Here is a 72,089-nt window from a genome sequence, read left to right as displayed (position 1 = left end):
TTTGATCTAAGAGGTCATCAGAAATCTTGTTTCCTGTCAGTTTATGAGTTTTCTGCTCCTGATGTAAGACCCTCTTATGGCTTAAGATGAGGGCATCCGTGTTTTAGGGAAGAGAACATAGTAGAACACTCTGGAATGTTTTGTGGCAGGTAAAAATTCTATTAGTATAAACTATGTAGAATTCTTGCCAAAGATGTTTATAGCTTGAGTATAATTATAGGAAATAATCAGACAAACCCAATTAATGGCACATTCTGCAGACAACGGACCCAAAGCCTTCACAAATATTAATGGCTTTTGTTTTATCTTCAAAACAAAAGTTGGGAATGATATTATTCTTAACTGAAGAAGGCCAAAAAAAAAATATGACAATAAAATGTCATGGCCCATGGCTGGATCCCAGATCATAAGAAAAAACAAAACAAATAGAAAAAACTTTTGAAACAGGAAATGAATGTTGACTTTATTTTATTGCAAAACTATTAAATTTCTTGGGTGTAATAATATTTTTGACTTTAGAAAGTTGGAGAAGAACATATTTAAGGGCAAAGGGTTATGCTTACTGCAAGTTTGTTTTAAGTGGTTCATCCAAAAAAGTATATATATGTGCATGGATGAATCCTTGACTCTACTCTAGTGGATGTTTGTCTTTGTAAATAATCATCCTGTTCATGTCTGTGGAGGCTGTGTAGATTTCACACTCTTTCTCCTATTACTTGGGCTGTGGACTATATTAGCAGGCAATAGTTATACGATAGTGTAGCATGTTGCTGAAAGAGCAAGCAACTCAAAATTGTAGTGGCTTAATACAAAACAATTATTTATTAACCATACAGAATCTCTTGTGGGCTCAGATGACCCATTAACATAGCTGTGCTCCATGCAAAGCTCCATGTAACTTTGATCTTATGACTTCGCCATACTAACACTTGCTTTTGTATTTGCTATGAAGGAGTGAGCTGGAGAATAAATCATCATCAATTAAATTACATTATTTACATTTTTATGATCAGAGCATGTCACATAGCTATGCCTAACTTCAAAGGGATTGTGGACGATTGTACTTTCTAAAGGTACCCGTAAGAAATCTTTCTTACCCGCATACTGTTCTACAATATCATCTTGCTTCTTCTCCATCAAAAAGTGAACCCTACTTCCCCTAATTTGTTTAAATCCATTTGGGCTTTGATCATTTCAACCCATAGAACAAGATGAATAGGATGATATGTGATTTCTGAAGCTGGATAATAAAAGTGATGCCACTTCTGCCTTGTGTCTTGGAATATTTACATTTGGACCCACTTACCTACTATGTAAGAAGTCCAGCTACTCTGATGCTATTATGCCGTAAGAACCAAGACTCATGTGGAGTCCACAGGAGGCACTCCAGTGAACAAACAAATTAAAAATCATCCTAGACCAATACCTGTGTTTCTTTTATGATATTATCCATCTGTGGTATAAACTGAGACATGTATCTTTACTCATATTTGAAAGACTCATACAGTTAACACAGTTAACTCTGATTCTGTTCTTTTTTTCTTTTCAGGGTTGGATGTTATATTCACATTAGCTGTAGCATATTTATTAGGCTAAATTAAAATGAGTCCTATTTTTACTATGATTTTTTTTAAACCTCTTGCAAAAGGTGCTACAAGCTAAAAATAACAGGTAACACTTGCATGTTCCATCAGGAGGCTGTAACAGTGTGAGTGCTGCCACACAATGGTAATGGTGAGCAGCAGTCCACAGCCCAAGCAGCACCCTCTCAGACCTTTGTTTGGTGCCTCCAGCATTTTGCTTTCTGTGTTTCTGTAGATATGTCTTTGTATTAAATAATTTTACCATGGGTCTCTTTTGAAGCTTGTTCTGCCTTATTTCATCCACTAATTTAAAACTGAGAGGGATACTTGTAGTGAGTATTGGAGTGGTTCTGTGTGCCAGGAATGTGCTGTGTTTTATAAACTTTATATAGTATATAAAATATATAAACATATAAACTTTATATATACATGTAAAATAGGAAAATTTGAAATTTGAAGTTAGTCTTGTTATATTACTATGAACGAGCTACATTAGTGAGAAACTGCTTCTGTTTCTCTTAAAACTTATTCTAGGCCTGGGGTATAGTTTTGTTTTCCATTTTTTAATTGGTGCATTATAATTGCACATAATGGTGGGCTTCAATGTTACACATTTGTACATGCACATAATATAACAATATAATTAACCAATATTACTCCACATAACAATATAATTTTCCAATATTACTCCCCAGTATTTCCCTTTTTACTTCCTTTCTCCCTGTGAGGATGTAGTTTAGTGGTAGAGTGCTTGATCAATGAACGAGGCCCTGGTTTCAATCCCTAGCATGGTGAAAACAACAACAATTAAACTGGGTGTAAGGATTCATGAACTTGAACAGGGAAAATTACATCTTTATTTCTAATTAAAATTTATTTAAACTTAATGATTCTTTATGAATTTGGCAAAAAAAACACATTAGTATTAGTACCTGTAACTTTGTTATCAGCATAAAAGTACAATCTTTTTATCCCATTAGACTTACTTAGATATCTCAAAATATTGTTTATAGTTATTATTTTTTACATTTTAAAATTTGTTTTAATTAGTTACATATGACAGTAGAATGAATTAATGCACCTTTATATGTCATAAATAATGGGATATAATTTCTCATTTTTCTGAGTGTACATGTTGCAGAATCATATTGGTCATGTATTCACATATATACATATAGTAATAATGTTTGTTTCATTCTACTATTTTTCCTAATCCCACATCCTTCCCCTTCCCTCCCATCACTTCCCTCTACCTAATCTAAGGTAACACTATTCTTCTCTAGTGCCCGCCCCCTTATTGTGAATTAGCATTCGCATATTAGAGAAAACATTTGGCCTTTGGTTTTGTGGGATTGACTTATTTTGCTTAGCATAATATTCTCCAACTCCATCCATTTACTAGCAGAAGCCATAATTTTACTCTTCTTTAAAGCTGAGTAATATTTCACTGAGTATATATACCACATTTTCTTTACCCATTCATCTGTTGAAGGATACCTAGGTTTGTTTCATACTCTGGCTATTGTGAATTGAGCTTCTATAAACATTAATGTGTCTGTGTCACTATAGTATGCTGATTTTAAGTCCTTTGGGTACAAACTGAGGAGTCAGATAGCTGGGTTAAATGGTGGTTCTATTCCAAGTTTTCTGAGAAATCTCCATACTGCTTTCCATAGTGGTTACACCAAATTTGTAGTCCCACCAGCAATGTATGAATGAATGTACCTTTTTTACCATATCTTCGACAACATTTGTTGTTGCCCGTATTCTTGATGATTTACATTCTGACAGGAATGAGGTGAAATCTTAGAGTAGTATTGATTTGCATTTCTCTAATAGCTAGAGATGTTGAGCATTTTTCATATATTTGTTGATCAATTGTATTTCCTCTGTATTAATTCAAAATTTTAGCAGTTATTTGACTTGCTGCTGATAGGTGCAAAGCTGGCTAGCTGTCAGGCAACTTTGCTAGTGGTTTTAGAGTAATAAGATACCACATTGGTAGTTACTGAAATATTTACATTATTTTATAATGTTCTGCATTGAGTATTATTTATTGATCAATATGTGAACAGAAGTACACTTTTTTGTTTGTTAAAGTTTTTTGGACTAATATAAAGATAGCAAAATAGACAGCCATAAAAAGGAATGAAGTTCTGATATGTGCTGTAATATGAATGAACCTTCAAGACATCAACTAAAGTAAAATGAGTAAGACAGAAAACAATAACAACAAATATTATATAATTCTGTTTATGTGAAATATCAAGGATAAGCATATTCATAGACACAGAAAGTAGATTACATGTTATTGTGGGCAAGAGGGAGGAGGGAATGAAAATCTATGATTTAATGGGTACAGAGTTTTTGTTTGGGGTGATGAAAAATTCTGGAAGCAGATAGTGATGACCGTGGCACAATATTGTAAATGTAATTAATGCTTTTGGATTATACACTTAAAAATATTTAAAATGTTGACTTAATGTTGACATATTTTACCTTAAAAATTATACAAAGTTAAAAAAACAGCACAGAGTTTAAGAAGAAGTTTGCCCAATGATATAGTTTAAATGGGAATTCCTAACTTTTTGTTAAGGTGGTATAGGCTTGTGTAATTGATTCCTGGGTCACAGTGTGCCAGTCCAATTCCAACACTTTGAAGGTGAAGAAAACTGTTGAAAGGGACATTGTACTTTTGTTAACTGATGAAACACAGATCTTATATAGGTAACAGAGGTTTATTTATTTATTTATTTTTAGATTCCTTTTTGGATATTGTTTTTAATATAAAGTTGACATTATTTATGAAAATTGATGATGTACCCAGTTTATTAATTAATCAGAATGGATTGTTGTTATACTTCCCCTTTGTACAATCAAATTTTCAGTAAAAATCATGAAATTAAATTCATCATAATGCTCAGAAAGGAAGTACAGGTAGAGAAATATGCTTTTACTGAACTTTGAATATATTCATGTCAAACAATAAAAAAGGAAAAGGTAAGGAATGATATAGAAAGTGTATTAATTTTTTGGCAACAAGGGAAAAACGTGTACATACATGTTTATCTATTATAGTAATGAGAAATAAAATCTCAGTTTAATAAATACTAAAAAATAACAATTAAAAACAATATATTTCAATTTAAAAGATATTATTTAGTAAAACTTATTCAATGAAAATACTTATTTCACATATGAATTTGTACTTTTGAAACAAAAAAATTACACCTTAAAGTTCATGCTGTTTCACTAATTTAAGTTTTAACTGCAAATAAAAATTCCAAATGACAGAAGAGAATAAAATTGAAGTCATTCTGTTTTTGCCCTTGTCTTTAGTCACTATACCATATTTGTTTATTTAGAATCTAATTTTTCAAAGTAAGAAGGTGGTACTATGGAGTTTAGAGAAATGAACTCAGTTCTGAAATGAACTAGAGATTCCAGATCATTTCAGACTTACTCTAAATTAATGCCAGTACCTGGTAGCTGAGTTCAAAATGTCCAGTGTCACTATTTAGCAGGGAATTATTTGAATTAACTTCTAAGTAGTATATAATGTTTACTAAAGTTTAAGTAGTAACAATGTACTAATTTGAAGCTTATAGATATTATTAAAACTCAATAGTAGCATTGAAAACAGAGAGATTCCAAATAAATAAGATTATATGCTGCCTCAAGGCTGTAGAAAAAGGACAAACTAATTCCAAAACCAGTAGCTGAAAGAAAATAATTAAGAACAGAGACACAATTAATTAAATTGCGAATAATAAAACAATACACAACAATGCAATGAAGAATTGCTTTTTTTCAAAAAGATAAATAGGACTGATAAACCCTTAGCCAAACTGCTAAAAGAAAGACTCAAATTAACAAGATTAGAGAAGAAAAAGACCCTTCGGAAACCCAGAGAATTATCAGAACCTATTTTGCAAATTTATACTCCAATAAACTAGAAAACCTAGAAGACATTGACAAATTTCTAGACACATATAACCTGCCCAAATTGAATCAGGAAGATATATAAAAATCCCAAACATATCAATATTAAGTAATGAAATTGAAACAGCAATTAAAAGCCTTCCTGAAACTAAAAGCCTAGGACCTGATGGATTTTCAGCTGATTTCTACCAGACCTTTACAGAAGAACTAACACCGTCTTTCTTAAATTATTCCATGAAATTGCAAGGGAGGGAACACTCCCAAATACATTCTATGAAGCCAGTACAACCTTGATACTAAAACCAGACAAAGATGCATCAATTTAAGAAAATTACAGATCAATATTCCTGATGAACATAGATACAAAAGTTCTTAACAAAATATTAGCAAACTGTATTACAAAACACATCAAAAAGATAATACACCACGATCAAGTAGTTTTCATTCCAAGGAAGCAAGGTTGGTTCAACATATGAAAAATCAATAAATGTAATTGGTCACTTTTAAGGACTACCAGTATTAAGGACAAGAATCACATGATCACCTCAACAGATGCAGAAAAGGCCTTGGATAATATCTAACATCTATTCATATTAAAAATGCTGGAGAATCTAGGGATTGAAGGAACTTACTTCAATAATGTAAAGGCCATTTATGACACACTCAAAGTTAATGTCATAATGCATAAAGAAAAACTGAAATTGTTTCCTCTAGATTCAGGAACAAGACAAGCTATTTACTCTCACCACTCTTACTCAATATATTCTTTGAAACACTAGCCAGTGTGACAGGCAAGAAAAGGAAATCAAAGGGATGCAAATAGGAAAATAAGAGGTCAAGATATCCTTGTGTACCTATGACATTATCCAGTTTCTAGAAGACACTCAAAACTCCACAGAAGACTTCTAGAGCTTATAAATGAGTTAAAATGTAGCAGGATATAAGATTAACACCCATAAATCAATAGCTTTTCTATACTCCAAAAGTGATTCAGGTGAGGAAGAAATCCAGAAAACCACCTCATTCACAATAACTCAAAACCAAAACAGAAACAAAGCAAAACAAAAAGCTTGGGAATTAATCTAACCAAGGAGGGAAAAAAGTCATATAATAAAATTTATATAATACTGAAGAAAGAAATTAAGGAAGACCTATAAAGATGGAAAGACATCCCATGTTCTTGAATAGGCAGGATTAATATTGTCAAAATGGCTATACTATCAAAAGCAATATACAGATTCAATGCAATCCTTATCAAAATACCAATAACATTCTTCACAGAATTAGAAAAAATATTTTTAGAATTTGTTTGGCAGAATAAGAAAACAAGAGTAGCCAAAGCATTTTTTAAAAATATTTATTTAGTTGTAGATGAACACACAGCATCTTTATTTAGTGTGGTACTGAGGATTGAACCCAGTGCTTCACACATGCGAGGCAAGCACTTTACTACTGAGCTACAGCCCCAACCCCTAGCCAAAGCAATATTAAGGAAGAAAAGTGAAGCAGGAGGTATCATAATACCTGATCTGAAATTGTAGTAATGAAAACAGCATGGTATTAGCATTAATATAGATATGAAGACCAACGGAACAGAATAGAAGACACCCAGACAAATCCACATACTTAAAAATCATCTGATACTTAATAAAAGTGCCAAAAATATATTTGGGAGAAAAGACATCCTCTTAAACAAACAATGCTGGGAATACTGGATAACTATATGTAGAAAAATAAAAAAGATCCCTATATCTCATCCTGTACTCAAATCAAAATGGATCAAATATTTAGGAATTAGACCAGAAACCTTGTAACTGCTATAAGAAAACATAGGGTCAAAATTCCATCATATTAGTGTTTGCACCTACTTCCTCAACAAGACTCCAAGAATCAATAAGTGGGGCACCATCACACTAAAAAGTTTCTGCCCAGGAAAATAAATGATTAAGAGGGTGAAGAAAGAGCCTATAGAATGGGAGAAAATCATGGCCATTTACTCCTCTGACAGGGGATTAACATTCAGAAGATATAAAGAACTCAAAAAACCAAATAACCCAATCAACAAGTGGGCAAAAGAACTAAATAGAAACTTCTCAAAACAAAAACAAAAAACAAGCAAACAAACAAAACAAAACCCAAAACAAAACGCAAATGGTATATATATATATATATATATATATATATATATATATATATATATATATATTTCAACATCTCTAACAGGAAAATGCAAATCAAAAACTACTCTAGAGATTTCTTCTTATTCTAGTATTCTAGTCAGAATGGCAAGGATGAAGAATACAAACAACAATAAATGCTGGTGAGGTTGTGAGGAGAAATGTACACTTGTCCACTGTTGATGGAACTGCAAGTTGCGTGGGCTTTCTCTCATCCAGGGAGGAGGTGCACGGAACAAGGAGAGTGTGGCTGTGGAGACACTAATCAAGATCTCCAGAGACCAAGCAGGAAGCAGGTCTAATTTTATAGCACAGTTACCATGTATATATACTCAGGCAGTAGCTAGAAAGTTTATAGGCAGCCACCAATACAATTTCTTGCTAACTGTCCTTGTCCTTGACCAAATGAGGAGCGGGCTGTGGAGCAAGTGCAGGAACTGCAACACATGGCCTCACACCCAAGGCTGTGCCTATGGGTTGAGCGGCCTGATCCTCATGCGCCTAGCAGAAGGGAGTGGCCTGCCACTCAGAAGTCCTTAACATATGCCAAGTATGCAGTACTCCATGCACTTGTTCCCACAGCAGACTAGTATAGTTACTCTGGAAACAGTATGAAGATTCCTCAAAAAACTAGAGATGGAACCACCCATGTCCTACCTATCCCAGTCCTTGTTATTTTTTCAAAAGATCTAAAATCAGCATACTATAGCTATGTAGCCATCTCCGTGTTTATAGTAGCACAATTCATAATAACTAAATTATGAAATAAACCCAGGTGCCCATCAATAGATAAATGGAATAAGAAGTTGTCACACACACACACACACAAAAAAAAGCAACACAAACACACACACAATGGAGTTGTACTAAGCAATAAAGAAGAATGAAGTTATGGCATTTGCGGGTAAATGCATGGAAAAGGAGAATATTGTGCTAAGTGAAATAAACCACACTCATAAACTCAAAGGTCAAATGTTTTCTCTCATGTGTAGAAACAAGAGTAAAATAAAGGAAAGAGGGAGGGTAGGATAGAATATCATAAAGATAAAGGGCAGATAAGTACTATAGAAGAAGGAGAGAGAGAGACAGAGTGGAAGAATGGGAAAGGGGAGGCAATGCAGTATGAATTCTTAAAAAATCATGTTTAGTGTATATGAAGTAAAATACTATGTATAATTATATGCTCTAATAAAAATTTTTAATAAATGAAAAAACTCAATAGAAGTTGTAGCAAGTTGGCCCAACAAGAAACGTGTGTGCTCGTGTGCATGCATGTATGTGTGCTGGCGCTCCTAGGTGGGGAGGAGTATTTTTTTACTGACATCTTTGTCATTGTGTGGATATAAGACATAGCAGACTGATCCAGCTGGTTTTGTTATCATTTTAAAATGCACTCACTCATTGCCCACATCTGAACAAACTTGCTCCCGTGGCCTTATCCTTGGTACTCCACTGGTACAAGTTGTGTTCTTACATTATTACTTTTAAAAATTTCCTGTATTTTAAAAATAAACTCATGAGCAGATGGAGGACCACCAGAAATAGATATCATTATTTTTAGAGAGTCTTAGATGCATGTGCAGCAGTAGCTGAAATTCATTCAGAGGGCACTGCTTCTAAACTACTGTAAATAATATAACCCAATTTTAACTCCCACTTAAACCACAAAAAAATTTAAACTTTAAACAAATTATAAAACTACTTTTATTTGGTGTACCTATTTTAATTTTTAAAATATCTTACTTAAAAAATGTTTAAATTTAATTATTCTAAGAAGATACTTAAAATATTCTGCAGTTTTATTTGGCATTGAAATTTTTTATTCAATGTAGATAAAACCATGTGAAAATTTAGTCCAAAAGTGAATTCAATAAATATTTTATTTTTATCTCTATTTTATATTTTATAGACCTAATTAAGTTGAAATGTCAAAGAAAGTATGATGAAAATTTTGCATTTTAGAATTTCACTTGTATTAACAAATAGGTAAAGATATACAAATGCCACAGTGTAGTGTGGAAAATTATTTTGAATAGAAACATGAAGCCAGACAAATTGAAAGATTACCTCAGGTCTGTTTATTTTTAAAACACACAAAAATGTATATATATATATATATATATATATATATATATATATATATAAAACATTTTTATTTTTTAAAAATTTTTTGGTGTGTGAAGATCACTCAAACTGAAAAAAACTGGAACACTTAAAATCATAGATTTGCTGATTCATTGAAATCATTTATTTACTTCCCTTTTGCAGTACTAGAGATGGAAGCCAGGGCTTCAAGCATGCTAGGCTAGCGCTCAACCACTGAGCCACACCCAGCTCTCATTGCAACCTTCTCTTAGCACACACAGATTGTTCCAGATCTCTCAATAAAAAAGCCTGACTTGGAGGTACTTTAGTGAAGCTGCCTACCCTGGGCATGGGGAGATGGATTATCAGTCAGAACTGAATATCAACTGGTAGCTGTTCAGTTGTTAAAGATGAGATTTATCCTGGTGTAGGCCATTTTCTTTAAACATTTGGAAATGGATCATTCAGGAACAGCAACCTTAACATTGCTTTTCTGTGTACAATTAGGGAAACTGTAGCAATCTCTCAATGTGCTCTTTTCTTTTTGTCTTGCTCATGTTGATGCTATCAGAGAATTATAATTTTAAAAAATGATGGCTATTGATGTTTTGGAAATGGTAAGTTTTTTTTTCCTAGATAAAGGTTGAAAAGGAAAGCTTCACACTTCTGGGAGGAAGTTCCATGATGTTTGAGAAGACAATTGATTTTAATTAGTGAGGAAGGAAACTCCCACATTGTTGTCACTCACTGCATTTTATACTAGGCTGCTCTGGCAATGCAGATGTTTCCCACAGCACTGCATAAGCAGGGCTCTGTATCACTGAATTAAGAAAAAGATTTTTTCAAGAAATAAGGATATAACATTAAGTGCCTATTTGTGATGTAGTCTGGCTTTCACAAGTTTAGTATTTTAATGAAAGTTAAGTATTTTAATAAACATACTCCAAAGTTTGGAAAACTTTGGAACAAAGATCTTTCAATAGTTCAGGCTTATCCGACTGATATTTGTAACTATACATAGGAATACAAAATTTTTTATTTGTGAGTTTTAACAAATTTCAAACTGTTTAGTTAAATTTTCTTTTTGACTGAAATGGCTATAAGCAATTCCTAATCAAGACTTTCAAATTACTACCTCTTAAATTTCTTTTCCAGCTTTATTAAAGTAGAATTATCAAATAAAAGTTGTTTGTATTTGTGGTATATAACATTATATTTTGAGACATAAATGTATACTTTGTGAGTTGATTAAATGAAACTACTTACTTTTTGTGATTATACTATTTAATATCTACTCTCTTGGTAACTTTTACTTATGCAATACATTTTTATTAACTATAGTCAAGGCCTATATAGTAGATCTCCAGAATGTATTCATCTTGCCTAACTGAAACTTTGTATCCTTGGATCAGCAACTTCTCATTTGTGCCTATCCACCCTCAGGCCCTGACTACTGCTATTCTACTATCTGCTTTTGTGAATTTTACTTTTTTATGTTCATATAAATGAGATCATATAGTATTTATCTGGTATATTTCACTTAGCCTAATGTCATCTAAGTTCATCCTTGATGTTGTCCCAAATGATAGGACTTTCTGATTTTAAAGGACTGAATAATATTTGTATATGTATAAATATATTATATACTATTTATATGCACACACACACACACACACACACACACACATAAATACACACCAACCACATTTTCTTTATCCATTGATGGATCCTTTGATTGACTCTTGGCTACTGTGAGAAGTTAAAAATCCTGCAGTCATCATTATGGATGCTACTGAAAAATTAAAATCTTTCTGATTAAATTAGAAGATGTTCACTTATTTTCTGTGTCATGCAGTGTGCATCATTTGACTTCTTGATAATGAGCATCTTTTATCTTTATATCCGGAAAGAACTGCATTTCATTAAAAAAATGAGTATTTTGGCTTATATTTGTAATTATGCTTGATGGAGACTAATGTAATCAAATGAATCAACACTTGTTCATTGCTTTACATGTTATTAAGTCAAGAACAGTCTTCTGAGGGAATTTTTTTATTGTTTTTTGTTACTTTTTAATTTTTTGTTACTTTTTTATTGTTTTTTTTTGTTACTTTTTAAAAATTATTCTTTTATTACTTCCCTAGAACTCTTATCAGATTCGTGAATTGCTAACTGATGCAAGCAACTGAGGGAGAACTACAAAATCCTTTTCATTTCATTATGCTAATATTAATATGAAATTATCCATTTCTTTCCCCTTAAGAACAGCTGACCAATTGAAGGAGCAGGCAGCACATGGACAGTATACTTTGTAGGAGAAGATTTTTTTTTTCATTTAAAATATGCCACAGATAATTCATACAAGGAAAATAAATAAATTTAATACTTTTTAAAGAGGCTACATGACAAAGAAAATGAGTAAAGAAGGTTTTATTCTGGATAGTTGTCCAGCTTTGCTTTCTTCTGGTTACTTATGTGGCCCCATCACTGAGCTGCTTGCTTGCCTGGCAGACTCTTTGGATCCGGGACACCAACACCTTCAGAGATTCCTTGACATCCTTGTTACGGAGTGTATAGATGAGAGGACTGAGAAGTGGGGTGATGAGTGAGTAGAAAATAGCCACAATCTTATTGATGTTTAACTCATATTTTACTGCCGGGCGGACATACATGAAGATGAGGATACCAAAGTAGATGGTTACTACGGAGAGGTGGGCTGTGCAGGTAGAGAAGGCTTTGCGTCGGGCTGCAGCTGAGGCCATAGCTAAGATTGTGGCCAGGACTTGGGCATAGGAAGCCATGGTAAAGGCCAGAGCTCCTAGGACAATGACAGTGCTAAAAGCATAGCCCACTGCTTGAATGACATATGTGTCTGTGCAGGAAAGGCAGAAAATCTGATCTGCATCACAGAAGAAGTGGTTGATCTGGTTTGGTGTGCAAAAAGAGATTTGTGCAAGGAGGAAGGAGGGGAACATGGGACAGAGGAATCCCACAAACCAGCAGATCCCAGCTAGGGTTGCACACGTTTGGTGACTGAACAACAGTGGGTAATGGAGAGGGCGACAAATGGCAGCATAGCGGTCAAAGGCCATGGTGCTGAGGATGAAGAGCTCAGTGGCAGCCAAGGAGAAGAAGAAGTAATACTGAGTGATGCAGCTGGGAACTGAGATGACCCCTTGGGCACTTAGAAAGTTGGCCAGCATCTTGGGCACAGTGACTGTGGTGTACCAGAGCTCTACTAAGGAGAGGTTGCAGATGAAGAAGTACATGGGAGTGTGGAGGTGCCCATCCAGGGCCACAAGGAGCACAATGAGTGCATTGCCTCCTAAGGACAAGAGGTAGACCAGGAGGAAGAGGGAGAAGAAGAGCACCTGGAGATGTGGGGAGTTGGAAAATCTCAGGAAAACAAATTCAGTCACCAATGTGCGGTTGACTTTCTCCATTCAGCCAGTTGAGTCAACTGGACAAGGAAAGGGGAGGGGGGTGTTTGAAGATCTTAGATGTCCTGGGTTATGTGGTTATCTAGTGATCTCTGGCCAACCACTATGGATGCTCAGTCTCTCAATATTCCCTTCTGCTTACTCCTTGGCTACCTCTCACTTTCTGAACGGTGACAAGTACTATATTTCTTAAAAAGTAGAATACTGAATATTCAAGGCCATCTTTCTCTCCTAATTGAAATAGATATGCCACATTTCCCAGGAGTTCCCATAATTCCCAAGAATTAGAGGAGAAGTCTCTGAATCTATGGATCTTTCTAGACTGAGCATGTGACATGCCTTACTTCCACATATAGATTAAATCATATGTTGATATGTTGATGCCAACTTCTTTGGCATAAAATCCCCAGCAATTTATGAATTAGCCTGATATCTCTACATATTGCTTACTGTATACCCTTGTACCCTCTCTGACCCTGAGATTCTTTCACCATCAAGCTTGTAGAGGATGTGGAATCTTCCTGTTCTGTTATTCTCCTGTTCTGTCAATGGCCATTGGATCTCTGGAGATAAAGATGGAGAGTGTGTCTGCCCTTTGTACAGCTTTCAATATGGATGGAATAGAGGCCCTTCAGAGAGACTTCTGGATTTCCATCTCTCAGGCAGAATAGGAAGAATCTTGCTTAGTTAAAGGTAAGAAGAGGAACATGTTTCAAGAGGAGAGGGTAAATTCAGGCTGGAATTCTCAGGTGGGAATTTGAGGATGGATTAGGGTTGTTAAAGGGAAAACAACTATTATTGATGTGAGAGCAAACTCAAATAGATCAGAAATGCAAACTCAGAGGAAACAGGCTTTCTGGGTTAACATTAACATTGGGAAGGATGGAGATAATAGTGTTGACACTATAAATAGGAGTCTTACACAGATTTCCATTTCTTGATTTTCTTTCTTTGAAGTGCCTCTAAAAATGGAAACATCAAAAGTATTCATCATTAGGAGTTAGGCTTATATGCTACACATCAAAAATCATGGGTAATTGTTCTGACACATGTAAAGAGAAAAAGTGATACAATGCAAAACCCAATATCTGATATATATTCTGAAGTGTCAGATTATTGTAAGATTACCAGTCTCTTTAAATGTAGGTTTCTGTATCCAAATATCTTATAATAAAGACATTTTAATATCATCAGAGACTATTTTAATTAAACTATTTATTTTAATGTCAGAGATTTGTTGTTAACGGAGAAAAGATTAGAGAAATTTTCAAGTGTTAAAAAACAAGTATCACCTGAAATTTTCATATTCAGTGACTGGCAATGTTTATATTTGGAGTGTTTATTTACAGGCTACTTAATTTGAATGCATGCATTTAAACATGCTTATATCCACACAGAAATGCACACTTGAAGCAATAAAAAGACATTACCTTAATTGCTCATTTTCTTTCAATTCTCCTTTCACCAATTTGGTGAGGGTTTCAGCCAATTTCCCTTGTTTAGTAGTCCTTTGTAGACCCTGCAAATCTGGCCTCACCCTGTATGTCCATAAAAATGTAATTTTAGGTTTACTAGTGGGATTTTTTTCTCATTTTCCCAAAGCTTCTAAATTCACATTTCCTGAGCAATCTGCCCACTCCTGGCATTGGTTGCTAAGTGTTATGTTAGTAGAAACAAAACTCCAGACCCCAGCCTCCACCTTCTCCAGACCCCAAGTGCTTAAGAGGGGAATTGAGAGGAGAGAAGTTGGTTATGCTTATGAGGAAGGCAAGCTTTGTGAAGACAGGCTATCCCTTCTTCTGCCCTTCCAAAGGGGTAAGAGAATTAATTTTCAATTTTTCTTTCCAGCCAGAGAAAAGGGGAGTCTGTGTAGAGATGAGGCCTGATTTCTGGTTTCTTACCTGGATTCAGCCACTGGGCTTGCTTACCAGCAATATCTAACAAGAAAGGAGCCATATGGGAGATGATGTCATGGGACCTTAAGGCAGAGAAGAAAGAGACAGGCCCTACTTCCTTGAATTACTACTTTTTCAGGGTCTGAAAGGTTATAGAAGATGAATTCTATCTATGGGGATAGGTCAAAATTAGGGTCAGGAAGGGTAGATGAGTTCAGGGCTGTGCTAGATTTTACATCAAAGAGTACAAGCATTAGGAATTTGGTATAAGGCCTGCAGCTGAGACTTAACTGGAAGATGAAGATGAGTAGGTGGCCAAGACTATGGGAGCTGGTTACCACTGTCTAAGTGAATCATTCCAAGAGCTAAAGCAGAAGCTTCCATCAGCAGAGAAGAGATGCAGCTTTACCAATACTTTTTTCCTATCCCCCCTCACTCCCAGCACCAGGTAGGTGTGGGGAGCTGGTATGAGAGGTCAATTCTCTCCTATGTACTCCAGTTGCTAGTGCTGGATGTTGAGTGGTGTTATTAAAAAAAAAGGAAATTTAAAGTAAAAATTGTGATTGAAACTTAAAAATAAACAGGTCTTTGTGTGCAAAATTATACCTTAACAAAAAGAGGAAAAGCTTTATTAACAGTTTTAATACTTTTAAACTAAAGGTGACTCACAAATGAGGGAATCTGACTGAGGATCATTAAGGAAATCAGCTATCCAATGGATAGAGAGGGAACAAGCAGAGTGTAGCTTATGCCAGTTATTACAAACATAAAGCTGTCTCAGATTTACAACCCATACCTTGAGATGCCTTAGTAAAAAAAAAAAACTACATATTTATACACACACACACACACACACACACACATTCTGATGCACATTTAACATTCAGCAAACATAATTGTCAAAGGCAGCTTTTCTTGTTCTTCATAGAACCAACAGGATCCTTATAGCCTCAGTGCCTTTGTTTTGTAAAATAGCAACCATCCTTCTTGATTTATTTAAGAAGACTTAACTAGCTGTCCTAATGCAATGACCTTTATATTCTGGTGTTTACAGAGGGCTATGGAGTTTGTTAGAGTGGCAATTGGACCTACAAGTTCTAAGCCAAACATATTCATCTATATTGAGTGGCCTGAAGCCCAGAGAGGAAATAAGGAGGTGGCTTTTTGAGTCATCCAAGTGGTGTGTACTAATGTGAGAACTGGAACCCTCTGTTCTTCTGGTCCCTAGGTGTACCTGTTGGCTTGTATTTTTAATCATTAATTCTCACGTGAATGATTTTGTCTTTCCTATAGGACTGGGAAATTTTCTCAGCATCCATATCTCACAAGACCCTTCTTTTTCCAGGGACAGGTTCTCAGCATGCTGCCAGACTCAGGATGGGAGGAAGAGATTTGTGCCTGACACTTTTACTTTTTTCCCCATTTACATTTTTTCCTTTCCATGTATTTTTTCTACTTTTTAATGATATTGCTGGCCAGTGATTGGTACAGACATAGAATGGGTGAGGTCAGGTGGTTTTACAGGGAACAACCCAAAATTCACCTCTAACCATTGAGTTAACTCACATAGAGAATTCTGTGGATGGCAAGAAAATGTGAAAAGTTACATTGTTCATTTCTCTCCCACTAAGATATGGCTTAATCTTTACCTTATATTGCTCAACAGTGGTTGCTTTCATGTGTATCTCTTCCAATTTGACTTTCTTCACAGTTTTGCAAAGAAAAGTGACATAATCAATTGTTTTCTCAGAGATATCTTAAAGTTCACTTTTAATAAAATTATATGTTTATCTGGTTTAAAATTAAATAGTAAATGAAAGTACAAAATAAAAAGTAAACCATTTTGATACTTCTCAAGAAGTTTCAGAGGGAAACTAGAATGAGAGAAAAAGTGAATTCTCTAACATGAGAGAGTTGAAAGTGCAATTCCTTAATTACTAGCTCAGATTCTAAGCATGAATATTACAGTGCAAGTGACGATAAGTACAACTTCCTGTTGGAGAATGGACAGGGTGGGGCAAAAGGACTTTCTGAGTATAATTCAGCCCTCTCCCTCACCTCAGCAACTGATGGAGGATTTTTTCTTTCTCATTAATCACCTCATATTTTTTTCTAGATAGGGGAAGAAGTACTCCAAACTCCTCTTCAGTTCAGTGAAGCTCCAAATATCCTTTGAAAGCATCCTATGCTGACTTTTCTGAGCTTCAGTTGGCTCTCTCTCTCCCTCCCTTCCTTCTAAAATTGGTATAGCTCAAAATAGTTCTGAGCTATTGGAGGGACTATCTGGCTCACCTTCATTAATTACACTCCACCTTTATGTTTCTAATCTGTTTTGAATGATCAAGGACAGGCTTTGGGCAGAGGTCAGGAGTGGAGAGGTTAATACTCACCAATGATGAGAATGAGCCCGGAATTATGCTCAGCTGGTTTAAAAAGAAAGGGCACAGTTTTTGCCTTAGAAAAACAGTGAGAAAGATCAACTGATGAAGAAAGTTTGGAGAGAATTTCCAAGTGCCCCTCTTTTGGAACTATATTCAGCCTAGATGTTAGGGGCTCCTTGAGGCTGTGAATCTTCAGAAAATTCTTCCAGTTTATTTTTCATTTATCAAGCCTTCAAGCTCTGGGATGGTTGCCCTGGGTGTGGATTGTTATTGGTGTGAGACTCTTCTTGGGGGAATGTCGCTCCCAAGACCCAGGCACACAGAGGTGGCACACAGAGATGATTGTCAGAAACTTGGCAGACAAACAACTTCCTCAGGGGCAAAGAGCCCTGTCAGGGCAGGCTGCTTCCTGGAGAGGGACCACTTCTACCTGTTCTTGTGGGGAGCAGGCTGATTGGGCCAAGTTCTACTCTCCTGCTTTATGAAATGTCAGCACTGAGACTACAGGTTCTTGAATTCCGTAAGATGTTATGTTCTTCAACCACATCCACTGAACAAGCCCACCCCACATAGGGTCCTGTAGTTTCAGGATCTTCTGCTACAATCACTAATGACCTTTATTAATGGGAAGTGCATCTGATACTTCTTTTGGTGTTGAAAACAAATATTTTCTCTTAGGCATTAGGGGGAACATTCCTTTGTGGGGATAAAGACAGTCAGGAAGGCATGGAAAAATCAGCCATTTCCCTGAGCTCATGAAGGAGGAAATCCTTCCTGCAGATCTGTGAAAGGAACAGAAGCCCCCCACCAAGTCTGAAGAAGGATCATTACAGTAAATGTTATATTATTTACTCTAAGATAATACTTCTTCTTTTTTTCTTCTTCCAATTTTGGAACTTAAACTTTAATCAATTTCCTCAGGATATTTGAGTAGTGACCATTTTTTGGTGGTGATACATGTTTTTCTAAGTTTTATAAAATAAAGGGCCATAATGGCCCAGCAGGATTCCAGTTTGTTAGCATTTCATATTTATAAGTCATGTTATAGAATTCTTCTCTTCTCCTACATTCCTTAAAACTATCTCTTAAAAGAACATAAACAGACATTCAAAAAGCAATGAAGTAGGGCTGGGGTCATAGCTTAGTGGTAGAGCACTTGCCTAGCCTGTGTGAAGCACAGGGTTCAATTCTCAGCATCACATATAAATAAATAAAGGTCCATTGACAACTGAAAAAATATTTTTTAAGAAAGCAATGAAGTGAGTACCATGTATTGAAAAACTTAAGGGACTCCTTATTTAAAATATTTAAATAATTAAGGACCAAGCCAAGCTGGAAAATAATATTGGAGGGGATATTTCTGTTGTAAATTTTAATGTTGAATCTTCATGAGCTCTACTACTTCTCATTAAATTTCTTTGTTCCACTAAGTATTTTCTCCAAATTTGATAACCTGTCTTAACAAAATTCTATGAGAGTTATCTGATAATTCTTCCATATGCTTATAATTGAGGGCAACACATAAGCTAATTTTATACATTCCTCATTCACTTCATTTCTGCCTAGACCCTTATAAAGTTAATTGATTAAAATTACTATTACTGGCATATCACAATAGTTTCAATGTCAAAGCAATAGTCTTCAATTTCCATGATTGGTAACATCTTATTTACTTTTTCCAATCTGTACCACCCAAAGTTATTAATATTTTGACCTCCATTGACACAACAGTTATATATATGTTTTAGAAACATATGCTACTTGATATCAATAAATGGATTTTCTTTTTTAAAAATTGGTTCTTTTTTCTTATATATGAGAGTAGAATACATTTGACATAATTATATAAGCATGGAATATCTAAGATAATACTTTTAATGTACTATTTAGAAGGCTGCTTTAAAGCCAACCCTTTTTGAAACTGGAAGTACACAAAAGCTCATCTGATGCATGCTCTTTCTCCTCTCCCCTATTCTGTGTTTCTTTTTTTTCTTATTGCATCCTAGGATATAGCAGAGACCTATAGATGAAGCAGAGAGCTGTGATCCTGGCCACAGATCAAATTCTAGCTGTATGACTGACCCTTTCTGTGAGGTTGGACAGTTCACTTTACTCTCCTGAGTTTTCTTTAAAGTGAAAATAGAACTTATTATTTGCTGCAGTTATGCTTTATACAGTATCCTTGAACATGGACATAGCCAGTATCGAATCCTGCCTTGATATATAGGGAAAAAGCAGGGTTAGATTCCTGTGGGTCTATGGTCACATTTTCATCAACTGATTAATAAATAGCCATGCTTGTTTTTCTGCCTAAAGACATCTTATTTAAAAAATATTGTTGACTAACATTGAACTCATGACTCAAGTCTCTCTAACAACCTACAGAATGGGAGAAGATTTCTGCCACTTGCTCCCATAAAGGGTATATCCAGAATATATATAGAATATGTCAGTATTCTCTCTTTATATATATATATATATATATATATATATATATATATATATATATATATAAAATATATAAATAACTCAAAAAACTTAATACTTCCAGACCTCCAAATGACCCAGTAAATAAATGGACAAAATAACTAAACAGATACTTTTTAAAAGAAGAAATACAAATGGCCAACAAATTTATGACAAAATGTTCAACATCTCTAGAAATAGGAAAAAACATATCAAAACTACATTTAGACTTCATCTCACTACAGCCAGAATACTCATACATTCTTGGTGGGACTGCAAATTATGATAGCCACTCTCTGGAAAGCATTACAGAGTTTTCTCAAAAAAAAAAAAATAGAAATGGAAACATCATATGACCTAGTTATCTGACTCCATGATATTTATCCAAAAGAACTAAAATCAGTATAGTATAGCAATACAATTAAAAATAGCTGACTTATGGAACCAGCCAAGATGCCCTTCAACAGATGAATGGATAAAAAATGTAATACATGTATATAATGGAGTTTCAGCCATAAAGAAGAATGAATTATGACATTTGCTTAAAATTGGATGGGACTGGAGAACGTTATGGTAAGTGAAGTAAGCCAGACTCAGCAAGTCAAAGGGCGAATGCTTTTTCTTGTATATGGAAGCTAAAGCAAAATTAGGAAATAAAAAAGGTGGGGGTGGGGGTATCCCATGAAAAATTGAAGAGAAATCAGTGAAGTAGAAGAAGAAGAAGATTGAGGGGGACAGAGGAGGGATGAGAAAAGAGATAACAGTGAAATAAAAGTGAGAAAACTATCCTATGTACATATATGAATATACCACAGTGAATTTTACCTTATGTTTATCTATAATACACTAATTTAAAAAACTATGAATAATAGAAGATTGATAAAATAGAGGAAAGAGATCAGGGGGACGGAGGAAAAGAGGCACAGGGGAAGTACTGGGGACTGAATTTGAGCAAATTATGTTCCATTCTTGTATAATTATGTCAAAATGAACCCAATATTATGTATAACTGTAATGCACTAATAAAAATTAGATCAAACATTTATCCAGCACATGTATTTTCTCAGTAAGGCCCGTCCATGTTTAGGAACACTAGACAGCACTTCAGAATCACACACAGGGCCGTTTTAATCAGTGAAATCACAACAAAACTCAAACAAACAAACAAATAAAATGTAACACTAACTATACTATGAAAAGGACCCTTGCTTACAATATGAGAGCTGAAACAAGAAGGCAAAACATCTCTTTCTAACCCCTAGCTGGGAGAGTGCATATTGCAAGGTTCAAACCTTTTGTACCCTGCTCATGCCCATGCCCATGCATTATTGGGAAAGTTGACTTGGGGGTTACAAATAACAATTTTGCAGACCTGCTCCATGTTAGGAAAATAAAATGCAGGCCAATAATCTTGAAATTCCTTCAGTTTGGATTATGTACAAATCGTTTAGTCTACTAAGATTAGGGTTCTTTTATCAACCACAAATTGCTGAGGAATGAAATTAGACAACGTATGTGAAACTAATGGGAGTGTATGTCTGTGGTCCCCACTCCAGTCTTGATACTGAGCCCTCTCCCCCCTATCCCCCTCCCCCTTCCCCTCCCATGCCCCAGTGAGTTTGTATTTTATAGGGTGGGCAGGGGCAGTGAGGTGGAGCTATGACTGAAATCAGACTGGTTTAAGTCCACGCTCCATGTTCTTAGAGTATAGAACTGTTCTAGGTGCTAAAATTAAAAACAAACAAACCAACACACAAAATTTGATTCTCTAAATGAACTTGTGTTGTACTTGGACAAAGGATAGGCCTTTACCTGATATAAAAAGAAATTCTGAAATTAATAAGAAAGATAATCCAAATCAAAATATATAAAAGATATGAAAAGGTGAGCACAGAAAGACAAAATAAACAAATGGAGGAAGACATTCAGGTTGCCATTGATTGGAAATGCATATAAAAACAATGATTAGACAATATATTTAGATTAGCAAATATGAAAACTGTGTTAAGACCCGATGCTTATGAAAAGTCTGAGAATTTCTTTTTATGTTCTTTTGATAATTATAATTGCAATCTGGCAATACTTATTGGAATTATGAAAGTGCATTATTTTGAGCCAAGAATCACTTTAAAATTTATCTGCTGAAAATGAGAGATTGATAGGTAAAGACTTATAGAACAGGAAATCTAGTGCATCACTGTTTGTAATAAAATATATTTATAATAATCTAAATATCTAGTCTTAGAGAAATGGTTGAGTTCAATATGGTATATTCAAGTTAAAGACTCAATATAGGAACTCAAACCATATCAGCGCTGTACATGTGCGTGAGGATTTATTTATAAAAGTATTTTCATACTCATGGGGCAAAGTGGAGAAAGATACACAACTGATTCTGAGCCTGGGTTACATGAGGAGGAGCTGAGTGGAGGTTTTATGGGGGAAATGCATATGAAAGATTAAAGAACAGTAGAAAGTCATAAAAAGAAGGACTCGACAAACAGCTCTAACACCCCCATGCATACATTATATGGTACTGTTATATGATACACAAAATCATATTTCGTGTACATTTTTCTGCAAAAGACATTTCAACAAGAAAACCTCTACTACTTTGTAAGTATACCTATGATGTGTTGAGATATATATACATTGTTTAACGCAAAAAGTAAAGTTTATTATACCATGTATATTGTGAACCTACTTTGTTGAAAAGAAACGTGAATACTGAAGTCAACTAATTCACCAGGTAAGAGAACTAATGCCTGTGTGTGTGTGTGTGTGTGTGTGTGTGTGTGTGTACTATCAGACAATAAGTTTGCTGCAATATTTATAAAGAAGAATGAGGTAACATTCAGTTTATTTTAGGACTATTTTATTCAAAATGTCTATCTGTACCTACCTACCGACTTACCTAACTATCTACCACTATCTACCTTTGTTTAAAGTAAAAATATGCAAAGAGTCACACTAGACCTTTCCATTGGCTGGAGGGGGGAGAATTAGAAGTGTAATGTACTTATTACTTTTTTAATTAAAAAACTAAAAGAGTAAACAGCTAGTTTACTTTTAGTTAACAAGTAAAAAATAAATGTAGAAACATTTTTACATGATAAAATGTTAAGGATACATTCAATAGTAGTTTTATCTTTTTAATACTCCAGATCTCTGCTACTCTTAACTGGAATCTAGGCAAACCTAGAGATAGTAGTTTCTTTCTTTTTTTGTTAAATATATTTTTTTAGTTGTATATGGACGCAATATCTTTATTTATTTATTTTGATGTGGTGCTGAGGATCAAACCCAGTGCCTCACGTGTGAAGCAGGTGCTCTACCACTGGGCTACAGCCCCAGCCCTAGAGATAGTAGTTTCTTTTAAAAAAAAAATTGAGAGAGAGAGAGACTTTTTTTAATATTTATTTTTTAGTTTTTGGCGGACACAACATCTTTGTTTGTATGTGGTGCTGAGTATCGAACCCGGGCCGCACACATGCCAGGCGAGCGTGCTACCGCTTGAGCCACATCCCCAGCCCAAGATAGTAGTTTCTTGACCATGTATATACAAACATATGTAAGCAGTGTGTGTGTGTGTGTGTGTGTGTGTGTATACATATATAAACACAAATGAGAACACACCAAAACATGCTGTTTTTCACCTTTTTTTCATTTAAAAAATCATTGAACCCTTTGCTACTTATGGAATTAAAAATAAAGGAAAAAATATGAAAGACAGTCACCAATATCTTGACAGGTTTCATCAATCAGTTGAAATGTTCAGGGGAGGAGAAAGAGTAAATATAATTTTTCTTAGAAAATAGTATTTTAAAATGTATGATATGTCAAGATCATTGTATTGTCATGAACAACTAATACAAACATAAAAATAAAATTTAAAAAAAGGAAAATAGTATTTTAGGGGGAAATACTGCTAATTAATATTGGCCAAATTATGTTGTTATATTGTGTGTGTTTATGAATATGTAACATCAAATCCCACCACTTATGTACAACTTTAGTGGACCAATAAAATATGGAAAAAATAGTATTTTATTTCAATTGTTACAATAAGGATGCATCACATTTATGATTTAAACTACTGAATTAAAAAACATAGGGTTGTTCATGGGCTAACATCCATGATGAACACAGATGTAAGAATCCTCAGAAAACAATAGCAAACTGAATTCAATAGCATGTTGAAGTGATCTTTGGAATATAAGAATGGTTTAACATACACAAATCAATAAATATGATACTTAACATAAGTAGAATGATCAAAATTAAATAATTACTTCAACGGAGTACACAATGGAGAAAGGATAGTCACTTTGGTGATGGGAAAATTTGATTCCATGTCCACATATTGAAGAATGACCTTATACCCTTATTACACACCTTATACAAAAATCAACTTTAAATGGGTTAAAGACTTAAATGTGAGACTGAAACTGTAAAACTACTAGACTGTAAAACTACTAGATAAAATTTCATGACATTAGTCTGGGTGAGATTTCTTGGATATGATCCCCAAAACACAGGAACAAAAGCAAAAATAAACAAAAAGAATTGTATCAAACAAAATCTTCTATACAGCAAAGGAAATAAATCATAGAGTGAAAAGACAAGTCATGGGTTGAGAGAAAATACTTGCAAACCTGTATTTATAATAAGGAGCTAATATCCAAAACATATAAGGAACTCAAAACAATCAATAGCAAGAAAAAAATAACTCAATTAGAAAATGGGCACAAGACCTGAATAGGCATTTCTTAAAATAAAACATAGAAATGGCCATCAGATATATGAAAAAATGATCAACACCATTAATCATCAGAGAAATGCAAATTGAAGCCACAATGAGATATCACCTCATACTTGCTAGAATGGCTATTATCAAAAAGAGGAAAGATAACAAGTGCTGGTGGGGATGTGGAGAAAAGAAAACTCTTGTATACTGTTGGTATGAATGTAAATTAGTACAGTCATTATGGAAAACAGCATAATGATCCCTGAAAAAAAAATAGAACTATCATATGATTCTGAAATCCCTTGTCTGTGTGTGTATTCAAAGAAAATGAATTCAATATCTTGAACAGATATCTGAATGCCCATTATCATTGCAGCACTATTCATAATAGCAAAGATATGAGATCAATTAAGTGCCCATGAAGGATGAATGAACAAAGAAAATGTGGTATACATACACAGTGAAAAACTACATAGCCTTGAAGAAGATCTTGTCAATTGTGGCAACATGGATGAATCTGGAGGAAATCATGTCCATTGAAATAAGACAGGCACAGAAAGACAAACACCACATGATCTCACTTATGTGTGGAAACAAAAAGGTTTAAACTCATAGAAGCTGAGAGCAGAATAATGGTTATCAGGGGCTATGAACAGTAAAGGGAACAAGTTGGAGATACTGTAAGAGAGTATAAAGTTTTAGTTAGAGTGCATAAATGAAAAAAATCTAATGCCCAATAGAGCATCTATAATTAATAGCAATGTGTTATATATTTGAAAATTGCTAAAAGAGATTTTAAGTGTCCTCAAAAATGATAAGTATGTGAATTAATGTATATATTAGTTAGCTTGATTTAGCTATTTCACATTAAGTACCTATATCAAAAAATCATGCTTTACACCATACATGTATACATTTTTATTTGTCAATTAAATTACAGTAACTCAGTATGACAAAAAGAAATCCATTTCTTATCTACAAGTTTCGTTTTCAGGACACATGGATTTCATGTTTCCATTTATCATATTACAATTTAATGAACCAAAGGTTAAGAGGAGGCATTTACTGTGAGCCACAGAGAGTAGACTTAGGAGTTTCAAGTAAATTTTCACTTTTGGTTTGGTGGCCAACAAAAGCAGGTCTGAGTAAGAGTCTGGGTTTTATAAGTAACCCAGAAATGCCTGGGAAACACTCCTGCCGATGCGAGTGAAAAGATTAGCTGACTTCTGTGGAAGGTTCAAAGAGGGAGCAGGGAAAGATGAGCTGTCAGACAAACATGAGAGCTTGGAGGATATTAAAACATCACATAACTATTTAACTGGATATCAGGCCGCTTCCTTCTCCTTAAAATGGGCATTGGTGGGGTTTTGATGATCTGTATAGAACACCCCGACCAAAGGTGACATCTATTGAAATAGTAGCCTGAGGTGCTGAGAGGGCCTGGGCTGGAATGAGAGTTGAAAGCAGGCCTCTGCATCGATAAATTTCTTAAGTCATATGATCTGCCCAGATTAGTCAGGAGGATATAGACAAACTAAACAGACCAATATCAATTGAGGAAATAGAAGAAACCATCAAAAGACTACCAACTAAGAAAAGCCCAGGACCGGATGGGTATACAGCAGAGTTTTACAAAACCTTTAAAGAGGAACTAATACCAATTTTTTCAAGCTATTTCAGGAAATAGAAAAAGAGGGAGAACTTAAAAATTCATTCTACAAGGCCAACATCACTCTGATTCCTAAACCAGACAAAGACACTTCAAAGAAAGAACACTACAGACAAATATCTCTAATGAACCTAGATGCAAAAATCCTCAATAAAATTCTGGCGAATCGGATTCAAAAACATATCAAAAAAATTGTGCACCATGATCAAGTAGGATTCATCCCTGGGATGCAAGGCTGGTTCAATATACGGAAATCAATAAATGTTATTCACCACATCAATAGACTTAAAAATAAGAACCATATGATCATCTCAATAGATGAGGAAAAAGCATTTGACAAAGTACAGCATCCCTTTATGTTCAAAACTCTAGAAAAACTAGGGATAACAGGAACATATCTCAACATTGTAAAAGCAATCTATGCTAAGCCTCAGGCTAGCATCATTCTGAATGGAGAAAAATTGAAGGCATTCCCTCTAAAATCTGGAACAAGACAGGGATGCCCTCTCTCACCACTTCTGTTCAACATAGTTCTCGAAACACTGGCCAGAGCAATTAGACAGACGAAAGAAATTAAAGGCATAAAAATAGGAAAAGAAGAACTTAGATTATCACTATTTGCAGATGACATGATTCTATACCTAGAAGACCCAAAAGGGTCTACAAAGAAACTATTAGAGCTAATAAATGAATTCAGCAAAGAGGCAGGATATAAAATCAACACGCATAAATCAAAGGCATTCCTGTATATCAGCGACAAATCCTCTGAAATGCAAATGAGGACAACCACTCCATTCACAATATCCTCAAAAAAAAAAAATACTTGGGAATCAACCTAACAAAAGAGGTGAAAGACTTATACAATGAAAACTACAGATCCCTAAAGAGAGAAATAGAAGAAGATCTTAGAAGATGGAAAAATATACCCTGTTCATGGATAGGCAGAACTAACATCATCAAAATGGCGATATTACCAAAAGTTCTCTATAGGTTTAATGCAATGCCAATCAAAATCCCAATGGCATTTCTTGTAGAAATAGAGAAAGCAATCATGAAATTCATGTGGAAAAATAAAAGACCCAGAATAGCAAAAACAATGCTAAGCAAGAAGTGTGAATCAGGCGGTATAGTGATACCAGACTTCAAACTATACTACAGAGCAATAGTATCAAAAACAGCATGGTACTGGTTCCAAAACAGGCGGGTGGACCAATGGTACAGAATAGAGGACACAGAAACCAATCCACAAAACTACAACTTTCTTATATTTGATAAAGGGGCTAAAAGCATGCAATGGAGGAAGGATAGCATCTTCAACAAATGGTGCTGGGGAAACTGGAAATCCATATGCAACAAAATGAAACTGAATCCCTTTCTCTCACCATGCACAAAAGTTAACTCAAAATGGATCAAGGAGGTTGATATCAAATCAGAGACACGGCATTTGATAGAAGAAAAAGTTGGCTACTATCTACATACTGTGGGGTCGGGCCCCAAATTCCTCAATAGGACACCCATAGCACAAGAGTTAATAACTAGAATCAACAAATGGGACTTACTCAAACTAAAAAGTTTTTTTTTTCAGCAAAAGAAACAATAAGAGAGGTAAATAGGGAGCCTACATCCTGGGAACAAATCTTTACTCCTCACACTTCAGATAGAGCCCTAATAGCCAGAGTATACAAAGAACTCAAAAAATTAGACAATAAGATAACAAATAACCCAATCAACAAATGGGCCAAGGACCTGAACAGACACTTTTCAGAGGAGGACATATAATCAATCAACAAGTACATGAAAAAATGCTCACCATCTCTAGCAGTAAGGGAAATGCAAATCAAAACCACCCTAAGCTACCATCTCACTCCAGTAAGAATGGCAGCCATTATGAAGTCAAACAACAACAAGTGCTGGCGAGGATGTGGGGAAAAGGGTACACTTGTTCATTGTTGGTGGGAGTGCAAATTGGTGCAGCCAATTTGGAAAGCAGTATGGAGATTTCTTGGAAAGCTGGGAATGGAACCACCATTTGACCCAGCTATTCCCCTTCTCGGTCTATTCCCTAAAGACCTAAAAAGAGCATGCTACAGGGACACTGCTACATCAATGTTCATAGCAGCACGATTCACAATAGCAAGACTGTGGAACCAACCTAGATGCCCTTCAATAGATGAATGGATAAAAAAATGTGGCATTTATACACAATGGAGTATTACTCTGCATTAAAAAATGACAAAATCATAGAATTTGGAGGGAAATGGATGGCATTAGAGCAGATTATGCTAAGTGAAGCTAGCCAATCCCTAAAAAACAAATGCCAAATGTCTTCTTTGATATAAGGAGAGTAGCTAAGAACAGAGTAGGGACGAAGAGCATGAGAAGATTAACATTAAACAGGGATGAGAGGTGGGAGGGAAAGGGAGAGAGAAGTGAAATTGCATGGAAATGGAAGGAGACCCTCAGTGTTATACATAATTACATACAAGAGGAATGAGGGGTAAGGGAAAAATAATACAAGGGGGAGAAATGAATTACAGTCGAGGGGGTAGAGTGAGAAGAGGGGAGGGGAGGGGACGGGAGGGGGGATAGTAGAGGATAGGAAAGGCAGCAGAATACAACAGACAGTTGTATGGCAATATGTAAATCAATGGAAGTGTAACTGATGTGATTCTGCAATCTGTATACAGGGCAAAAATGGGAGTTCATAACCCACTTGACTCAAAGTGTGAAATATGATATATCAAGAACTATGTAATGTTTTGAACGACCAACAATAAAAATAAAATAAATAAATAAATAAATAAATAAATAAATAAATAAATAAATAAATAAAAGAAATCAGGCCTCTGGGAGGACTGCTACTGGTGGTGAGGATTTAGGGATGCTGCAGGGAAATTAGAGATATTCAGAGGCGAGGGATGGGGAAGAGTTTGGGAATCAGGGGATAAGATGCCTGGAGAAGTTGACAGCATATGTCCCCAAGGGGATGGAAAGGGAGATTGCCACATCGCTCTTTCAGTTTCTGCTCCATTTTTGGTCAAGTCAACAGTTTAGGAACCTCTCCCAAACAAAACAAGAACCTTAGGGGCTGTTACATCTTTATTTAAGGCTACTGTCTAGTAAAGCCGTAATTGGTTCTCAGGGGCCTCTCCCTTCTCAGCAATTGCCAGCCCTCCCTGGCGATAAAAGCAAGGGCTTCCAAAGGACAAAGTAGTTTGGGAGCTAGAAAAGGGGATGGAGGCTGGAGAAGAGAATGGCTCAGGGGTGGAGGGTCACAAGGGTAATATTTATCCTGAATTATTTCAGTTTGAACTCAAAAAGGGAGGGAGCTGAAAGTAACTCCAGCATTCTGAAGTTTCAGCCAATCTTAGCAGGTCATCTCCTCTGCACAGTCTTGTCTTTAGAGAGCAGGGCTGCTATTTCAGGTGAGCATCCTATTTTTGAATACATAGATCCTTTAAAAAAGTTAAATGGTTGGTCTTTATAGCCATTTCTCTTCTAATTAATAACAAATTTCAATTAATTTAGAGTCCAAATATCTCTATTTAAAGAAGCATTTTATGAAATCCCACAGTCTTTCTTCAGAATCCTAATGTTGGTATTTCCTTCATTGGAGCTCAAAAGTATCTGATGTGTAATCCTTCTGGCTGTACTAGCTTACTCCCTTCCCCTTTTTTCTCCTGGAGAGGGAAATTATAGCCATGCATGTTCTCCAACCCCCAGTTGGTGTGCTGTGGTGTAGAAAGAGGCAGGGCCCTCTCACATCAATTTTTTTTTTTTTCCGTGGTAGAAATTTGTCCTTCTCCATAGTATGGAAAAAAAAAAATGGGTTATGCTTAAAATGATAAAGTTTTCTTTTAAAGCCATTAACATGTATTTTTGCTATATTATGTAGTAATTGCCAAAGAGAACTAAAGAATCAAAAGATTAAAAAAAACAAACTAAATTAAAGTTTATTTATTGTTTCTGTTTATAAAACATGTTCAACAGACATTGAAAAGATACATGAGGATGTTTTGTTTTTAATTTCCTGAAGATAAATTCAAATGTATAGTTTGGTATTTATTTTTTCAAAGGTGTTTTCCTGGAATATTATTTAAATTGCTCTTCCAGAAATAGTGATAGTTTTATCTGAAGACTCTTGAAATCTGGGTTGGATGACGGCTGTGGATTTTATCTAGGCTTGTTTACAATTGGAATATACAGATATTTTTTCACTATCATTTCCTTACCAGTTATTGTGATGAAATTCGTTTTGTGTGTGTGTGTGTGTGGGGGGGGGTTACTGGGGGTAACCCAAATCACATCCCCACCCCTTTTTATTTTGAGACAGGATCTTGCTAAATTGCTTAGGGCCTTGCTAAATCACTGAGGCTGGCTTCAAATTTGTGATCCTCCTGCCTCAGCATCTCAAGTTGCTGGGATTACAGGTGTGTGCCACCATTTCTCCAATTAAAATTCATCTTGATTTCAAACTTTTCCTGCATGTTTTGGATTTTTCAAGTTCAGCTACATTACTTGGCATTTCACAACTCTGCAGCTTCTGCTATTGCTTGATCACATTCTGTTTTTAAGGAAGAAGGGCCTTTCATCCACCATGCTGTTGCTATGTGTTTCCCATTTCTTTATAGTCCTCACATCTCACTACCTTCTACTTTGTCCTCCTTTCCTCTCCCAACACTTTGAACAATAGGGCTGGAAATATGGTGTTCTAAAAATTCAGGATGATGCTTGTTTCTTATACGAGAATAATATACATATGGAGAAACTTTTATACACTTTAAAGAACAATATTGCTATGGAGATGAATACAGATGAATACAGCCACATATCCATATACATTGTTCACAGACTATGAACACACACACACACACACACACACACACACACACACACACACACCTTTCAATTAGGAGTCCAATTTGGAGATAGAAAGTATAAGGTTTTTTTTTTTTTTTTTTGTTATTTGTTTGTTTGAGAGTGACTAGCTCTTGTGCATGTGGGTTATGCTACCGTGGCCTTATTTGAAAAATTTCTTCATACCCTAAGTTGTCTATAATAGTTTGGATTTGAGGTGTCCTCTGAAAGCTTACGTGTGGAATGTAGGAATGTTCAGAGGTGAAATTATTAGATTATGAAGCTTATCACCTAATTCAGTGGATTAATCCATTTGTAAAGACTACTTTACTAAGTGGTAACTGTAGGCAAGTGGAGTGTGGTTAGAGAAATAAGGTCATTGGGGCATGCTTCTGTGGTTTTAATTTTGTCCCCGGCATCTCTATGCGCTCGCACACTCGGGAGCTCACTGCCCCCAACCCCTCCACCTGGTTTCCTTCAGCTTGGAAACTTTCCTCTGCTACACCCTTTTGCCATGGTGTTCTGCCCAGAACAATGGAACTAGCTGATCATTGTTCTGCAATCATGAGCCCAAAATAAACTTTTCACCCTCTATGTTGTTTTTCAGGTATTTTGATCACAGCCATGAGTAACATACTGTCTATAAAATTTATATTTCAAGTTTTTTCTTTACTTTTATTCCTCTAAGCTGTTTTTTTTTTAACAGCAATCATTAGTGTTTAGCCTTGTTCAGTGGCTTATGAAGGTAAGTGGTGCCTGGAGATATTGCAAATTTTTCTCTTTCTATATTGGTTGAAGGGTGATATATTCAAGACTCTAGTCTTTGTGGTGCCCTATGGATTGTCACCCTGGATAGATGACTTCAATTTCCTACTCTCTTTACTTTTGCATTTAGAAGTTAATGAAATATCTTCTTTTTATTTCCTGACTTGCTATTGTCCTAATTCTGCATTTCTTGAAATAGACTGTCTAGAATGATTGGAATGAGAGTGATGATAAAGGTTTCTTTTGAGCAAAGTCATCAAGTAGATTGGAATAGGCACAGGTCAGCTTTACAAAAAATAATTGTGAAATTTTAATTTGTCCTAACTACCCTTTCTTCTATCCCACCTCTTATAAATTTCATGGAATTAAAGGGCTGTCACAAAAAAGTAATTTTTCTTTATGAATAGAGCATAAATGAAAGGAAACTCTAGGAAAGCAAAACCTGGCTCACTTTAGAAACAAATTGCCAAGAGTCAGTGTGATCCATGATGACACTGGGGGAGTGGTGGTGGTGAGCTTTTTATTGCTGAAAGTGTTCTAGCCTGATTTGTATACTCACTTCTCTTCTGTGAAGGATAATGCTTAAATAATCCAAATGGCAGATTTTATGTGGACCAGATAAAATAATCTAGGAGTCAAAGGAAGTCCCAGAAGGAGTGCTAAATTCATATCACAAGGTAACACAGAAGGGAACAGAGGGTAAGGGAATAGCTTCTAGAGGTAGGAGTTGGAGAATGGTAATGGAATCTGTGGATTTTATGGTCTATGAAGTAAAGAACTTTCTACTTGTTGCATAGTGTAGTGGATACAAAATTCTAGCTACTATCCTAAATAAATTTGTCATCTTTTGGGAAAGAAAACGTGCATACAATAAAATAATGAATGAAGAATTCAAGGCAGCATGCATTTGCACACCAGTTATCAGTTGGGTGGGGACATCCTTTCTTTCCTTATTGCTACTGGGGATTTAGCCTCTGATCTAAATATAGGCTGAGCCATTCCACTCTACTGTTTAAAAGCCTTCAGCTGTACCTTGTTGCCTCTAGGATACAGCTGCTGATGCTGGCCCTCCTCTCTCATTATTCACCTGCATCCTAATGCTCCCTCAGAGACGAGTTTAATTAACACTGGATACTTACCCCCCCCACACACCTCTTTTCCTCTTCACTTTCTGCTGTTTTTGGCCTCAGTGTCTACTCATGATTTTCTTTTTATCTGGAATGCTCTCATCTCCATTATTTCCATTTTCCAGAGTAATGGGGAGTTAGTCTAGCCTCACTTCTTCCAGGAAGATGTTTTTCAGGTTGAAGTCTCTAACTTTCTTTCAGTGTATTGCCATTATCTGATGATGTTACATAAGATTATAAACTTCTTAAGGTCATGGACTCAATTTATTTGATCTGGTATCCTTGGAAACTAGTGTACTATCTTCTACAGACCACATACTTAGTGCTTGATCACTCAAGAAATAAAGGGCTCCTTTAGTGAAGGAGGCTTCTTGGGGAGATGAAACTTAAGCTGGTCTTTGAGGATTTAACAGTGAGCAGGGGAGTGGAAAATGGGATTCTTTGCCAAAGGCAGAATTGGCCTTAAAATAACATGCAGTGAGAAGTCTCCCAATGCCTTTGGCCCTGAGTCATTCATTTTCCCACCTCTTAGGTAATTGCCATTCTATGCTGTTTGCATTAAAGAACTTACATTTTATGTGATGATAAATATAATATGTTTATGAATCTCATAACATAGAAATTAACACTTAAATTTTATATATGTGAGCATATATGATTAGCTCTATTTTTTCCTTTATTAGTCTCCTCTGCTCTGAATTATACAACATATTCTCATTATGATTAGTAAAAAGCACACATCATCTTGGATAGTATCCAAAAATCCACCCTAATGGCACACGGATTCATTTTTAATATCTTAAAAAAATGCCATGCTCAATTATGCCTCCTGACTTTCATATATGCTCTCCTGCTAGAGGTACCTTGCCCAGTTCCCTACCTTTTGCCTTGTCCTCTTTTATTTGGCCTTCAAAACAGCCTATAAGTTGCATTCTTCAGGAAGCCTTCCCTGACCTTAGTTCCTATACCCTTTGCTCCACAGCCTTTGTCGGGGTTTGTTTTCTCTCTGCACCCATACTTCCCTCTCATAATCATTTATCACATTTTAACTATTAACTCTTGCACAGTATTGAAAGAATGAAGCTAGTATTTCAAGAAAGTTATTTTGGTAAGAGACAGTCATAAACAGAGACTAGACGACTACACAGTAGATCATCAGCCTCACGTAAGAGTAGGAAGAAAGGGAAAAATATATATAAATTTCCCAGTGAATAGTTGATTAAATTTCATTGATTAGAGATGGAGAAGGAAAAGGGGTGTTGAAATAAAGATGACTCTGAGAGAGTGACCAGGGGATTCACATAGAACTTTAAAGCCACCCAGCTGGCTGTAGCTTTGGAGGATAAAAGGATCTGTTGTTTGGGAATATGTCTACCAGACATTTGGAGGAAATTACATTGGTGCAGATGAAGGAAACCATGATTGATTATACAGATTTGGCTGCTAGAATTTACTGTATAGTAGCAGGTGGAATTAGTAGGTCAAAGGGTTTTGAAAGACTAAAATTGTGTTAAATTCTCTTGAACCTTGAACATGCACAATTAAGGAAGGCAGAGAAGAAAGAGAGCTGGAGAATGAGTAAGAACTGAGGAGGGGATAGACAAAGACTTTTTAAAAGTAATTCTCATTTGAAGACTCATTTTCATCCTTTTTGTTTTAGTCCTATGAATCTTACGTTTGCTATAGAAGAAATAGAGATGCACTAAAATTTCTCCAATTACTGCCAAATAGAAACCTGGATGATCCACATGGAAATTGCCTCCTTAGAAAACCAAACTATTGCTGAATTTGTCCTCCTTGGCTTCTACAGCATCCCGGAGCTGCATTTCCTTTTCTTTATTGTGTTCACTGTTGTCTACACCTTCATTGTCATAGGGAATATGCTGATCATTGTGGTAGTGATTAGCTCCCAGAGGCTGCACACGCCCATGTACTTCTTTCTGGCTAATCTGTCCTTCCTGGAGATCCTCTATACATCCACAGTGGTGCCAAAAATGCTGGAGGGCTTCCTGCAGGAGGCAGCCATCTCTGTGACTGGTTGCTTGATCCAGTTCTTCATCTTTGGTTCTCTAGCCACAGCAGAATGCTTCCTACAGGCTGTTATGGCGTATGATCGCTTCTTGGCAATCTGCTACCCACTCCGCTATCCGCTCTTGATGGGGCCTAGATGGTGCATGGGGCTGGTGGTCACAGCCTGGCTGTCTGGCTTCATGGTAGATGGATTGGTTGTGGTCCTGATGGCCCAGCTGAGGTTCTGTGGCTTCAACCGCATAGATCACATTTACTGTTACTTCATGACTTTGGTGGTCCTGGCTTGCTCAGATCCCAGAGTAGCCCAGGTGACAACCTTTGTTCTCTCTATAGTCTTCCTCACTGTTCCATTTGGACTGATTCTGACATCCTATGCTCGCATCATGGTGAGTGTGCTGAGAGTTCCTGCTGGGGCCAGCAGGAGAAAGGCTTTTTCCACATGCTCCTCCCACCTTGCTGTAGTGTCCACCTTCTATGGAACTCTCATGGTCTTGTATATCGCGCCCTCAGCTGTCCACTCCCAGCTCCTCTCCAAGGTCTTTGCCTTGCTCTATACTGTGGTCACTCCCATCTTCAATCCTGTCGTCTACACCCTCAGGAACAAGGAGGTTCATCAGGCACTAGGAAGGCGTCTTCAAATTAAAAAAATGGAAACAGTTGGTTGAAGAAAGAGGGTAGTGAAGATTTTACTTTGGACTTTGGACGCCTCCACCGAGAAGTCTCCAGAATTGGCTGGAAAGGAATAACTGTTCTATTCCAACCTTCCCCTTTGGCTCTCCTGTAGTTAAACCAAAATACACCAAAAAAGAAGATGCAGAGCAGTAGTTTTCAAATGTTCGTTTAAAAACTTATTTAAATATGCCATAAATATTACCCTGATTTGATCATTACCCATAGTATATGCTATATATGTATTGAATATGAATATATGAATTGAATTATCACGTTGTACCCCATAAATATATATAGGTAAAATAATAATAAGAAAATGAAAATAGAGAAGCAAAACAGTAATATCAAAACAAATTTAGAAATATTAACTATATTATTGCTAGATGATATTTCAAAATTTCTTTCTACTTATATATGTATCAGAGAGCTTGAAATCTGGTTTTCCATTGAGCACTATATCATGAACAACTTCCTATATTAAAAAATATCTACTTCTTTATTCTTTTGGGCTTCGTAGTATGGCTAACCATGATTTGCTTAAATAATCTTCTACTGGTAGGAATGTTTTAGTTGTAATTAGTTCTTTTATTACGTGTACATCGTGAACATTCAGGTTTTTCTATAATAAATTTTTTGGACATAAATTGCTAGGTTAAGGATATGTATATTCAAAAATATTTGAAGATGAATTCATTTTACTTATTCATTTTTAAATTTTTTATTGTAGAAGATTTAAAATGTATACAAAAATAGAGAGAATGGCACAATGAGTCCCAATTTCCCATCTGGCTTCAACATAAACTTTTGGCCAATTTTGTTTGAATTCTCTACAGCTCCTTTTTGCTTGTTTGTTTTGCTAGAAAATAGTACCACACAAATAAAAGTAGATGTAAAGTAATGCATTCTGTCTTATCAATGGGAAGGAAAGAAACAAATTTCAGATGCTGGGTAAATATGTTGTGCACATATATATTCCACATGTATTTATTCCTTTCCTGATACAGACATTAAAAAACCATGCCCACCAGGCCATTAGAATACTTAAAAAATTATCAATAATTCCTTAATATCATCTAATACACAAGACATATTCAAATTTCTCCATTGATCTTTAAATAATTTCTTAAAATTAGCCAGAGGATATATCAGCTTGGATTATCCATTCAATCATTATTTGCTTGAAAATAATTTTTGAACACCTGCTCTGGCAAGTCATTAGATTAGAATTGAAAAGAAAGTATTAACTTCTAGATGACCTAGATTAAGATGTGAATGTGGAAAAGAGAATGCAGTCTGAGAACTTCAGAAATATTCTTCTAAGGCAAAGTTATATCTACCCTTGTATCAATTTATTCACCAACATAGAATTAATCATTATGTGTTTCAACTGATCATATAATTCATAATGTACAATAATATGAAATTCAGTGGATGATACAAATTAACAAAACATGTAGTCTTTTTTTGATATAATGTATATGGTGTATAAAGGAACACAGGCCAAAAACATCATAATGACTAAAAAAATAATGTGTACTGTTTTTATAATGCAAATATATCACCCACATCACCCGTTGTCAGTCTGTATTTGAAAGATCAGTTCATCATAGAGCAATGAACTATTTTATTGTTTTCACTTAAAACTTAATAAACACAAACATATGTAAGAAATATTCATTTATTCTATCACAAAAAAGAAGTGTTTTCAAATAAGTCCTCCTGCTTTTAGCTGTCTTCCAATTCTCAGCCATAGAATCAGAAACTAATCAGAAAGTCTCAAACATTGCACAAACACATGGATATATAAAACATTCTGAAAAGAGAGGACTAAAGGGGGAAAACTGCATTGGCCCAGTTTCCTTTCTCTTATTATTGATGATGGTACTGATGACATCAATTATCTTTTTTGATGACAGCAAAGATGACTTTGACTATAGCAAGGTGATGGGGAGGAACTTCAGTATTAAACCCCAGAGAGAAATGCTCATGGTTATCAAATGTTGCAGTGATGTGAATGTATAATCAAAAGCTATTTAACAAACAGCCAATTCAATCCAGTATTCTTTTCAGTGGATCATATAATGCTCTAGCACAGCCATGATTTTGACCAACTCTCTTTGTTACTGTGGTAGTGAAATAGGGAGTAACTTTTCTAAAAGTACATGGTTATTGGGATGATCCATAATCCTGAGAACTCTCCATGCCCAGGATCCTTTTCAATGAACTCTTTACATCCTTATTCCTCAGACTATAAATGAAAGGGTTTAGAGTGGGAGTTACCAGGGTATACATGACAGCAGCAACCAGCTCCCCAGAGAAGTGAGAAGTTGATGGGGGCTTCAGGTAGGTGGCAAATACTGTGCTGTAGAAGAGGATGACCATGGAGAAGTGGGAGCTGCATGTAGCCAGAGCTTTCCTTTTCCCCTGTGCTGATGGAACTCTGGCCACAGCATGGAAAATACGGGCATAGGAACTTATAACACAGAAGAGAGCACTGATTCCCAAAACCCCAGACAGAGCCATTGTCAGGTCCTCATTGAGTTGGGCATCGGAGCAAGAAAGCCATAAGAGAGGGCCGAAATAAAAAAAAGTGAGGAATCTCTTGATTAACATGGAAAGATAGCTGGGATAGCAACAAGATATGGACTAAAGAGACCAAGTGGGCTACTCCCCATGATATACCTGCAAGCACCCCATATCTGCAAGGTCTCATTACAAGTGGGTAATGCAGTGGATAGCAAACAGCAGCATAGCGGTCAATGGCCATGATTGCTAAGAGTAGGTTGTCCATGTCAGCAAAAACAGCAAAGAAGTATAATTGGGTCAGACACCCAGAGAAAGAGATGGATCCATTGTGGGTCCACAAATCCTCTAGCATTTTAGGGGCTGTGGTAGTGGTGAAGCAGAGATCCACCAGAGAGAGCTGGCTGAGGAAGAAGTACATGGGAGTGTGGAGGTGAATGTCAGTGCCAATGGCTAGCAGAAGGAGTGAGTTCCCAAAGAGGCCCAAAAAATAGAGAGCCATAAAGAGACAAAAGAGGAACTGCTGGTTTTCTGGATCACTGGACATCCCTGAGAGGACAAAGTCAGGAGTCTGGCTGCAGTTCATTCTGGTCCTTATTGTGCTTCAAGAAGGATTTGGTGTGAAGAGGATCCACTCCTTGCAGACATAAATGTGCAGTAACCTGGATTCTGTCTTCTGTCAACGTGTCTCTCTTACACCAACTGAGGCTTGAAAACTAAAATATCAATGGGAGGGACAAGAGTTGGAATTTAGAAAGGACAGCCAACTGAGGAGGCACAAAGACAATGGATTGAGGGGAACAGAGTTTCCCTAGCATTCTATAAGTATGCAAGTTCTGTGTGGATTAAACTTTGTATTATGTGATATTATTACCACTTGTTTGTGATTCTGTTTTTTTTAATATTTATTTTTTAGTTGTAAGTGGACACAATACCTTTATTTTATTTTTATGTGGTGCTGAGGATTGAACCCAGTGCCTCACGCATGCTAGGCAAGTGCTCTACCTCTGAGCCACAACCACAGCCCCTTGTGATTCTGTTTTTGACCATGATTTCTTCGAAAGCAAAAGCTGCATCTCAGTATTTAGCTCAGTGTTTGGCACATAGTTGCAGCTCAATAAATGGTAACTATTCTGGTTCATGCTTTGGTTGATTGACTAGAATATCACCAGCCTTCCATCTGGTGTACCATGCCCATTCTTGCACCATCTAATGTGTTGTTCACAATGCAGACAGAATCATCTTTTCAGAAAAGAAAATAGAACTATGTTATTTTATTTAGGTAGGCAACCACGGAACCATTGCTTTTATGAAAAATGCACAATATTTATCATGTCTTACAAATCTCAATGGCTTTTATTTAAATTTTTTTGTAGTACTGAGGATCAAATCCAAGGCCTTGTACACTAAACAAGGGCTCTATCTTTATACTTTATTCCCATTCCTCCTCAGTATATCTGGTTTTGAGGTACCTCTCCAGCCTCATATTGCACCACAGTACTCTCATTGTCTGTTTGGTAGCCACAGTGGCTGTGCTGTACTCCCTCAAGCATACCCTCTTGCTTCCTTCCACTCTTAGCTTCTACTCATTATATTCATTTGTCTTCTGTTGGTAATAACACAATACCATAGACTGAGTAAGTTATTAAAAAAAGGTTTATTTTGGCTGATAGTTCTGGTCCAAGTTTGAGGCACTGTGTCTGGTGATGGATTTTTCTGTCAGTGCCCCAAGTTTGTGCAGAGAATCTTATAGAAAGACCTCTGTGTGTGTGTGTGTGTGTGTGTGTGTGTGTGTTTGTGTGTGTGTATGTGTGTTTTATGTTCTCTTTCTTCATATAATACCAACAGTATTAAATCATGGGGCTCTACCATAATGACCTTTTCTAATCCTAAGGACCTACCAAAGTCCCACCTCTATACACCATAATCACTCTCTTACTACCTCGCATGAGAATTCATATCTTAAATGAATTGTTCTTTGGAGTTTGGGTGGTGGCAAACCATATTCAAGCCATAGTATTTCACCCCTGTTCCCCTAGTCTCCTTCTCACATACAAAATACAATGATTCCATCTAAACAGTCCAAAGTCTTTAACTCCTTCTAGAATTAATTCAAAACTTCAAAGTCTAGGGTCTCGTTTGATACTATGGCTAACTTCTTCCAACTATGAGCTTATAAAATCAAAACAAGTTATTTACTTCCAATATTTAGTAGTGGGCACAGGGTAAACATTCCATTCCAAAAGGGAAGAATAGGCAAGTATAAGGAGTAACTAACCCAAAGTGAGTTCAAAACCCAGGAAGATAGACATTCACTCTTAAAGTGACATTTCTGGCATCTTGCACACAGTGGGACTAGGGCTGGGCCTCACAAGGCCTCAAGAAGCCCCACCTCCATGGCTTTGTTGGGCTTATCCCACACTTTAGCTCCTTTGGTTTGGAACCTCATGATTGCAGTTCTCTCAGGCTACAGTTCTGGGGTCTTGAGGGTTCTGTTCCCACAGCTTCATTAGGCAGTGTCCCAGGGGGCTATGTGCATTTCTGCCCATGTGTCAGGCCTCTGTCTGGCCTCCTAGATTTTCCTTTCAACTCTCAGTGGAAGTGGCTATGTCCTCATCATTGTCGTGGTAAGCCTGCCTGAACCATGGCTGGAGTGGCTGTGGTGTGCTTCACCAGAGAGCAGGGAGCCAAATCCCAAGCTGGCTCTAGGTAGTGAGCCCATGAAGAGCACACCACCTTTGCTCCTTGAAACAGTTCTGCCCTTCTAGGCCTCTGTTTGTGATGGCCTGTGATGGGAGATGCCTGGTAGGCCTTTACCCCTTCTCCTGGAGATTTTAGTGCTTGGCTCTCTTTTATCCATGCTAATTTTTTAAGAAAGTGGCTGTTGGGTTGCATGCTTTTTCTTCTTTCTTTCCATGGTCAGATTTTGAATTTTTCTTAGGTTCTGGTTTTCCTTTCCATTTAATTATGTGCCTGAGTCTGCCTTCAGGTCATACCATTGCTGCTGAATCCTGTTGTATACAGTTATCAAGAAAAACCTTGACTGGATTTTATAATGTTGTTTATATATTTTCTTCACTAGCTATCCCAGTTCATCACTTTTAAACCTTTCATAAATCCCTGTGGTATGGACGTAGTCCAGCCAAGTTCTTTGCAATGGTGTAGCAAGTGTGGCCTTTAATTTCCAATAGAAAACCACTCATTCGCACCAGTGTTTTGATCATAACCACCTATCCCACCTGTAAGATGTTCAAGCTCTTCCCTAGTCTTCATGTCTTCTTCTAACCCCTCATCAGAATTTAGCCATTTTATAGCCTGCTCTCCCAAATTCTTCCCACCTGTCCCCATTACCCATTTCCAAAGCCACTTCCACATTTTAAAGTATTCTTTACTAGCAACAGCCTACCTGATCAGTACCAATTTTCTATATTAGTCTGCTTTATGTTTCTAATAACACAACACCACAGATAAAGTTATAAAAAAGGGGTTTATCCAGGCTTACAGTTCTAGTTGAGTGGCCGTATCCCTTGATAGCCTTCTTGCTGATGGAGTCCTAAGGCAGTACAGAGCATCACATAGCAAGAGAGAGAGTGTGTGTGTCTTCTGTTCTATTCTTATAAAGCCACCAGTATTCAATTATGGGAGCTGCACCTTAATGACCTTATCTTGTCCTAAAGACCTCCCCAAAGGCCCATTTCTAAATATCACATTTAGACTAATTTCTACCCTCTTAATATCTCACAATGAGCATTAAACTGCAATATTACTTTCAGAGGTAACAAATCACATTCAAACCACATACTTATCCTTGCAATCTCAGTTCAGTTGGTGTCTTTGTTATAGAATTTTGATTTTTCGATCATCACATCTACCCTTTATATCCTGACATCATACCTTTATAGATTACCACAGTTGTAATATAGTGGATGCCGTCATATTTATTTTCTTTAAACATTTAGGATTTTTAGTTAACATCGGTCTCCTTCACAAGGCACTGAGGTACATTGTGGCAGAAAGTACATTTAGTTTTCCTCTCTAAGGTACTCCCTGTGCTTGACAGGAAGTATTAGTCACAAAATATATAAATTAATTTATGGAGATGAAAGGCAGGAGAGGACAATACATTGTACTGCACAAGTAGTTCCTTCTCATTTCAATATTTCAAGAATAAAACTCCTTTTCTTCAGGTATTGTCCCAGAAGCATGGATTGGAAACATTGGTTTATCTATTTATTTCATTTCTCTCAAGTCCAAATTGAGTGTTTTACATATTTTTCTTAAAAAAATGTTTTTCACTTCAGTCTTTTATCACCTTTTGTAAACCTTCTAACTTTGGCTCATGAACTCACTCCCAGCTTATTTCATTCTAATTACTATGATTCATGCTGCAAGCATTTCATAGAAATTATAAAACTTTCTATGTTTGGCCTGATTTTCCATTGCTTAAATGCCTCTAGCCTTCTTATTTCTTATTGATCATATGTGCCCATCTGTGCCCATCAAGAACTTCTACATATGGTTCTCATACCTACCAACCAAGACTTCACATTCTTCACCAATTTCCTTTCTCTTTAGCTGATCACCTATAGTTCCACTAATATTATCATTTCTAACCTCTTACACTTACTCCTGTTGGCTTTAACCTTAGTTTTTTCTTAGTGTTTTTCCTATGTCACCCAATATTATCAGGCCTTCATGGCTAGTTGTAATTTTACCTCCCTCCCCGCCATGAAGCTATCCTTGAATATTCTATCCTTCATTATCTCATGTATTCTTAAATATATAGGTAGAATGACATAGTCCTTAATTGAATACTATCCGAATAAGCTTTCCAGTTTCTCTGACATAAATTTTCTCATCTCAATTAAATTATAAATTCCTTGAGAGTCAGAACCATATTTTATTTTTAAATGTTATTTATAGTAGCAGTCAAAGAATTAAACACATAGTTTCTCTCAAGGATTACTGTTCATTGTTCTCTAACAATGAGATTGTCTAATTCACATGTATAGGTGGGAGAGAAAGTGGCCTTTAGGTCATACTCGGCAAATAAATAGGTAAAGTTATGACAATTGGAAATAATTATAACTGAAGACAAGATTCATTAAGATGTGACTATCGTATTCTTTTAAAATGAAGCATCTATGATTGAAGGCTTATGATGGATCTCATGACACAGTTTTCTTTTTCCATTTATATGTTTATTAACTCCTTGTTTGTAGCAACTATTAGGTGTTCCAAAGGACATTGTCTTTCCCCTCTTTATGCAGGGCATTTTTGACTATATAAGAGCAAAGCATCTAAAACTTCCACATATTTAAGAATCACATGGAAACCTAGTTAAGTCAAGGATATATGGTTCCATCTTACAGACTGTGTTTTAGTAGGTCTGAGGTGAGATGTGAGAATTTGTGTTTCTAATATCCAGTGATGTTGATGGGGTTAGTCAGCTGAGCTGAATTAAAAATGTAGGGCATTCTATTCTGTTGTCATATATAACAAATTATAATAAAAAACTTTAAAAGAACGTAGGACACTCTGATATTGGCCAAATTATATTGTTATATTGTGTGTATGCATAAATATGTAGCAACACACCCCATAATTTTGTACAACTACTACACATCAATAAAAATGTAGAAAAAATGTAGGGCATTCTATCAACCATAACTTTATCACTCTTTTCTATCTCTTTTATTTTCCTTTCCATTTTATTGATAATTGGAAGATTTCTTTTTCTCATGCAAGATGAAGTCTTACTCTTTGATCTCTTAAGAACAATACTTTCTTCAGCCCAGACAATTATGTCCCTCTCATGCTTTCACATTTCTTCCTAGATTGGATCATCTTGATGATTTTGCTTGAATACTCTAATTCTATGTTCACTTTTGGCTAATTCATACAGAACATATATTGTTCACATTGGATCTCAGGGCAGGTGTGGTTCAGTATTGTGGCTGAGTAATATTTCAGCATCTGAGTTGTGAGATCCTGTGCATCCATCTCTTAAATTTCATCCTCTGATGGACCAATCTGAAAACCCTGAGGTATCCTCCAGACCTCAACAGCTGTTGCTACACTTTTCTGTGACTTAAAAAAATACATCAAAACCCTAATTATTTCCTGCACTCATTACTTTCCAATTGTTTTATTTTCCATATTCTCATGAACCCTGTTAAACTTTAGAAATTATCATTCCTCTGAAATCACTCTTGTTAATATCAAAATTCAATGGTCAGTATTTATTTGGTCTCTTAATAAGACTTAATGCAGTTAATTCTTCTCTATTTCATCTTTTTTTTTTGCATGGGTTTGTGTGATGCTGGGGATGCATTATGCACCTCATACATGCTGGACAAGTGCTCTACTGTTGAGCTTCACCCCCAGCCCATTTCAAACACTTTCTTTGTAATTTTCAGAACACACATAATACTCTTATGGGTTTCTAGTAATATCATTGATGATTCCTCCTCAATCTCCTTGGCTGGTTTATCTTCCTCTTTTTAATTACTTCCTCTTTTTAATTAAAAAATGCATAACATGCATTATGTATGAGGTGCATAATGCATCCCCAGCATCACATAAACAGATGCAAAAAAAAAAAAGATAAAATAGAGAAGAATCAACTGCATTAAGTCTTATTAAGAGACCAAGTAAAGACCTCTGTCATCTAGTTTCATGCTTTAAATATCTATAAACAAATAACTCCCATTATGTTTTTAATTCCAACTTCTTTCCTTAGCTCTAGATGTGCATATATATATTATATATATATATATATATATATGTACATATTATATGTGTATCTACATATAAAACTTCCTAGTAGATATTTCTACAGGAGCAATTTTACCATGTAATTAATATAATAAATAATATATAATTAAATCAGGTCTGGCTTACATACTACTTTGGATACATACACATAAATAAAATGTCCTTTCACTTGCACCTTCTATGTTCTCTATGTTCTATTATGAAATATGAGTTCATTATTCTGTCAAATACCATATTCGACACTTACCTACTGGCTTCCCTATATCTCCACCTCATGAGTGATGACCTTAGAACTGTTCATTTTATCCAGTGCTGTTGGTGAACCAGTGGAACAGGCGAGAAGCCAGCCCATTTGCCTATGTTGCTGAGACCATATATGAAGGTAGAGATGATGCAGTTTGAAAACTGAGCATTACCCAACTTTGTCTCTCTTGGGATCAGAAGAGGTTTGGCTATAGAATGAATCTTTCTTGGCCTTTGAGACCCAGTTCCCAGAGTTACTCATTAGTGGCAAATATGCAAGAATTTTCCATTGAGAGAATTGCCTGTGGATGGTGTCGAGGAGTAAAATCTCAAATTAAACAGAAGCATAACATTGATGATGATTTGGGAGTAAAACTGAAAAGATAACTTAAAATTCACAGCCTATCTCTGGTCATACCCTGCCTCCTTAAGTCAGAAAAACTTGAATGGTGGACATATGGTTATAACATTTTATAGCTTTTAATAGAAACCACTCTATTTAATGTGCATATTTTGGGTTGCTCTCTTTTAAACATATACATTAAAATATTCATGTTGCCTATTTTGTCATCCATTCTTAGACATCGGATGCATCTCAAACTTAATTCTATCTAAATGAGAACTTTTGTTTCAACCCCTTTCATCTTCCCCCTTTCTCACCAATATTCAGCATTTTAACTAATGGCTCTATAGTATATCATTTGTTGCAGTCAGCTAGAAATCATATTTAGCTGTTGAGTTTTAAATATGTAAAAGCTCATTTTTTTTCTCATACAAAGGAAGTCCAGAGGTTGGTACTATAGATAGGATGTAGTATATTATAAGAGTAAGAATTATCTTTTTATATCTGCTGTTTTTCAAGTGATTTTAACTATAAATAGTCAATCTGCCAGGGTGTATTTTTAACTCCTTCAAGAGGATATGGCCTGTCACATGCCAGGTGTCTAGTGATATTCCACTTGCCATGAACAAATACTAATGCTCCTTGACCAATGTTGGGGATACATCTTGATAGACCCATCTCAAGTTGAAAATAGTGTAACTAAAATACATTTTGTACACAGCTGTGATGTCAGAGTAGCATATTTTAAATGTGCCCAGAACCCTTATATTGCTTACAGTTGGACAAAATCATGTATCACAGCCTTACTTTGTAATAAAGTGCTGAATATAGCATGTAATTTGCTAAGTACTGCTCTGAAGCTGAAAAACAGCATGGTTGTATGGGTGTATATTTTCACCATCATAAAGTTAAAAAGATCACAAGTCAGACCATTGCAAGTCAGGGACCATCTGTATAATCAGGGGCTTCTTTTCAATCTATGAGGCACAAAGATAGGAAAAAAAGTGACAATGGTGAGGATAAAGCTAACCGGACATGGCTAGAGATTTTAGCTGTAGGACCAGTCTCCTTCACCATCCAGTTTCATATCTTCATTTGACCACTTTTAAGACAAAGGCAGGGCTGGGAATGTGGCTCAAGCGGTAGCACGCTAGCCTGGCATGCGTGCGGCCTGGGTTCGATCCTCAGCACCATATACAAACAAAGATGTTGTGTCAGCCAAAAAAACTAAAAAATAAATACTAAAATTCTCTCTCTCTCTCTGCCTCTCTCCCTCTCTTTGCCTCTCTCCCTCTTTAAAAAAAAAAAAAGACAAAGGCAATCAATCACTCATCACAAGGGCACTCTGAGAAGCAGACCACTGGTTCAACAAAAGCTTCTGCTGGAGATACAATTTCTCAGATAAGACAGAGCTATTGTTATTAGATGTTCCAAGTTCAATGAACCAGATGTTTATGCTAAAAATTAATGAGGCCCCATCTACTGTGTGTGTAAATAAAATGAAGAGTGTGCTGTTGAGAAGGAGTGTGGATTTTCTTGGTGTGCTCTTAGTTGCAAACAACATAATTCATTTTGCCTAAGGTAAGCTGATCATTATTTATTTAGTCATATTTGGCAGCTCACAGACTGTCCTGGGAAATAATGAAAGTCAGACTAAATTTTTCTGTTAAAAGTGATACCAAGGAATGTTGAGAGGGTCTGTCTGGAGAAAATATCTCTGCCATTGAATAATAGCTTTTAGACAACTTGGGACTAAATTCTAGATCTGTCACTCATGCTCCAGGTGAACCAGATTTCACTGCCCCATGTAGAGAAGACATTTCCACATATATGATATTTCTCATGCCTCAGTTTTTAAATTGGTATATTATAGTTGTAAATTTTGATGGTATTTGTTGTTACATATTTGCACATGCACACACATAACAATATAATTTGTCCAATATTATGCCCCAGCACTTCTCACACCTGTTTTAAGCTGTTAAGAAATCTAGGGAATGATCACAGTGAAATGAGGATGTTCATAGATGTTATAAGACATAGTTCATGAATGTCTAGTTGTAATGGTTAATTGGAATTGTCAACTTGACTGGATTAAGAGATGTCAAAGATTAAGAAGCTTCTGGGTGTGTCAATGAGGGTTGTCTAGGAATGATTGGCATGTGGGATAGTGAACTGAAATGGAGACCCTTCAAGCATGGGCAGCACCATCTAAGAGGATGATGGCTTGGGTGGAATAAAAATTGGAATAACAAGGAAGAAGCAGCAGATGCAAGCTTTATTCTTCTTGAATGGGTTCTTGATTGCTGCTGCCATCACCTGAGGATATCAAATTCTCACTCCTTTATTCTTCTAAAGAGGACTCTTCCAGTGATTCTTCAGGGAGTTTCCAAAGCCTTCAGTCTCAGACGAGGGTTGATTCCTCTTGTTCTGAGGCTTCAGTCTCTTGGACTGGTTCCTTCAACTCTCCAGCCTGCGGGCAGCCATTATGGACTATCCAGCTTCTGACTGTATAAGACAATTTAAAAAATCTCATTTTTATAATCATACCTCTTGTTGATTCTATTTCTCTAGAGAGCCCTGACTAATACACTAGGCAGGGTATAGAAGGATAATGTTGGCTATGAATTTTAATTAAATTTCAAACATGCCAAAAATGTTCTTTCATTTGTATTTCCTCCCACTACTCCCTATGCTGCCTATGTTATTTTAAAGCAAATTTGAGTCATCATATTATTTCATTTGTTAGTTGGCATGTATATATATAAGCATTAAGTGTTCTGTTTTTTTAAAGTAACTTTGCTATGTTTATTTCACTCCAAAATGTAGACATATTTGAGTTATCTTTCTGTTATTGATTTGTAGCTAAATTTCATTATAGTCTGAGAGCAGATATTGGATGATTTGCATTCTTTTAAATTTATTATGATGTACGTTTAGAGCTCAGAATATGGGCTATTTGTTGAATTCTCCATGTGAGTTTGAGAAAAACATAATCTTTCATCATCAAAGGCTGAGGGAAAATTGACATGTTAATGAGATGGAAAGACTTGTGAGAGTTTTTTTTTTCAATCTGCCTTCAATTTTAGTAACATTTTCTAATAATACTTATCAATTTTACCAGATGATTTCTAAAACATCCATGGGGAAAGAGACTCTAGAACTCTTCAGATTAACTCCCAGTTATTTTATTTTTGTTAATTAGTTGATTACAATGTCATTTATTTAATTGCTTATTTATCCTTTCTGTTTGAAGAAAAATAAATTAGGGCATACTTCCTAAAAATTTTCCTAAAATCATATGTCTCTTATTGTTAACTTTTCCAACATAGGCATATTTGTTTATTTGATTTCATACAAGATATATAAGAAAATGTACCAAATTAATTTTATCAATAGATATCCCATAAAATATTCAGCATTAAGATTATATGAATAATATCCCATTTGTTTAAATCTCCCCTATGCTAGCTGGAATTCATTTTAGAATACAATTAGACCATATTTTCTCTTTATCCAGTTATACGTATTTTAACATATCCTGTTATACATATTTTAAATAATTTGAGAAACAATATATTTTCACATTTCAACTTCCTTATTGCCTGGTTGGTTATGTATATTTCAGAAGAGGTCACTAGATTTCTTCAAGTCAGAACCTCCTTCTTATTGCCCTATTCAAGGCACCCTTCACTTCCTTGTTCCTCAAAGTATAGATCAATGGATTTAGTGCAGGAGTGACTACAGTGTACATGATGGCAATGAGCCAGTCCATGTCCATGGAGCTCCCTGAGGTAGGGCGAATGTAGGTGAAGATAACAGGAGCATAGAAAAGAATAAACACCGTGAAGGGGAGGCACAGGTGGACAGTGCTCTATGAAGCATGCTGCAGGACTGGGTCTTGAGGAAGAGGTAGGTGATAATGTAGAAATAGGAAAGAAGGGTCAGAAAGAAGGGGCCTATGGCAAGGGTCCCTGTGACAGTGTTGAGCAGCCTCTGGTTGAGCTCAGTGTTCCCACAGGCCAACTCCAGCAATGGCTTAACATCACAGAAGAAGTGATGGATGTGGTTGGGACCACAGAAGTTCAAGTGAGATGTCATTATGGAGTGCAGCAGGGCATGGAAAAATCCAATGGCCCAGATGGTGATAGCCATTTGGGTGCACAGCTGGGGATTCATGATGACAGTGTAATGAAGTGGTTTGCAGATAGCCACAAAGCGGTCAAATGCCATCACTGCCAGCAACAGGGACTCTGTGCTACCCAGGAAGTGGAAGAAATGAAGTTGGCTTATGCATCCCATGAAAGATATTGCTTTGTGTGTAGAGAATAAGTTCTCCAGCATCTTTGGCAGTGTTACAGTGGAGTAGCAGGTATCTAGACATGACAGGTTTCCCAGGAAGAAATACATAGGTGAGTGGAGTCTGGGATCAGAGATGACAATCATCAGGATGGCTCCATTCCCAGCCACATTCACAAGGTAGATGGTGAGGAGAACAACAAAAAGAAAAGGCTTCAATTCTTGAATGTCTGTCAATCCCAGAAGAAGAAATTCAGTGACTAAAGTTTGATTCAGCATCACTTAAAAGGAAAAGAAAAGACAGAGTAATTTATGGAAGTCTATCTCTAATGAGAATCAGTCTTTCTAGCCCAGGATTTTCTTGCCAAGACAAAAATTAGTTGTTTTACATAACAACTGCCTTAGATTGTGTAGTTTTTGGCCATCAGACTATCAAATATTAAAGGTGAATATTCATTTGAACTGTGGCACAATGAGTTTTTAAACTTATTACATTTGTCATTGATTTTGTTTTTCTCTTAGGGATTCAAGACAGGTTTTTAGCCTACCATCTTCTCTGGCTGTGAACATCTACATTCTGATTCAACTCTCCTTTCATCTTCTAAGTATCACTAACAAGGAGCAATTTTTTAAATATTTCACCAGGCTGCTATCTCTGGAGTAGTCAGAATACACCTGGAGGATGTGAACTTGAGAAAAATAGATAAAGATGAACTTGTTATAACCATAAAGTCTTTAAAGACTTTTCTTATTTAAAGAAGGAAAGCTGTTTAACAAATTATAGTTGCACTTATTCATCTGAGTGTAATCAGGGTTAGAGACATCCTTTCTGAGATCTCTTTCTGACCCTCATTTTTGGAAACATCAAGGAACCCTATTGGAATAGGAAATATGATCACATACATGAAGCTGTATCACTAATACATCTGCTGATAGGTTTAGTATTTTCCTGTTATCTGAGCCATTAAATATTTTCAAAATACAATCACAAATTACTTATTTCATGACAAATTTGGCATTATTATACTTCTATTCTTTGGTTGCCTTGAGACTTTTAAAAAATCCTTTCCTAGGTTCTTGAATCTCTGTATAAGAAAAATTGTTCCTTTGATGCAGAGTCAAGAATTCATCCTTTCTTTTACCAATACTGTCCTCTTCTCAAAATGTCCATGACTTCAATTCCCTTGAATTTCTGTCTTATTTTCTCCTAAAGTCCTATTTTCTATTTTATCCTAAATCCTATTTTCTCCTAAAGTCCTATTTTCTATTTTATCCTAAATCCTATTTTCTCCTAAAGTCCTATTTTCTCCTAAAGAAGGGCAACCTTTTTTTCAGTGAATTTGAAGAATTGAAAAAATAGTCTTTATTTTTTCACTGCATGTAAACTCTGAGGAATTGCAACTAAGCTAATTGTAAGAAGGTTTAATATCTGACCAAAATTGCACAGTTTACTTAAAGGCAGAAAACTATTTGAATGTTTATTTTCTCCATTATTTGCGAAGTACCTGCAGTTATCTGTCTCCTTGAGATACATGAACAAAAGTAGCCAAATTGTGTGAAATAACTTTCTCTTTGTTCTTTTCATTTAAAGATTTAGTGGATTAGCTCTTGAGTAGTAGAAGGAAAGAAGCAAACATTAATGGGAATTGTAGAAATGGGAGGCATTGAGAGGATTATAAGAACTATAGGGAAGTCTAACAGAGCTGCTGACATTTGTGTGCTTCCTACAAAAGGGTTTCATTGAAGGTTTCAAAAATCATTGATGGGAGAAGAAAATAATTTTATGACTAGAGTAAACAAAATTAATAAACATGGGTTAAACTGCAAGAGAGTACTGGGATTCTAAGCTTTATAGCTGGAAGACATTTTAAGAAAGGAGGAAACCAGTTCTGTATACTGAGCGTTGGGTTTTAGTAATAGCAAGCAGATCAGTCAAAACAAGTTTGTATTCTGTTTCATTTTCTTACCTGGTTTAATGTTCAGAAGCACAGCTAAGAAAGTTTTTCAGGATTATATTCCCAGAAATTATAAAAGTTGAAAAGTATTTGAAATGATAGTTCATATTGTGATTGTGGCATAAGCTCTTCACCTTCAGAAATCTCTCTCTCTCTCTCTCTCTCTCTCTCAATCTCTCTCTCTCTCTCTCTCTCTCTCTCTCTCTCTCTCTCTCTCTCTGTGTCTTTCAGAAATTCTGCTGGTACTTTAATGAGACACAGCTCTCTAGACATAAATTTCCTGAGAGAGCATGTCCCCTGGTGATGAGCAAGAATGTTCTAATAAACCGGAGACCGCTCCATACCAACAATTTGAGGGAGCAGCCTTGGGGAATTGTATATATTTTTTTCACTCTTTCTATTTTCTTTCCTTGGGTTTATTTCTTAATTTCAGAACCAGGCACAGCACAGGTCTTAAGGGCCTAATATGTTTTCATGAAGTTCCTTTCATTTTCTCAGAAAAAGTATGCATTTTTTTTCTTATCTTGGTAACTTCCCTGGAAAATATTCTGGTTCATACATTGGAAAGAAATTAGCAATAAAAATTAAGGAACTGTTGGCTGTTGTGCCCATTTGATTGGTACAGAAAGGCGATTACATCTAATATTCTACTCATTTATTATTGTGATTTTATGGATAGCAAAGAAAGAGGAATGGGAAGAGGTGATTTGATTTTGCTCTTCCTAAATCTGACTCTTCACTGTTGGTAACAACACTAAATTCTTTTTTCTTTTTCCAAAAAGTGCATTTGTCTCATGGGGAATAAATCCTGGTCTTTTCAATGTGAATTCTTCCCTACTTATGACATCTTTTAGGTTAAAAACCCGGGCACCTCTCTGAATTATCCAAAGGATAAATCTATGTTTGATCTTCCATTTATCCAAAGATTCTACTGTTATTACTGCCATGTACTTTGTCCATCTTTTTATTGAGTTTTTATTCTTGTTTCCTATAGGAGTTTATTACATATTCATCACATTAACAATTCATTATTTTATAAATTACAAGTGTAATGCAGATAAATAACATGTATTTTGTGCTCAATAAAGTTATTGTTCTGAGTTCTTTAGATGCATTTGCTTATTAAATTCTCAAAAACATCCTGTGGAAGAAGTATTCAAATAATTTCTCTTTTACCATAAGAAAACAAAGGTTCAAAAGACATAGGTTAATAGCCCCATTTATTGCAATAATTATCAAGCTAGTATTCCAACTGAAGCTCTTTAGTTCTAGAGACTGCAGCTCTGTCATCTCCATATTTTCAAGTTGTGACAAGCTTAGTTTTACCTATGAGTTGAGTAGAAATCCACAATTTTGATGAAGTTCTTGACAAGCAATGTTTCCTTAAGTTTTATCTTTTGGAAGTCTTGTTTACATACTCTTTCTCAAGTCAAACTGAATTTTTTTAACATTTCTTTTATTACACAGCAAGCTTTGTTGGCTTATGTGCTGTGCAGTCCCACAGGACACTGCTCTCAGAAGGGTCCTATGCTTGGTTTAGTGCTTTGTGGTCACTCTCTTGAAATTCTTAACATTTTTTTAGAAAATAAGGGAACCCACATTTTTATTTAGCAGTGAGTCCCATTCATATGTAACTGGTCTCGTTTACTAGATATATAGATCTATACTTGTTACCTTGGATCACAGTCTTTTAGAAGTTACATTTGCATGTGCTGTGAGTTGATCAGACAGAATTGGCTCTATATTTTGTGGCTATTTTTGCCACAGATTATATATATATCTTGCCCAATAAGTTTATTGTCTTTATCTGAAAAATCTTCATAGAAAAGCTATTGTTTTGTTTAGCTCTCAGCAGCCTGTTCTTGAGCTCTGTGGAAGCTTGCCTTCTTTTGAGCTACATGATCTTTCTTCTGGGAAAGGGACATTTCAGAATGGTTCCACCTCTTCTTTTTAACTTCTCTTTTGGGATTCTCTTTATAGACCGGATTCTCTCCTATAGCACAATGGACTTTCTTATACATATCTTTTATCATGTCTGGGATAACATTGTTCTTTATATACTTAGAGAATTGTTTCTTGTAAGCACCTTTATCTTCTTCCTTAGATAATGCGACATTCTGACCCATGATGTGCTTCCAATATACTTCTGCATTGAATTTCTTGCTTTTGGAATCATAAAAAAGGAATTGTTTGGAATAGACAAGCCCTTCAGGGCCCCACAAGTTTTATTGCCAGTTGTAGTTCTGGCAAAGCCTGAATCCAAATAGCATGGGAGGCACCAGGTTGACCATTAGTGCTTTTCACATTGTATGCATCTCCAGTCACCTCCACTTGGCCTTCATAGATCTTGTCCATGCCAAACCTATTGAGAAGCCTGTGGGCCAGCAGCAAGCCAGTATAATATGATACAGCATAATTCATTGGACCTACTTTCACACCATATTTTGGTAGTTCATAGGCATATGCTGCACAGACTATCATATCCCCTTCTAATGGGCATTAGAAAAATGTGGCAAATGATATCTCTGTTAGTTACATGAACTATCATCCTGTGTTTGGGTGTGTTGTACTGATTTTTGTCTTGCATCACCAAGCGTTTACAAGCATGGGAGTCAGTTTTTCCCTTTCATCTTCTAAATTTCACTTGTTATCTCTTAAAGTAGGCCTTATTCTTCTTTAAGATTTTTCAATTTGTTCTTTTTAGTTATATATGACAGTAGAATGTATTTTGACATATTATACATACATGGAGTATAATTTTCCATTCTCTCAGTTGTACATGATGTGGAGTTACACTGTGTGTTCATATATGAACATAGAAAAGTTATGCCTGATTCATTCGACGTCTTTCCCGTTCCCATCTGCCTTCCATTTTCCTCACACACACCCCCTTCCCCATCCAATCTGGTGACCGCCCCCTCCCCCACGTGATATTCCCCACATATTCTCTCTGATATAAAGACCCTGATTCAGGATCTTTATATCAGAGAGAATATTCAGACTTTGGTTTTGGGGGATTGGTTTATTTCACTTAGGATGATGATCTTCAGTTCCATTGGTTTACCAGCAAATGCCATAATTTCATTCTTCTTTATGGCAGAATAATGTTCCATTGTGCATATGTACCACATTTTTATCCATTCATCTGTTGATGGGCAATTGGGTTGGTTCCATAGCTTAGCTATTATGAATTGAGCTGCTATAAGCAATGACATAGCCGCATCATTATAGTATGCTGATTTTAAGTCCTTTGGGTGTAGATCGAGGAGTGGGATAGCTGGGTCAAATTGTGGTTCCATTCCAAGTTTTCTGAGTTATCTCCATACTGCTTTCCATAGTGGTTGCAACAATTTGCAGTCATACCAGCAATGTATGAGTGTACCTTTCCCCCCTCCCCAACACTTATTGCTATTTGTGTCCTTGATAACTGCCATTCTGACTGGAGTGAGATGAAATCTCAGCATAGTTTCTCTAATTTCTAGAGATGTTGAACATTTTTTTTTATATATTTGTTTGCCAATTGTATTTTTTTAATTTCACTTTTGTGAAGTGTGTCCAGTTCTTTTGTTCATTTATTGATTGGGTAATTTGTGTTTTTTTTTTTTGGTTTTTTTTTTTTTTTTTTTTTTTTTTTTTTTTTTTTTTTGGTACTGTTTGAGTTCTTTTTATATCATGGAGATTAATGTGTGTGTGGCAAAGATTTTCTCCCATCCTGTAGGTTTTCTCTTCACATTCTTGATTGTTTCCTTTGCTGTGAAGACGTTTTTTGTTTGATACCATCCCATTTGTTGATACTTGATTTTACTTCTTATGCTTTAGTACTCTTGTTGAGGAATTTGGTTCCTAAGCCAACATGATAGTGATTTGGGCCTTTAATGTAGGCCTTATTCATGACAACTTTAACAAACCCAATCCTGTGGAATAGAGACCAACATCTGTGGCTTGACACAGACCTCTCACTATACAATATTCTGAGACATTCTAAAAATACATGGTCTCTTCCTAAGCTTTTAAATTATTTCCAATGACCAAGCTGTATTTTAGTTACTAGAACTTTATTATGTTCTGGTAGAAAAGATATTAGAACATGTTGTAGCTTAGGTCTGATCTTTTCTTTTGTAAACACATTGAAGAATTTTTCTTTTGTAAATGCTTTGGTAGAATATTCTGCATATGTGTGATCCTTATTCATTTTGAGATATTAACAGATTATCAGACATATAATTTGCAAACATTGTCTCTAAATTTATAGGTTGCCTTTTCATTTTGTTTATTTCATTTTTTGATATGTTTTTAGTTTAATATTTTCCTAGTTTTTTGGGGGTGGGAACTGGGGATGGAACTTAGGGGCACTCAATCACTGAGTCACATTCCCAGCCCTATTGTGTATTTTATTTAGAGACAGGGTCTCACTGAGTTGCTTAGCCTATAGCTGAGGCTGCCTTTATATTTGGGAACCTCCTGTCTCAACCTCCCAAGCTGCTGGGATGAGCCACTGTGCCTGGCAGTCCTACTTTCTTATTTGCTTTATTGCCCATGTTTTTGCTGTCATAGTTGAAAATTTTTGACAATATTAATGTCAAGAAGATTTTCTTTCTTCTAGGAATTTTAAAGGTTTCATGCCTCCTGTTTAAATCTTCATTTCCAGTCTAATAAGTGTCCATTTTCATCCTATCACATGACTATCCAGTTTCCCCAATATCATTTATTGAAGAGACTAATTATTTCCTCTTGTTTATTCTTGGCATCCTTGTTGAAGTTTGACTTACTGTATATATTTGCACTTATTTCTTTAGGGAACCAGGGATTGAACTCAGGGACACTAGATCACTGAGCCACATCTCCAGACCTATTTCATTTGGAAACAGGGTCTCCAAATTGCTTAGTATCTCACTTTTGTTGTGGCTGGCTTTGAACTCACAATCCTCCTGCCTCAGCTTCCTGAACTGCTGGGATTACAGGTGTGTGCCACCATGCCTGGCTGCACTTGTAATTTCTTCAAAATATCAACTCTTAGATTTGTTGATTTTATCCTGTGTTTTTCTTTTTTTCTATTTATTTTTACTCACTTTTTATTATTTTGGCAATTGGCAGAAATAATAACTGTTCTTTTTCTAGGTTTTTGAACTGTAAAGTTAGATTATTTAATATCTTTTACTTTAGATTTTATTTTCAATTGACAAATGAAAATTGTGCATATTTATGTTGAGCAACAAGATGTTTTCAAATAAGTGTACATAATGGGTGGCTTAATTCAACTAATTAACATTTATTTATTTATTTATTTTTGTGGTGAGATCACTTTGAATCTCCATTTAGTGATTTTCAAGTATATAATACATTATTATTAACTATAGTCTCCATATTGAACTATAGAACTCTTGAACTTATTCTTCCTACTTGAAATTTGTGTTTTTTGGCATTTCCCCAGTCACCTCCCAGGTAAGCATGCACTATGTTTCCAAATATGAGTATGATCATTCAGTATTTGCCTTTTGTACCTGGTTTATTTCACTTCACATAGCATCTTCTAGATTCAGCCATATTGTCATAATTAAGAGTTTAAAAAAATTTTAAGGTGAGTGGTATTTTATTGTGTGTATATATATATATATATATATGCTATATTTTCTTAGGCATTCATCTACTGATAAATTTAGGTTGATTCCGTTTCTTGGTTATTGTGAACTCATCAATGAACATGTGATTGTAGATATATCTCTTTGAAATAAATTTTGTTTCCTTTGGGCATATACTTATTAGTCAAATTGCAGGATTGAATGGTAGTCTTAGCTTTGATTTTTGAAGAACCTCCACGCTATTTTCTATAGTGGCTATTCTGATTTACATTCCCACTAACAGTGTACAAGGGTTCCTCTTTCTCACCATACTTTCCAATATTTTGATTTTTCTTCTTTTGGATAATAGCAGTTCTAACATTCTAAGTATGGAGTGATACCTAACATTCTAATTATGGAGTAATATCTCATTGTGGTTTCAAGTTGCATTTTTGTTATGATTAGTGACATTGAACAATTTTGTCTTTGAGAAATGTCTATTCTGGTACTTTGATACTTTTTAAAGAATATTATTTATTTATTTTATTTATTTTTAGGAGGAATTTATAACTAAACTTTATTTAACAAAAAATAAAAAATATTTAAAATACAAATAAAGATCACAGAAGATTTCATTAGAAATTCTATTATTATTTTCTTAAAAATAATTAAAAGAATCTTTGTTAATGATTGAGAAGAAAGCAGAAAACACAAATAACTTCTTCAGTAGTCTATGTATGTACATTAAAGATTAATATATAACATTAGGCAATATAGATACAGAGGTGATTCAAATTTATCTAAACACTTTATTACATCTAGACGAAATGGCAAATTTCTGTGCTTATGTAATTGTAAGAAGGAAAATGTATAGATTAATGAACTGTTAATATGTATGGGAGAGTTCATCAGGATGGGAAGATATAATTAATCACTTTCCTTTACCTCAATAATTATTTAAAAAATGGTAAATAGAGATTTTAGGGTGTGGCTCAATGGAAAATGCTTAGTGTCTGTCTTTTTTTTTATTGGTTGTTCACAACATTACAAAGCTCTTGACATATCATATTTCATACATTAGATTGAAGTGGGTTATGAACCCCCAATTTTACCCCAAATGCAGATTGCAGAATCACGTCGGTTACACATCCACAATTTTACATAATGCCCTATTAGTAATTGTTGTATTCTGCTACCTTTCCTATCCCCTACTATCCCCCCCTCTAGTGTCTGTCTTAACATGTGTAAGGCTCTGGGTTGTATTCCCTGCCCTACAAAAAAAATTGAATGAAAGGGAGAGATAAGGAAAAGATTTTTAAAATGGTAGATTAGAAAAGGTTGTTTTTCTGATTGTTCCAAACTGAGAATTCAGACATGAGTTTCTCAGCAAGATGAAAAGGGGGAAATTTCTGGGAATTAATTCTGGACATTCAAACCAGAGTGGGGACTTAGGTGATTGGCTATAACAAAATAAAGAAGAAACCCCAGTACTGCTACTGCAGGTAGTGGCACAAGCAGATGCAATCTCCTCTGTTCTAAAATAGTGCAGAGACACAGCAATCAAAGGAGCCTGTATTTTTAGGAGGTGTGAGGGCTGTCTGCATATGGAGAGATCAGAGATCTGACACTGCCAGCCTAAGTTGAAAGATATCATGCACAATATTCTTTTTTTAATATTTTTTATTGGTTGTTCAAAACATTACAAAGCTCATGATATGTCATCTTTAATACATTTGACTCAATTGGGTTATGAACTCCCATTTTTACCCCAAATACAAATTGCAGAATCACATCGGTTACACACTCACATTTTTACAAAATGGCATATTAGTGACTGTTGTATTCTGCTACCTTTCCTATTCCCTACTATCCCCCCTCCCCTCCCCTCCCATCATCCCTCTCTACCTCATCTGCTGTTGTTCAATTCTCTCCCTTGTTCCCCCCCCCTTCCTCTCACAACCTCTTCTATGTAATTTTGTGTAACATTGAGGATCTCCTACCACTTCCATATGCTTTGCCTTCTCTCTCCCTTTCTCTCCCCCCACTCACCTTTGTTCAATGTTAATCTTTTCCTCATGCTCTTCCTCCCTGTTCTGTTCTTAGTTGCTCTCTTTATATCAAAGAAGACATTTGGCATTTGTTTTTTAAGGATTGGCTAGCTTCGCTCAGCATAATCTGCTCTAATGCCATACATTTCCCTGCAAATTCTATGACTTTGTCATTTTTTATTGCTGCGTAGTACTCCATTGTGTATAGATGCCACATTTTTTTTATCCATTCATCTATTGAAGGGCATCTAGGTTGGTTCCACTGTCTAGCTATTGTGAATTGTGCCGCTATGATCATTGATGTGGCAGTATCCCTATAGTACACTCTTTTAAGATCCTCAGGGAATAGTCCGAGGAGGGTGATAGCTGGGTCAAGTGGTGGATCCATTCCCAGCTTTCCCAGGTATCTCCATACTGCTTTCCAAATTGGCCTTACCAATTTGCAGTCCCACCAGCAGTGTACAAGTGTACCCTTTTCCCCACATCCTCGCCAACACTTATTGTTGTTTGACTTCATAATGGCTGCCAATCTTACTGGAGTGAGATGGTATCTTAGGGTGGTTTTGATTTGCATTTCTCTGACTGCTAGAGATGGTGAGCACTTTTTCATGTACTTGTTGATTGTATGTCCTCCTCTGTGAAGTGTCTGTTCAGGTCCTTGGCCCATTTGTTGATTGGATTATTTGTTATCTTATTGTTTAATTTTTTGAGTTCTTTGTATATTCTGGATATTAGGGCTCTATCTGAAGTGTGAGGGGTAAAAATTTGTTCCCAGGATGTAGGCTCTCTATTTACCTCTCTTATTGTTTCTCTTGTTGAGAAAAAACTTTTTAGTTTAAATAAGTCCCATTTATTTATTCTTGTTATTAACTCTTGGGCTATGGGCGTCCTATTAAGGAATTTGGAGCCTGACCCCAGAGTATGTAGATTGTAGCCAACTTTTTCTTCTATCAGACACAGTGTCTCTGATTTGATATCTAGCTCCTTGATCCATTTTGAGTTAAATTTTGTGCATGGCAAGAGAAAGGGATTCAGTTTCATTTTGTTGCATATGGATTTCCAATTTTCCCAGCACCATATGTTGAAGATGCTATCCTTCCTCCATTGCATGCTTTTAGCCCCTTTATCAAATATAAGAAAGTTTTAATTTTGTGGATTGGTTTCTGTGTCCTCTATTCTGTACCATTGGTCCACCTGCCTATTTTGGTACCAGTACCATGCTGTTTTTGTTACTATTGCTTTGTAGTACAGTTTGAACTCTGGTATCGCTATACCTCCAGATTCACACTTCCTGCTTAGAATTGCTTTTGCTATTCTGGGTCTTTTGTTTTTCCATATGAATTTCATGATTGCTTTATCTATTTCTACAAGAAATGCCATTGGGATTTTAATTGGCATCGCATTAAACCTGTAGAGAACTTTGGGTAATATCGCCATTTTGATGATGTTAGTTCTACCTATCCATGAACAGGGTACATTTTTCCGTCTTCTAAGATCTTCTTCTATCTCTCTCTTTAGGGTTCTGTAGTTTTCATTGTATAAATCTTTCACCTCTTTTGTTAGGTTGATTCCCAAGTATTTTATTTTCTTTGAGGATATCTTGAATGGAGTGGTTTTCCGGATTTCCATTTCAGAAGTTTTGTTGCTGATATACAGGAATGCCTTTGATTTATGCGTGTTGACTTTATATCCTGCCACTTTGATGAATTCATTTATTAACTCTAGCAGTTTCTTTGTAGACCCTTTTGGGTCTGTTAAATATATTATCATGTCATACGCAAATAGCGATAATTTAAGTTCTTCTTTTCCTATTTTTATGCCTTTAATTTCTTTTGTCTGTCTAATTGCTCTGGCTAGTATTTCAAGAACAAAATTGAATAGAAGTGGTGATAGAGGGCATCCCTGTCTTGTTCCAGATTTTGGAGGGAATGCCTTCAGTTTTTCTCCATTTAGGATGATGCTAACCTGAGATTTAGCATATATAGCTTTTACAATGTTGAGGTAAGTTTCTGTTATCCCTAGTTTTTCTAGTGTTTTGAACATAAAGGGATGGTGTACTTTGTCAAATGCTTTTTCTGCATCTATCGAGATGATTATATGGTTCTTGTCTTTAAGTCTATTGATGTTTTGAATACTATTTATTGATTTCCGTATATTGAACCAGCCTTGCATCCCAGGGATGAATCCTACTTGATCATGGTGCACGATTTTTTTGATATGCTTTTGTATTTGATTTGCCAGGATTTTATTGAGAATTTTTGCATCCAAGTTTATTAGAGATATTGGTCTGTAGTTTTCTTTCTTTGAAATGTCTTTGTCTGGTTTCGGGATCAGGGTGACGTTGGCCTCATAGAATGAATTTGGAAGGGCTCCTTCTTTTTCTATTTCTTGAAATAGCTTGAAAAGTATTGGTATTAATTCTTCTTTGAAGGTTTTGTGAAACTCTGCTGTATACCTATCTGGTCCAGGGCTTTTTTTGGTTGGTAGTCTTTTGATGGCTTCTTCAATTTCTTCCTTTGTTATTGGTCTGTTTAAATTGTGTGTGTCTTCCTGACTCAATCTGGGCATATCGTATGACTTAAGAAATTTATCAATATCTTCAACATCTTCTATTTTATTGGAATATAGGGTTTCAAAATACTTTCTAATTATCTTCTGTATTTCTGTAGTGTCTGTTGTGATATTGCCTTTTTCATCCCGTATGTTAGTAATTTGAGTTCTCTCTCTTCTTCTCTTCATTAGCATGACTAAGGGCCTGACAATATTATTTATTTTTTCAAAGAAACAACTTTTAGTTTTTTCAATTTTTTCAATGGTTTTTTTTGTTTCAATTTCGTTGATTTCTGCTCTAATTTTAATTATTTCTTGTCTTCTACTACATTTGCTGTTGTTTTGCTCTTCCTTTTCTAGGTTTTTGAGGTGTAGTGTGAGTTCATTTATTTGTTGTTTTTTTCTTTTTTTGAGGAAAGAACTCCAAGAAATGAATTTCCCTCTTAAAACTGCTTTCATTGTGTCCCATAGATTCCGGTATGTTGTGTCTGTATTGTCATTTGTCTCTATGAATTTTTTTTTATCTCCTTCTGTAACCCATTGATCATTCAGTAACATATTATTCATTTTCCATGTGATGTAGGATTTTTCCTTCTTTCTTTTATCATTGATTTCCAGTTTTATTCCATTATGATCAGATATGGTGCATGGTATTATCCCCAAGTCTTTATATTTACTAAGAGTTGCCCTATGGCATAATATATGGTCTATCTTTGAGTAGGATCCATGTGCTGCTGAGAAGAACGTGTATCCACTTGATGATGGTTGATATATTCTATATATGTCGGTTAAGTCTAGGTTATTGATTGTGCTATTGAGTTCAATAGTTTCTTCATTCAGCTTTTGTCTAGAGGATCTGTCTAATGGTAAGAGCGGTGTGTTGAAGTCACCCATAATTATTGTGTTGTAGTCTATTTGACTCTTGAACTTGAGGAGAGTTCGTTTTATGAACGTTGCAGCTCCATTGTTTGGTGCATACAAATTGATAATTGTTATGTCTTGTTGGTGCATGGTTCCTTTTAACAGTATATAGTGTCCTTCTGTTACTGCTGTTGACCGGTGACGAGCCCTTGCTTCCCCGAGGTTGAAGAATAACACCAAAGAAGCACGCTGAGGCAAGGTCAGAGTAGAGATTAGAAGTTTATTAAAGGACAGCAGAAAAGACTTCTCCTGGAGGAAGAAGGGGACCCAAGAGGTGGAATCCAGTTGGCGGGCAAATGTGTTCCCCTTTTTATAGGTTTGGTGATGGAATGTAGGTTGGAGGGCCTGAGGGGTGGGACACAGGTGGGCCAAAGCGGCAGGAAGGGCAGGAAGGACTTTTGGGATGGGCTTATCACTTCTCTGGGATGGGCTATCTCCAAATCTGTTGGGGGCTGTTCATTAACACTTCTTTGAGGTGGACTTTGGCCTAGGGCCTTTTTGGGACTTCATTAACATTTCCTGAGTCATTCCCAGCATGGCCTCCATTTTAGATTTCACTTGATATTAGACCCGATTTACCTAACTACACTGATTACCTAATTTTAAATCTGGCTTCATTCTCCCCCTCTAATTTGAGGAACTCCTTACTGCTGTAAGGAATGGAGGCGAAGACCGTTCTGGCTTCTTAAGGCTGACAAAAGGGATGATGTGAGGCAAGCAGTTTGGAGTCCCCTTTTAAAATCGGGTCTATCGAGTGGTCCATGATAGAAGTCCGATTGAGAAGTAATAGGCTTCAGCTAAGTAGTTTAAAAGCTCCTTAGTAGCCTCTTGACATTCCCTTTTAGTGGAGGCACACAAAAGTATATCATCTACATATTGCAGGACAGTCAGAGATGTCTTATCTCTGAACTCTGTTAAATCCTTAGCTAGGGTTTGGCCAAACAAATGGGGACTGTCTCTAAACCCTTGGGGTAATACAGTCCAAGTTAGTTGAGATCCACTATCTGGCTCTTCAAAGGCAAACAGATATTGTGATTGGGAGTCTAAGGGTATACAAGAAAAGGCATGTTTTAAATCTAACACTGTGAACCAGGCAGCAGCTGCTGGAATCTCAGATAACAGAGTGTATGGATTAGGACCCATAGGGTGGAGAGGAACAACTGCTTCATTAATTATTCTCAGGTCCTGAACTAGTCTCCAACCATTGGGTTTCTGAATTCCTAAAATGGGTGTGTTACATGGGCTATTGCTGGGCACTAAAAGTTCCTGTCTTTTGAGGTTCTGAATGATCTTCAATAAACCCTTTTTTGCCTCTGGGAGTAGGGGATATTGTCTCTGATGTGGACAGAAGGGTCCTTTAAGACTATTTTGATTGGAACTGCACTTTTCGCCCTTCCAATTTTGCCTTCAGTAGCCCACACTTCAGGGTTTATATCACATTCTAATAAAGGCAGACATAATGGTCCTCTTGGTCTTAAATTCATTGTAACTGATGCTTGAAGTTTTGAAAGTATGTCTCTTCCCAATAAAGGGGTAGGACATTCTGGGACTATCAGAAATGCATGAGAAAACATCACCCTGTCCCACTCACAACTCAGTGGGGGAGTAAGCCTTCTGGTAATAGACCATCCAGACACCCCTTGTATGGTTACAGTATTAGAGGAAAGAGGTCCAGGATAAGAGGTGAGCACAGAATAACTGACGCCAGTATCTAAAAGGAAGTTGACCTTTTGGCTCCCTATGAAGAAGCATACCCGGGGCTCACATGCGGTGATAGGAGTCACGGGAGCCAAGGTTGAGCCCGGGCCCCGTCAGGCCTGTGTAGAGGGGTCTGACTTCAAGGACTTACGCCCCTGAGGACAGTCACTCTTCCAGTGATTGCCTTGACATTTAGGGCAGGGCCATGGAGGCGGTCGCTTGGCCTTTGGGCAATCCCATTTGAAATATTCTTCCTCTCTTCATTGGAAACAAGTCCCTTTTGTGGATTGAGGAGCATTTCATCTTCCTCCTGCACCCTGGGAGCTTACTCCTCTAAGAGCAAATACCAGTGTTTCAGTTCTTTTTCTGTCTCTAAGCTCTTTCTCCTTTTTTTTTCTCTATATCTCTATTATAGAAAACCGAAGTAGCAATTCGGAGGATTTTATCTAAAGATTGATCAGGGCCATATGCCAATTTTTGTTACTTCCTCCGGATGTCTGGGGCTGACTGAGTGATAAATTTGTCCTTTAAAAGTAGTTGGCCCTCTGTGGATTCAGGATCCACGGTGGTGTGTTTTCTCATTACCTCTCTGAGTTTCTCCATGAAAACAGCAGGGCTTTCCTGGGGGCCCTGAATAATTTCTGAAATCTTAGAATAGTTAATGGGCTTTTGCTTGATTCTCCTAAGGGCCTCAAGGATCAATACTTGAAAATGGCTAATTTTCCAAGTGTCTTGCTCATCATTTGTGTCCCACTCAGGATCATTTCTGGGAACTGCCTGTTCTCCAGATGGGTAATTAGGTTTGCTTCTAGTCTGTTCTGCTGGGGAAGGAGCAAGGTGTAGTTCATCCCCAAATTCCTCAGCTGCTCTTAGAGTTGCTTCTTTCTCATTGAAAGTCAAGGTCTGGTTGAGTAATAGCATAATATCTTTCCAGGGGAGGTCAAATACCTGGCATAAGTTTCAAAATACCTCAATATATCTATCTGGGTCCTCTGAAAATCTCCCCAATTCAGTTTTTATCTGCCTTAAGTCTTGAAGGGAGAAGGGGGTATGTACTTTGATTGTCCCAAATTCTCCTCCTGGCATCTCCTGGAGAGGTAATACATTTGGTTTGCCTGTTGGGGCAGACACAGGGGGGCACGCCCAGGCAAGGTCAGAGTAGAAATTAGAAGTTTATTAAAGGACAGCAGAAAAGACTTCTCCTGGAGGAAGAAGGGGACCCAAGAGGTGGAATCCAGTTGGCGGGCAAATGTGTTCCCCTTTTTATAGGTTTGGTGATGGAATGTAGGTTGGAGGGCCTGAGGGGTGGGACACAGGTGGGCCAAAGCGGCGGGAAGGGCAGGAAGGACTTTTGGGATGGGCTTATCACTTATGTTTTGGCCATTAACATTTAAGGTTACAATTGAAATATGATTTGTACTTCCAGTCATGTTTATTTATTTATTTATTTTAGTTTGGCTAGTTTTTACATTTTGGTTATTTTCCTCCCCCTTTACTGAGATACCTCCTGCTGTTAGTTTTGGGCACTATTTTTCAATTCCTCTTCTTGTAGTATTTTGCTCAAAATGCTTTGCAGTGCTGGTTTTCTGGCTGCGAATTCTTTTAGCTTTTGTTTATCGTGAAAGATTTTAATTTCATTGTCAAATCTAAGGCTTAATTTTGCTGGATACAGTATTCTTGGTTGGAATCCATTATTTTTCAGCGTTTGAAATACATTGTTCCAGGATCTTCTCACTTTCAAAGTCTGTGATAAAAAATCAGTCATTAACCTAATTGGTTTACCCCTGAATGTAATCTGCCTCCTTTCTCTCGTAGCTTTTAATATTCTCTCCTTGTTCTGTATGTTGGCTATCTTTATAAATATATGTCTTGGAGTTGGTCTATTATGGTTTTGAATGTTTGGGGTCCTGTAGGCTTCCAGGATTTGCCAATCCATTCCATCTTTCATCTCTGGGAAGTTTTCTAGAATTATTTCATTTAATAGGTTGTCCATTCTTTTGGTTTGATTCTCTATGCCTTATTCTGTCCCGATGACTCTCAAATTCATTTTTTTATGACATCCCATATCTCTTGAATAGATTGCTCATGGGATTCAAGCATCTTTTCTGTGTTGACTATATTCTTTTCAAGTTGATAAATTTTGTCTTTATTATCTGATGTTCTGACTTCTACTTGATCTAGTCTATTTGTAATATTCTCGTTTGAGTTTTTAATTTGGTTTATAGTTTCCTGCATTTCTAGGATTACTGTTTGATTTTCTTTTAATGTCTCTATCTCCTGGTAAAGCAGCCGGCGGGTGATTGGTCGCCCGCAGGCATGCAGTCTCCAGCCACTCAGTCACAGGGGCAATGGGCCGGCTGTTGCTGGTGGGCGGGCAATCTCTAGCTGCCCAGTCACGTGGTCGGTCGCCGGCGGGGGTCAGACTCCAGCCGCCCAGTTGTGGGGACCTGGCCTCTAGTCCCCTGGTTTCTCCTGCTAGTCCTGGTATCCCCTGCTAGATCAGATTTCCCCTGAGTGATGCCTCTTGGCAGTTCAAACTGTACTCTGGGCCTGCCGTTTGTTGGGCGTGGAGGGTGGCTATTGAGAACCGCCCCCCCCCACCCCGCACTCTATTGTTTTGATTTTTCTGCTTGCCCCTCCCCCCGTGCTGGCAATACAGGTTTCGTTTTTCCCGCTGATGGGAGGGGGAGTTGAAAGTCGGGTGTCTCTAGTTTTCCCTGCATCTTTATGCAGGCTTGCTCTGATAATCCCTCCCCCAGAGAGCCTAGGAGAGATTTTATGCGAATTCCCCGCTCTATGGGAGATGAGCTGAGTAATATGCACCTGTTTTATTGTTGCAATCTGTCGGAGAGTGGCGGTGGTTTCTTCAGCTCTCCAAGATGGTGGCCGCTGGTTTCCTTGGTGGAGTTTCCATTGTGGGGGATAGAACTGTCCCATTTCCTTCCCCGTCTGAAATCCCGAACTCACCCGGGGCTCCCTGAGTGCTCAGGCGGCAGGATTCCACAGAATCTGCAGCAATCTCCCTGCTTGCTGGTCGCCTCTCGGCGGCTCCCCGCCATCTGTAGCTGTGGGGCGGGCCGCTCGGATCAGTCAGCCCGGATCTCCGGTCACACAGTTGGCTCGTGTATAAAACTCAATTACCGAACCTCGGTGCTGGAAATCCTTCCTCTAGGTTTTGTTGCACCCTCATTTTGCTGTAAGTTCCTAACAAGATAGTTTTTTGTCGTTCTAACTCATTATTCACCCGCGCAGTGGCGCGGTACACGGGGTGTGATGCACTCTATTCGCGGCCATCTTTCTCTGATCTTATTTTCTTACTATTGTGTTTCTTCTGTGTTTTAAATATTAACATTTTATCAAATGTTCAGACATTTCCCCTGTTATATTGTTATATTTCTCTTCACTCTGCTTATTGCTTTCTTTGCTGTGCATAACCTTTTAGTTTGATATAGTTTCACTTGTATTTTTATTTTTGTTTTTGGTGCCTGTGCTTTTCAGGGCCATATTAAAAAAAATCATTGCCTAAATCAGTATCATTTACCTTCCTCCTTTCTTCTAATTATTTTATAGGTTCATGTCTTACTTTAAAGTTCCCAATCATTTCAGCTCATTTTCATATACATGGTGAGAAAAAAGTTTATTTTCTTTGTTCTGCTTGACTATTTTCAATTTTTCCCACATCATTTATTGATGAGACCATTCTTTTATTTTCCATTTTGTGTTCTTGGAATCTTTGTCAAAAATCAAGTGATTGTAAATGTATGGATTTGTTTTGGGATTCTCCATTCCACCCCTTTGGTCTATGTGTCAGTTTTAATTCTAGTATCATGATATTTTGAAAATCTATTTTGCTTTCATAGACTAACAACAAAGAGAAATTTTGTTTCAGGATGAACCATAACTCAGGTTTCACTCATTCTTCTTTTTAATAACATGTTTATTTTATTTATTTATTTTTATGTGGTGCTGAAGATTAAACCCATGGCCTCATGCATACTAGATGGGCACTCTACGGCTAAGCCACAACCCCAGCCCATCACTCATTTTTTAATGAATCTTTGAACTAATGTTGATACTGCAAAGTGTTAAGTATTAAGTGATAGCAATTCTGTATATACAGCATTATTTTGGTGACATGAAGTCTTTATTTTGAACCATTTCTCAAAAGAGTTGATGAGTTTCCAATTCTCTCTCTTCTTTTATGTTCAATATCAGAGTCTATTTCTTCCTCCACTACTCTCTCTTTCCCAGAAAAATCTGTTTGGACAGTTCTTTTAAGCATAAAAATCTTATATATTTTTTTGAATCCAGGGCTGATCTACCACTGAGCAACAACCATAGCCCTGTTAATTTTTTAGAAAATTTATTTTTTGGTACTGAGTATTTAAACCAGAGGTGCTTTACCAACAAGTCACTTCCAAAGATTTCCTCCACCCCCACTTCCCTTTTTGAGAAAAAGGAAAAGAAAGGTTTATTGTTTTGGTAGCAAAAGAAGCACAGAGGATTCCAGCACAGAGGCTGTGGTTCTGCCCATATAGGGGAACAGGAGGTTTTTAGATAAGCTACATTCCATGTGTTTTCTGTCTGGAGTTGTAATTTTCTTGTTAATTTAGGAGATGTTAACTTTTGGGATCTTTGGTGCCATCTTCAAAGTCTGAATTACTTAATTCCTGTGGTGGGTGTGTGCTCAAGGACAGATAAATCTGCCTAGGATGGAAAGAAAGATTATCATGTTTCCCCTGATATCAGGGAGGGGGAGAGATTAGGGAGGAGTAGGGAGAGAGGAAGAGAAAGAAACACGTCTTTTAAAAATAAGTTTCAGTAGCAGAACAGCAATGATTAATTCAAACCATAAAGTGAACCACTGTCACATTTCCCCATTGTCAATTTCTACATTCCATTTCTATGGAAAATTGTTGACAACATCTCCAAGCTGCTTCCTGTTGAGAGAGGTTGAAGTTGTGGGGGAAGTGAACAGAAATCCTTATTCTCTCTGAGGTTGGGTGTGGACAGTTAAGGATATTTAACATCAGGGCTGTCCAGAAGTCCATGGTGACAGTTGGTGAGTAACTTTACAAGGCATTTTTAAGGCAGGGATCATGTTAAGACAACAATAAACAAGACATGAAAACATTACTTTTTTTGTAAGCAAGTAGCACAAAAGCAATTAGTGTTTCAGTCTCTGAAAATCATGAATACAGTCACCCATGATCATTATCAGTGAAAAACAGATAGATTTTATCTGTGTAAGAGGTTAAGAAGGTTTGGAGGTCTATGAGATCAGGCTAAAATTAACTCAAGAAAAACTTGTGATTCTAGAGTCCTTTGTGATCATTATCATTAGGCACTCCCACACAATAATCCTTCCTTTATAGCCTCCAGCTTTCCTTACTTTTGGTAGGACTGACTCAAGTGTACATCTTAAGTTACATTAAAAAATGTCTTTCATTTTAAATGTCCCTGTAGACTCTCCTGCCATGTGTTTGAGACAAAGCTGGTTAAAACTGACCTTGTTCCTATTTATTCTTAAGAGTCAGCTAAGATTCCTCAGAGATCACTCTTGGGGACCTGTAGGAAGCCTTTTGGTTCCTTTCCTTTTTCAGTGATGCCACCTGCCAGTATGGATCAGTGTGTTGTTGACTATACATGGCTTATCTTGGAAGCATGAGGGATATTTACCTCTCCAATGACCCTCCTCTTTGCAGAATGTGCACTAGTTGGCTTCCTGTTCTCTAGGGTCCTCTTGATTTCCCGAGTCAGCAGATCAGGTGATTCACTGGAGTTTCAGGGCCCTTAGAGGAGACCCATTGTTCTCTGGGTCCTGTCTGACCTTGGAGAACAAGGGCCAACATATTGGTTCCTTTTTCCTTGGCCCTTTTACTTCCTTGACTTTGGTCTTCCAGTTTTTGGTTGTAAACATCAAGCCAGTTTTAGTCTTAATGTAAGAGTAATGGGTTATAACTTCAATATCTATCATTTTACAGTTATCCCTTCCATTTAACTGGAGTAAATATTGTACTGGAAGTCAGCATTATATCTTATCTGTCTTACAGGTGTTGGTTTATTGTATCTGTGATAGTAGAAGCAAATGTGACTCCATTTTGTTTTATGACTTCATCCTGTAAAACAACCATGCCAAGTAGAAGGGTCATAACCAGGGCAAAATGTTCTTTTACTTTTGCTATAGAAACCTTTAAGAACACAGAACTATCTAATGGGAAATTGTTTCTGTAACTAGGGTAACAGGGCTCTGTTTCTGTACCTGAGGTGATTGGGCTTACTGTGATTGGCTAAGCATCCCTCCGCTTGACTGCACTCTCCCGTTTCTGTAAATCTGGCTTGCTTGCATTGGCTAGACCCCCCCCCCCCGAATATCACTTTTGTGGTTTTCAGACTTATAAGGAGGGCCCTTGCAATTGTTCATGATGATCAGGGGAACAGCTTTATGTTCTGGTCAGCCACCACTGGTGTGCTTCAATAAAGGCTTGATTTGATTATACGTGAGTGTCAGGAAGTCAGTTTATGAAACCCCGGGACAAAGCTTTAACTATAACATATCAAATCAATTCAGGTTATTCTGTTAGAAGTAGTACTTCTATAAAACACTATCAGACAACAGTTATAATGTTTTACAAAGAAAAAACCCCACTAATGTCTATTTAGCCTTTACAAAGACTCATATATTTAACACTCAATTATATACAACTTTTACTTTTTTTTTTTTTGGTACCAGGGATTAAACCCAGGGGCACTTGGCCACTGAGCCACATCCCCAGCCCTATTTTGTATTTTATTTAGTGACATGGTCTCATTGAGTTGCTTAGTGCCTCATTTTTGCTGAGACTGGCCTCCCAAGCTGCTGGGATTACAAGCATATGCTACTGCACCTGGCAAATTTTACTTTTTTATTCTTTCTTTTTTAAAATATTTTTTTGATTGCACATGGACACAATACTTTTATTTTATTTATTTATTTGTATGTGGTGTTGAGGATCGAACTCGGTGCCTCACATGTGCTAAGCAAGTACTCTTCCACTGAGACCCAGCCCCAGCCCCAAGTTTTACTGCTTTTAAAACACTTTATACAAGCCTAAATACCTTTTACAATTTACCTAAACCTTTACATAAGTTTTCTATTATATCCCCTGTTTACTTTGAGATCACAGTAATCTTTATAATAAAAAATTTATCTTTTGAAAACAACTTTAAAAAAGCTTAATTCTAGCCTGTTTTATTTCTGAATCTGATCTTTGCCCCCTTATAAAATATTATTCTACAAAGTTCTCATGTATTATTTTCTGAGTCTAGCTGAACATCAGTTAACATAATACAACATT

At 36.4% G+C, this 72,089-nt stretch overlaps 2 protein-coding genes and 3 pseudogenes across 5 annotated transcripts; 1 reads left to right on the top strand and 4 right to left on the bottom strand.

Moving 5' to 3' along the window:
• Window positions 1-12,258: 12,258 nt before the first annotated feature.
• LOC308649337 (olfactory receptor 6B1-like) lies at window positions 12,259-13,230 on the bottom strand (the record flags this gene model as incomplete). Its single annotated transcript, XM_081294949.1, has 1 exon — window positions 12,259-13,230. The coding sequence occupies one exon, from the start codon at window positions 13,228-13,230 to the stop codon at window positions 12,259-12,261; it is 972 nt and encodes a 323-aa protein (XP_081151075.1).
• A 21,643-nt stretch (window positions 13,231-34,873) lies between these two features.
• Window positions 34,874-35,830, top strand: LOC308649335 (olfactory receptor 11A1-like; the record flags this gene model as incomplete). The annotated part of the gene is made up of 1 exon (XM_081294947.1): window positions 34,874-35,830. The coding sequence occupies one exon, from the start codon at window positions 34,874-34,876 to the stop codon at window positions 35,828-35,830; it is 957 nt and encodes a 318-aa protein (XP_081151073.1).
• A 2,173-nt stretch (window positions 35,831-38,003) lies between these two features.
• LOC308649334 (olfactory receptor 1M1-like) lies at window positions 38,004-38,946 on the bottom strand (annotated as a pseudogene). The gene has a single exon. The product of its transcript is annotated as an olfactory receptor 1M1-like (transcript).
• A 10,429-nt stretch (window positions 38,947-49,375) lies between these two features.
• LOC308649036 (olfactory receptor 12D1-like) lies at window positions 49,376-50,301 on the bottom strand (annotated as a pseudogene). Its single transcript has one exon. The product of its transcript is annotated as an olfactory receptor 12D1-like (transcript).
• A 3,517-nt stretch (window positions 50,302-53,818) lies between these two features.
• LOC308649045 (large ribosomal subunit protein uL18-like) lies at window positions 53,819-54,579 on the bottom strand (annotated as a pseudogene). Its single transcript has one exon. The product of its transcript is annotated as a large ribosomal subunit protein uL18-like (transcript).
• Window positions 54,580-72,089: the final 17,510 nt, after the last annotated feature.

Source organism: Spermophilus citellus (assembly GCF_964194105.1).
Source record: "Spermophilus citellus genome assembly, chromosome: 5".
In the NCBI taxonomy this organism is placed as follows: Eukaryota; Metazoa; Chordata; class Mammalia; order Rodentia; family Sciuridae; genus Spermophilus; species Spermophilus citellus.
This window is presented reverse-complemented; position numbering and strand designations above follow the sequence as displayed.